The following is a 72089-nucleotide window of genomic DNA, read 5'->3' as shown; positions in this document are numbered from 1 at the left end:
CCGCAACTCTTCATCGACGGTCACGAGGTGAAATATAGCAGATCGATCCGATACCTGGAAGTATGGATCGACGACAAACTTCGCTTCACTGTTCATACAGAAAAGGCGGTGCCAAAAGCAGCAGGAGTTGCCGAAGACTTGGCCAGGTTGATGCCCAACATAGGAGGACCCAAAAATAGCAGAAGAAAACTTTACAATCAAGTGGTCCACTCGGTCTTGTTGTGTGGCGCACCGATATGGGCGGATGCAATGAGAACGGAAAAGGCGGGGCTCAACATGGCTAGAGTTCAGCGAAGAAGTGCACTAAGAGTTGCTGCTGCATATCGCACGGTATCTGAAGCAGCCATCCTTGCAATAACAGCCATACCATCCATCGGTCTGCTCGCAGAAGAGCGGATAGCAGTCTACAGAGGGAAGCAGAAAAATGACGCAAACGAGAGAACCATGTATTCGTGGTAGACTCGATGGGATGCGTCAACTAAGGGTCGGTGGACGCATCGACTCATCAGAGACCTGAGGGTTTGGAGCCGGAGAAAACATGGTGAACTGTGCTTCCACCTAACTCAAATTTTAACGGGACATGGCTGCTTCGGAAGCTATCTGTACAAGATAGGAAAAAAAGCAACATCAGGATGTCATCACTGCAGTGCAGAAAACGACGATGCTGAACACACTGCATTCGATTGTCCAACATGGAACTCACAAAGAACCATTCTAAAAAATGTACTCGGTGTTAACCCATTAACGACGATTAACATGATTCCTGCTATGCTTGAGAGTGCAGAGGCGTGGACAGCGTGCAATAGGTTTGCAGTATGCATCATGCAGGAGAAAGAAGAGGCAGAACGCGACCGAGAGAACAGAAGTCAGACTTCGTAAAGTGATTAGAGTCTAGATGGCTATCCCGGCTACCACCCTTGAGCAATACTTAACTAGTAGGCGAGTGGTAGCTGAGGAGGAGAGGGGTTTTAGTGGGTAAAAATCCCACACTACTACCGGCATTAAACACGTTGATTGTGTCTTCCAGAAGATTTCCCCTCGCCGGAATTCGTGATTGGTGGGTTGGTGGAATTCGTGACGTGTTATCAAAAAAATATAATTTTCTATGACGTCGATATCAATATCGATTTGGATTCTTTTCTGTTCAGATTTCGATTCCGATTCCTTTTTCATTTCCGGTTCCGGTTCCGGATTCCTTTTTTAGTTAGCGACGCTCGATCGTGTCTGAGGGCGGCAACCTAGGGGTGGCAGCCTCGATTACTGTTTTATGTAGTTCCGATTAGTGTTTCAGTTTCAGATCCCGATTCTTTTTTCAGTTCCAGATACCGATTACTGTTTTAGTTCTGGATCTGGATTCCTTTTTCAGTTCAGGATACCGATTCCTATTTCATTTCCGGTTCCTGAGATTCCTTTTTGTTTCGGATACGGACTCCATTTTCATTTCCAGATACCGATCCCTGTTTCAGTTTCGATAACCAATTCCCGATTATCGAAGCTACCGAGTATACAGAGCTCTGCTATCAATATCGTATGCACTACCCAATTTGGTATACATATTTTATCATGATTTATATACTGTCTAACTTGATTTTACAATGTTTTCGGGAAAAGTCCAATTTCATAAAATCATTTTTATCCACCCCGAACAACGCCAAACAATTCTGCCAATACACATCGAATTTATTCTACTTAATTCATGTACATCTGTAATTTTTTTCAATTTTCTCGCAATCAATGAAGTATTATTATGTGTAATATGTACCTTTTCAAATCCCTATAAACAAAATATCAATTGATTGATTTTTTTTAAGTTTGGTTTATAATATCGAACAAATTTAAGTCCTGAGGGCATTTAAGATTTTTGACCAGCGTGATGAAGTATCATAATGAAGATAAATATCTTTCAAAAGAAGATAGGTGATAGCATACATATGTATGTATGTATTTATGTACAGCATATATGAAGAAATGCCTAAAAAAATTTCTTTAAGAAAACAGTCTACAATTAAAAATTTACATCTTAAGAGGATACAACACACCTTGAAAAGTAATCCATATGTAAATAGAGATTACTTTATAGTACATACCTATTCGGTGCAGAAAATTTTAATTTTAAAACTATTTTTCATTGTTTTCTACCATAAATGCAAAAAGGAAACGTTCTTGAAGTGGTTCTCATGTGCGGCCAAGAAAATATTTTACTGCGGTCACTGACGCTTTATAGAGTAATATTTCGCACTTTTATTTGTGAAATTATGATATTGATGGACGGTGAAAAACCTTGGGTCAGAAGTTGAAAATGCCAATTTTTCTGTTTTATCTTCTTTCCTAGAAAAGTTTACAAACACAACTTCTAAATTTAAAAATTAAAATAATTGACTTTATTCAACCTTTTAATCTGAGACCTGATAAAACTCATGAAGACTTGAATTTTTTAAAACTCTTTCTTTTATATCTTCCCATTTTCAGCATTCAATTAAATTAGCGTTATTGGGAATGAGTGATGGCCGAGTATTTAAAGACCATTTTAAAAATAACATGGTTGAAAAATTTCGCTCGAAGTTGTTCACTGACAATGAATCGAGTCAATTCAAAGAATTTGGCAACAATCGCTTTATTAAAATTGTCGATTTTTCCCACAATTGTGTTCCGTGAAACATCATTCAGTGAATTGCCCTTCGTAAAAAATAAATATCGCAACCAGACGGATTAAAATTAGACGCAGCGATGCGACTTGCATTGAAGAAAGAAGTATTGAGGAATTTCCATTTGCACTATTTTTAAATAAATAGATATATACTAAAAAAAAAATATTAAATGAACTTGCATTTTTTAAGTAAATTAACAAACGCAAAATTAAGCGCAGCCACCAGACATTTTTATAGGATCATCGATGTCAATTATGCGGGCTGGGTAAAACTCCACAATCTAGGAGTTAAATCATCAATGGCAAACCGGGAACCCTTCAAGCCAAGTAGGATGCATAAAAATAATTATGCAAATAATAACGACTCCCTCGGTGCGAACGGGTCAAATTATGGTAAACAAAACATTGAGCAAAAATAAGTAGACAATTGAACTTTATTTTGCGAATGTCTGCGAATATTTTAGAACAGCCAAATGGACATCTACATACATATGTATGTAACTCTAAATGTTATGATATTAGCCTAGATTCGATTCGAAAAAGCGAAACTGCGACTGAAAACCTTGGATACTCAACAGGTTAAATGATAATTTGCTGTATATAGTGTGTGTCGATCACCGTGGCAGATAAACGGGCCAGTCGGCTGTAGTAGGCGTCCACGATCGAATCCTCGATACTGTTTCCAATTCATTAGACATTGTTCGGTTACAAATGACCCGACTCGATAATGCGGACAAGCGGTGTTGTGGGAGAGCCGGTCAACGTATACCTATATAGGTATATACATATACTTATGCATATATATATGTAATATAATATAGCCAATGATTGAGTTAACTCAATTACCTCGTGTACCACGTTGCACTCTGCGCGCGTCCACTCGCGATAGTAGAAAATCGTAAAAGACAAACGGTAATAATTCAATTCGGAAATTGAAATATAACAGAGAACCTCACTTTGTATAACAATCGAATTATATATGTACATAGTACATATGTATTATATAATAAATGAAATTCAAAATGTACAGAAAACAAATCGATTCTGACTGCACTTTCATATTATATATTCACTAACTACTGTCTCAATAACCAGTTTGTTTCTCAATGTTACCAAGTGTTTTCGCATTACATTTTCTAGACTTTTGTACTACATCCCCTATATTGTTTAATTTTCATATCATTACTAATCAATTATTAATGGTTGATGGTGTGAGAGACCTTGGCGTTTTAGTTTATAGTAAATTATCTTTCCGTTTTTATGTTGATTTAATACTTAATAATACTTTTGGACCATCAAAGCCATATAAATCCCATAACACTGTTGCCTTGCATTTCAATTTATTTATAAGAAGTCATCTGGAATTTGTTAGTACTGTTTATCCTTTCTATCGCGTATATATTAATAATTTAGAATGCATAAATAAAAAATTCCATTCCTACTGCGATTCCAGATTTTTTCACAATAGCCGTTTTGTTTCCTTTGAAAATTGAAGATTAATGTTTTTTGTTTAAGCTTTTGAATTATGTAATTGATGTCCTTATTTATTAAGTAACATCTTATTCCAATCAGATCCCTTCGTAAATCTTCATTATTTCACATGAATCCCTGTTCTACCAACTATTCCTGTAATTCCTTTTTACATATCACTAGCTTGGTACACAGATATTGCATGTCCATTTTTGAATTTTTATCCAATTTTTAGTTTGTAGATGATGGAATAATTTTGGTTTTTCCTTTCAATGTAATCTGTGTGATTATAAATAAATTACCTGAATTATTCCAGCATATGCAAACTTAAAACTCGATACAAATAAAAAAATGGACACAATATCTGTGCACTAAGCCATCGATATGTGTATCTTGCTCTTCTTTTAACAATATTCTCCCTTATTCCCTTATTGATTCTTTTTGTTGTTCCTTTTCTTGCTTTAAATTTCTATTGTTTAATCATTTTTCTTAGTAATACATATATACATACATACATACATATGTGTCTATGTACCATTATTCAATGCTTTTCTTCTTTGTTTTTATTTTAGTTTCTCATTGTAGTAATTAACCTTTAGAAAAATTTTCATTGTTATATAAAATGTCAATGTTATATAAAATGTTTCCGTTTTTGAAAATAAATAAATATGCTAGATTTTGTTGCAAAATCTAAAAAATGCACATCTCTTCTTCTCATTCAAAATTGAGTCGCAGTTCACGTCCAAGGTTGAGAGTAATAATCCTAGACTTTGATTTTCTAATTTATGACTTATTGAAGATAATGATTATGTTTAAAAGTGATTCAACTTTTCACAAATTGACATAAACCTCTTCCGATTTACCTCACACGTGTATGAACATATTATTCTTCCTTATTACTAGTTTTTTAAAATCGACTACATATGTTTATACATACATACATACATACATACATATTTAATTTAATTTGGTTTGTCAGTTAAATTGTGCAATTAAAATAATATAGGACAAATATGACATGGAATTTTATCGCTCAGAAGGAAACAATCCAGATTAAGTATAATATAAGAAATAACGAAAATAAGCACCTGAAATTTACTAATGTACCAATTAAAAATATGCGCGTATTAAAATTAGCTGTAGTGTGTACGATTGCGTGACATTCCAAATTCAAAGTTTAGCTGCCATTACTAAAAAGCATTAGAAACACAATCTACTGCGGTGTTCCTTATCGGGTGTAAACTTTTAATATGATTTTAACTTTATTCGTAACGATGTCTCTACCATTTCGAGTGAATTCCTGTATAATTTATAGGACTTGTTCGCTACAGTAGATATTTTCAACGTATACAAAAATATAATACAAGTACATAGATGGAGAGTGTTTGTGCCAATGAAAATTATAGCTTTCACAAGCGATAAATAAAATTACGAATGTGTGTATGCAAGAAATCTATAAATTATTGTTTAAACGTAAATTCTCCCATTTGGCTTTACAGGTATATTCGTATGTACATACATACATACATACACACATATGTACATTGGACTGTCCCGGTAGTTGTATGATAATTTTCATATTTAAATTGAAGTCAGCGCTGGTTTTGAGAGCGGAATTCAAATCAGGATCTAAATTTGAAATTGTAATAAAAGTCACAGCCCAGCGGGATATTTGTGTTCCGCCAACAAGATTGTTCGAAATCCAGCTCCGTAGTAAGGAGAATTATGAAGGGTCAGAGAAGAAGAATGCATTTGCATACAAATCGCGAACACTCGCCTCGATTTTGCCAATAAGGAAAGGGAAGTTCGTTCACAGTAATGAGGCGTTGATCATTTTCACGGAAATGGGTCTTAAAAGGTTATTACAATTGGTCCATTACTTGAAAGCTTAATGAGGCACGCATATGTATATACTTTTATCGCCCTGGTATATACTTTTAGATTTCAGGCATCGCATCACCAATTAACTAATTTGAACACATTCGATACATTCCATACTATTGTACAATCCCTTTAAGTGAATAGTTTCCATGCATAAACGTCGAAATGGTGGCAGCAACCTCAGTAATTTCATAACCATCATCAAATCTATCGTTTTATGATTAGTCAAATTACTACATCACTGAAGTGCGAGAATTTTCCAGTCTGTATACTTTTCCAGAAGAAGAATAGACCAAAAACCTTTTGTACTTTATCGATGTACGTAGTAACAATATATGAAGTTTTGTAATCATGCTAAAATTCGAACTCGAGATATTGACTGATTCAAACTCAGAATCTAGAAAAGATTGAGTGGAATTTGTAGGTTGAGTGGAAATGGTACCTCTCCTTATAGATGTCTTTTTTTAAGTGTTTGAATTTAACTATCTCCCAAAATGCTAACAGAATCAGACGGAAAATTTATAAATGTATAAATTTATAATAAAAAGAAATTATAAATTTTACACCCTAATATTTTTACCTCAGCCGAAAATTATACTTTTACTCTAGAGAATCGAGATTTTTTATGTTTTTCTCAAAAACTTTTTGGTTTATTGAACTGAAATTTCATAGCTAGAAGTTTAAGCTTAATACCAAGTATATATAAAATATGGTGGGCATCCGTCAACCGGAAATGGTAGTTTATTATTGTTCGATTTTTCTTCCACTTTTTTTTCGACCCCTATGTGTTTAATTTAAGAAAATTCAAGTTTAATCCTTGTATCAATGTGATGAAAATTAAAAAAAATCACTAAATTTAATAAACCGCAAGTGGAATCTTTTACTCTTAGAAAAGTCAAAAATGTTGTGACAATTTTTTCCACATCCCTGAACGTATCAAGCTGAAAAATGATGTTTATATTTTTTATGTACTAATTTAGAGCCGATAACGTTTTGATCAGAATAATTCGTAAACCGGTTGTAGTAATTTTTTTAAAAACAATATTTCATTATTTTATTTTGACGTTTTAAATTATTTTTATTATCTTAATAATTAATGTGTATTATATTTATAGTGATTCAAGTAATAAAAAAAAATTAATCAAATCCAACAACCGGAAGTAGCACTTTTTCCTTCCGTAAGTTTCCCTACATTTGCGCTCAATTTATATCGAAAATGCTCTCATAATCGTTATGTGCGAGCGTGTATATATGTATGCTTAATTATCGAATTTGTTTTGTGACCTTCTTATTTTTTTCCCCAAATACACAGATAAAGTCATGGGTTGGTCACATCCGATTTTTTTTTAGTAATGGAAGCTTTTTATTTAGTATGGTTAATTGTTTACTTATAATATTGTTGCGTAGGGATCCAAATTAAAGACCAAATTTGGTTCACAGCATTTATTCAAAGATTCGGGAGGAAATCCAAACGGAATCGCCGCTCACTCCAGAATGTCGAGTCCACCGTGTGCACCTTATTTTAAAGGCGGGTAGCCGAGTATCCGGACATATAGTAGTCCGAACAGCCCCGAAATTCTCCACTTTACATCCGTCCGGAATTCCTTCGTTACAATATATATTTGGATTTATCATTATCTCTAGCGTGCCATAGGTTCGCCACGGCTGATCTATAATAAATGTATGTAATGCATCGTTGCTGCACTTTATCGAATGTATTCATAACGATACGTAGGTACATATAACAATCCATTGTTGGCTCGTTTTTGAGCCACTGCATACCGTTTATACAATACGTCGACTGGTTTTCAAAACATTAGAAGGATATATCGACCGTCGTAAATACTGATGGTTGAAACGTTTATGGTGGTCGCGAGTAATGGTAACATTATGGTATAATATTACGAGTCCCACTGGGAACTTGCGAGAGCTTTGGCAAACCACAACGATCCCATTATTCGCGCCACGGAACGTCAAGGTTATGAATACCATCATTTGGAATTAATTAAGAACTATCAACTGATTATTTTTGGATTAGATCACGACGCGCTTAAGTTGACTTTGATTTATTCAAACGGCAAACGCATCGAAATAATTGGGTATTATGTTATAATTAATCGAAGGCAATTTGTTTGGATGAGTTTCAATGGAAGAAGATTACTGTCAACGTTTGAGAAAGCGCTTTCTATTATGTGTGTTTGTATGTATGTACCAAACGTACAATATTATGGAAGTTGTTCATCTCAAGAACGTGAGGAATGCACGTCTAGGTTATTCAATCGATTATATTCCGTTATTTGTTCGAAGATATGATGATAAAATCTTTAGTTTTCGACAGATCAAATAGCCATTGTACAATTTACGAACAAGGAAGTCGATAGAAACATTGGGATCTGACGAATCGGTAATCCATCATAGGAAATCGATTAAAATATTCAATCCATCCCATAGAATAAGAATGGTATATCTTTGGCACGCGTGCAAGGATGGAAAACTCTTATGCATATTATATTATGCAGAAAATAAATTCATAGATGAAGGCTAGAGTATTGGTAAAAAGTCGATATATAATACCGTAACTAATAAACGTAAGAAAAAGATAAAAGTACGTATAATTAATTACCACAAATTGAAAAATATAGTGGGATAATCTTTTAAATAAAAGAAAAAGGAAATGATAAGATAAGTAAGATTTATAACAGTTTTTTTATTTTTTCGCGCCAAAAAAGCCTCGACGTATGAACAAGCAGTACACAACAGCCAATGAGGTATCGCGACCCATCGACCAATGATGTATCTGTGCGGAGAGTACCCAATGGTTATAATTATTAGGGGGTTTTGGTTCATGCTTCATTCGGAGCTGACGGGCCGACGGATCAAGAACAAAAAACTACCTCTCCACTACTACCGCGTATTTAATTCTATCTCAGAAACCCCCCTACACGTCCACGCTACAGTATTTTATTATAAACAACATTTTCTCGTTTGTGTAAAGAAAATCACAATTTATAACCTTTTATTATACATAAATTATTACTATATACAGGTGCCATGAAAGGTTGCCCCAAGGCAACACATATGGTCAGAATTTTGTACATAAGTATTAAACATTACAATACAATTATTATGCATATAAAATACAGCAGCGTTATCTATGGACAAACTGGTACAATCAACAAATTCGATTTACGAAGAATTTGTAAGAAACACATTCCACATAAAATGTAGGTAAGAAGTTACATAAGGTTCAGAGATCTAAATGATAGGCCAAAGTCGGTTCACAGCAATAATTTTACAACTCGAAAGATTCACATAGAACCGCTGCTCGCTCGAGAGTCAAGTCTATCGTGTATCCCTCTTTTTACAAACCTCCTTTACGTTTTACATTAAGACGTCATTTTTTATACGTCTTATCTCTTATCCGATCGTTTTCATACTTTGCCATATTGCTCATTTTGGTCATCAATATACGTAAATGTATTGTCTGCCATTACGTTGGAGATAAAATATCGTATACAACGCGTTTCAAGTTTCCGATTTTTCGACTTGTTTGTTATAGGCATAAAGGTAGTCAAATTTTCGGATATGCAGTAGTCCGAATACCCACGACTTATTTAGCCCATAAACGTTATTTCCCATATAAATACGCACAAACTCGGAATTCTCCACTTTACAATTATCCGGAATCCCTACGTAATAATATTGTTTCGTAGGATCCAAATGAAAGGCCAAAATCACTGAATAGCATTTATAGAACGATCTCGAAGGTCCACATGAAACCACCGCTCGCTCCAGAATAATCCTATCTACCGTGTGTACCTCCTTATAAAGGACAAGTTGCACAGCGCAGCTTCCCTGATCCACTAATGTGTCTATTGTCCAGGCACATAAAGGTCTACTCTGGCGAGACTATTGTTTACGCACGCACTCGCCCAGGTCTGTGAGAACTCCAACATATCCTTTGTTCGGGCACTTACTGAGTCCCGTTAGCCTAGTCCGGGGTCTCTATTGTTCACCCACGAATGCACTTAGACAGTGGATACTCCCTCTCGTGTTCCCATGTTACAATATTATATATCACACTTTCAGATATGGTTCAGTAATGGTTCGCCATCTCTGCAATACTACATAGATATGTATGTAGCTATATATGATATATAAGTATATCCTTGATTTGCAAATATCAAATTTATACAAGTGTCCGTTTGCTTTTATTAATATGTATTATGTATATTTGAAAAAGCGTGACATTAATCCGTCTTAAGAAGACTCACAAACGACATGTTGACGACTTTTTTAACGTGACATTTTTAATTGTAAACATTCAACGATTGATTTTTTTAATTTTTATTTTTAAAAATGCACACCAAAAGGTCAATCTACTGCGTACGTCGATCGATCAAAAGATTCGAATAAACGGCGCCAAAATTAATCGATATTTTATCGATTTCATCAGAACGGCAATAACACAACGCGAAATAAAAAGGGTTATTGTTTTAACGATCCGAATATGAAAATGACCATTGTCTTGGTTAATAAGATGCTTATCGTAATTCACCTTAGGGCTACGTACATATATATATAGATATAAGCGTATTATTTTTTTACCAGAAAGCGTTTACGATTTGTTAAAAATATAATTTCCTACGATCGATATGTGATTTCCTAGTTATTATTTTTTTTCCTTCGCTCGTCTAACATTTCAACTCGTTATGATTGATCACGAATTATTGAATGCAAATCTTAAGTACGTATAATGTATCGAAATTTTATGGTACAGCAATGTAAAAATATAAACATTATCGTATTTTTGCAGACAGGAAATGTCTCGAGTATCCGATATAAGCTATTTTTCTATATTTTATATGTTGGCAACTTACTTGTGAAAATCGGCCCAACAGTCTCGGGTTTCTGCTAATTTGCGGCTCGTTATTATTATGTAATTATCTACGGTAGGTATTAATAAGCAATATGGTTCACGCATGCTGTTATTACTGGAGGAGTTCTTCTGCAATTTCATCGATCATCGGCGAGACGCTGTGTTGTGATCGGTTGACCTTTTCTCACTGTAATAACACGTTAATTTCAATCGACCGTTATGTTATATTCGCAAAATTGTGCAAGAGTCTCATTTTTACAGTTTCGAGCTTTTCTGAAATCCGAAACCTTAAATTGAAATACTCATGTATAAAAGATTCAAAAACAAAAGAGTATTTTTGTATGGAAATTTATTCAAAATAGCATTACGATTTTAAAGAATGTTTACATTCGCAATATTTTTTGTTAAATAATATTGCGATATATAAATAAATAAATAAAAATATATATAAATAAATAATAAAAATAATATACACATAGACTAACTTGCTAATTGAAAATTACTCGCTTTCTGATGTTGCCGTCTGCTTGATTTACTGACTGAACTTATTGATCGAATCTCTTTAACAGATCGTTTTACGATTCTGCTGATTATCGATGATTTAGAATTGCTGTAATTGGATGTTGTTTTTCTCCTTTTAGGTGTATACAAATGTATGCATATATGTATATTTATTAGTCGATTTTGTTTTCGACATGTTTTAAAAAAACATTGATGTATTAATCGCTCTTGAGTAAAAAAATAAATGAATAGTGTTTAAAAAATAGAAAATCGTTTCAAATATATTCATAAATTTTATTTATTTATTGTATTTTAAATATGATACAAATGAGATTTTATAATTAAGTTTTATATGATTATAACTAGGATGCATTTTAAAATTGTATGTAAGTATTTGTTACTAGTACTAGTTTGTTCATACACGAACTATCAGTTTAGTATCAGTAGTAGTAATCAAAAGCTATCTTCAAATAGGCATACCAGGTGTCACATGAAACTCTTAGCTGTCAAAACGTTTGAGATGTGAATATTTCAACCCAGGGTAAGCATACATACATAGAGGATGGGACATACGATTTAAAATACTTATATTTAAGAGTTTGTGTATGAGCAAACTACATATGTAGTTTGTTTGTCAATTTGTTCTTTTGTGTACAGTATAACTGGTCAGATTGGTTTGTGTATAAACAAAATATGTAGTATGTTCATGAATGAACAAGATGTACACTTGGAATGGAACATATATAAATTCTAAAGATAGCTTTTGATTGTTACCACTAAAACTAAAACTAATAGTTCGTGTATGACCAAATTAGTATTTTCATGAACGAACAAGTTGTATAATTGGACTGTAACATATATAAATTCTGAATTTTACAAGATTTAAGTTAGTTGGAGTCCTATATAAATCTGGATCATAAAATAAATAAATAACTGTTTGTTGGTTTTTCAGGTTCTTCAATATTAACATTCATAATTTTAAAATTATTGCAAGGCAGTATTATATGGAAGCTCATTAAATTTTCAAGATTTGTATAATTTTTGACAAAAATAATATGAATTTTTAGATTAAATAACGGGTTTCCGGAAACTTTTGATTTTTAACAACGGGTTTCCGGAAACCCATGGAAACAATTAGGGTGACACCACTGCCAACAGGCGACTGCATGACTCAATAGCCAAGCGCTAAAAGCGACGAAAACAATAGCTTACGAAAATATAGCTGTCTCTTTCTCTCGCATTGATTCATCGATCAACAAGAATATGCAAGCGAACAGCCAAAAACATGACTTATCTATTATGAAAAATGTAAAAATTGGGGCACTTGCACACCCCACTTCGGTGAGGGAGGGTTAAAAGAAAACTGATAAAATTTAAAAAGTGCAAAAGCAGCAAAAGTATATTTTTTATATATAATTTCCGATTGAACAACATTGCATCTGAATATTAGTAAAGTGCGTGAGGGGGTTTGACGCGGAGAATATACAGGAAATTGTGTCGCTTTTTGGCGAGTACCACCTCATCTCCATCGCAGGACGAGACTGCCTTGAAAGCCTTGAAAAATTCAACTTTCGATCTCGTTGTACCAATTTGCATACTCCGTTTGCGTATTGACGGTGGCCAGGTTTCGTGGGCGAGCACTTTTAATGGGCCGGACGGCGTCAACGCGACCATCATTCATCAATGGCTACCGGCTCGTTTCCCTTTTATAACGTTATACATATTATTATTATTATTCTCTTTCCTTGGCACTGACCGTTTACGTGTCTCGGCGATTGATTGATAACCCCTGGCTCAATTATCCCCGTCACGAAATTAAATAGGCGAGGTTTCGTGTCGACGGTGGACAGGCGTTTGCTACGGGAAACGCAGTGATTGACGAGCGATTGCGCACTTCAAAATTAAACTTTTTTATTCGAATATGTTGAAAATTTCACACCGTGAATTACTTAAGTGTGGGCCGCGTCCCTTTGAGGGCTTGAGAAATAATGGAATGATAATATAATGGGTTGCGGATGTTGAATCAAAATCTTCATCGCGTCCATCGAATCTCTGCATCTGGAATGTGAATATAAAATTTTATTATTATTATATCACAGTGAAAAAATAAAATAAATATATATTTTTTTAATATTAAGTCATACCAAAACTTCGGGCCATATTTTTTATAAATCACTTCCCAGAATTTGATTCGATCTGCATCAGGATTTTTGTTCATGTGGAATTTTTCATCGATTTCTAAATATTCAATGTTGTCTGATGTGACTGGTTTCCATTTTAGATTTAAATTCGTGTTAGTTTCTGGTGTAGGATTACTGAAATAAATAGCTTATTAAAATTTTTGTTCGATTTAAATTTAGATTTAATTTTGACTTACCCATATTTAGCGAAATTGGTCCACATTTTGACGACTTTATTGCGAGTTTCATTTGATAGGCTATCGTTGCTGGTTGTCGCCATTTTTGTCATGCTAGGATTGAAGATGTAGCCCAAATCATCTTCATGACTTACGCCTTTGTGATCTATTTTTAAATGTTTTTTAAAGAAGTTGTAGTCACCGTCGAATGAAAAGCGATAAAAATATATTGGTGATGTAACTTTAGCTCGATGTAATTTTACAGAATTGACAATATCCTTCAGGAAGGCAAAATCAGTCATCAAATCAATGTAATTATCAATCGTTTCGTTGTCCAAAGCCTTGTCTCCTAAATAAAATTGTCGGATTTCTTTGGCAACTTCTTTTGACTTTTCTGAATCAATGGGCAATTTTAAATCCATCGGCACGAAATATTGAAAATTTTCGTTTAATGTTTTGAGATGAAGTCTATCAGCACGCAGACTAATTAGCCACAATATTCCTTCTTTGGAATTGTATCCCGACAAGTAAGGTACGTCGGCTATGGATCCTGATTGTATTAATTCTATCGCTTTTTTCGATAGAAAAGCCTCTTTTCCAGGAAATATTTTTTCAACAACAGGTGCAAATGAAAAAGGAGCATCTCTTTTCCTTTCTTCAAAGGTCGGTACTTGCTGAGATGTTACTACTAATTCTTCCGCTTTCAATGATCTTAGTACATTTAAAATATCAGCAGGCTCTGTCCTTTTTTGACCAGCTAATTCTGTGAGTTTGATGGCATTTTTAATTGGGTCATCTTCATACGAAGTACAAGCAAATTGATTCAAACAAGAGCCAGATTGAGATATCGCTTTGTGAAAAAGTCCTTTAGCTATATCGGAAATCATCAAAAACTGTACAGCTGCCCCACCAGCACTTTCACCAAAAATTGTCACATTGTTTGGATCGCCGCCGAAACTGATCACATTTTCTTTAACCCACTTTAATGACATTACTATATCCTTCAATCCAGCATTGCCGGAAACGTCTTCCGTTCCCAGGCTTAAAAATCCCAAAATGCCCAATCTGTAATTGACGGTAACAACTATGACATCTTGTTGTATTAAAAATTCAGGACCAAAAATATCTGCACTTCCAGATCCGGAAAAAAATCCGCCTCCGTGTATCCAAACCATAACGGGCAACAACAGCCCTAATTTTAAATTAACTTGGGGTAATTTTGGAGAGTATACGTTTAACACTAAACAATCTTCATCGCCGAAGAAAAGCTTCTGTTGAATTAATAGATCAGATTGAGCGCAGGGGTTGCCTTCTTTTGTTGCATCACGTATGCCATCCCAAGAATCCAATGGTTGTGGATCCTAAAAAAAAGTCGTCAATCAAAGATTATAATCAAATAAAATGAAAATGACAAGAAATTTACATAAATATACAGTACCTTAAATCTCAAATCACCTAATGGTGGTTTTGCATATGGGATTCCTTGAAAACTGTAGTAAGAAAAATTTGAAGAAGTGCTAACCATCTTTCCAAATATTGCTCCATTCGATGTATTTACGTTAAAGGTATTCATTTTGAGAGGTCTGAAGCACATACGAATACATTTTGATTGGTTATTTTATCGTACATATATTTATCTTTGTTAGTATTTAAACGATTATTCAAAAATACATATGTATGAATAAATGAATAATCTTCATGTATTGCTAAAGTAAAAATAAAAATCCTACCTGATATACTAAGAATGCGTGCGAATCGACCAACTGATTGTTGTTATATGACAGTGAAAGGGATATGGAGTAATGGAAACATTTTGTTGTTATTTCATTATGTAATATATAAAAAGCGGTCGTGTTACGAATACTATAATATATATCATTGAAAATTTTATATTTGGTTGATTTACAAATTGAAACTAAATTGCCTACCTGTTAAATTAAAATATATTATATTTCACTGTGTTTTAAAGGTTCGGTGATTATTAGTCAAATGTGAACCGATCACAGGACAACCGGTCGCTCTAGATCGGTCACACGTGATCACCCATCACACTAAAACTGGTCACACCCTAAAACTGGTCACACCCTAAAACTGGTCACGAGAAAACTGGTCAAACCCTAAAATCGGTCAACCAGTTTTCTCGTGACCGATTTTAGGGTGTGACCAGTTTTAGGGTGTGGCCAGTTTTCTCGTGACGGGTGATCACGTGTGACCGATCTAGAGCGACCGGTTGTCCTGTGACTGGTTCACATATGACTAGTAGTCCGTTTACCGTTTTAAAATATTATTTACCAACTAGAACAAATTGAACATGAAATTGTTTATTAATTGCACAAATACATTTTATATTAAAAAAATCATTTTAAACTTTCAAAAAATACAATGAATTACTTATCAACCTACCCTTATTTGTAGTTATCAATAAAATGTCTTGTTTTAGCACTGCCGTTCATGCGAGTGCTTAGGCCAAAAATGTCAACTGTTCCCGTTTGACAGCTGTATAGTCCCACGCATGTTTTGTATACTTTATCTTATCTAGCAGGATATATAATATGCATTCTGATATTGCGGAACTCAATGGAATTTCTAAATTTTTAATGCCTCGACATTTTATTTGTGATTATTTATATTTTTTTAGGTTATGGTTGTTTGAATTCAGTCTCTAGTCAAAAAACTAATAAAAACCTGAAAAATTAGATACACTCGTGAAATTTTGCTTTATAATTATTCGTTATAACGTAGCTTTGTCATTTGCAACACCACCCATATACATATATGCTACTCAAACACCACACATAAACATGGATAACCACATATTGGTCAATTCTGTGCTCCATGTAATCATTTCGATTTTTATTATTGGTTAATCATTTTTCATATTCCAATTCCTAATTTTTTCGGCACCTGCATGATATGGTTATTATTATTTTTTCTTTCAATTTTTATCTTCATTTTCTGATTTTTACATTAGTTTATAAACTATTTTGCATTCATTTGTTTATAATTATTTTTATTTTTTAATTATGAGTGTTGATAGCTCTTGTTCTGTAACTTTAAAATAAAGCTGTAAACTTTTTATGTGAAAACACAAGATATTTTGCACTGGCAAGGATGATAATTTATTGATTCCAAATATTTACAATTCTCATAAATGTATACCATATCATATTTACAAAAAAATATATATTACAGTTGAAGAAATCATTAAATCGTACACAAATATTGTTGTGATAATTACTGACAGCTTTACAGTATTAAAAGGTGATTAAATTTAGGCATTAATCTGATGAGACATCGCAATTTTTATGAAGCTCTAACTTCAGTAATAAAAATCTTGTTTCTGTTCTCATGATTTTTAAATGAGTAATTTTTATTTATGCGCTAAAAATTCATTAAATTTAACATAGACAAATACATACTAGACAAATCTTTAATTTTCACAATATGAAACATACAAAATTATAATTTTTATTTTAAAAATATGAAAAGGCACGTCTTAAAAATGACATTATTCTATTCATATGGCCACTACAAATTTTCTACACATTTGTTCACCAAGTTTTTTCTACTTATTCTTTGTGGCTGAATATGAGTGAGTTTAAAATAATAATTTTAATACAGATATGTAATTGAACTTAATCATCTAAAAAGGTTTTGCATGAGTTACTTTCATCAAAGTTTAGTTTATATTCTTTCAGCCACATTTAAATTGGTCTATTAAAAACTGGCAAACACACATAATAACTCATAAATAATATTTTTGGTTGGAGAGTTACTTGAAATTACACAATACTTAAAAATTACATTTAATATAATATTTGATTAAAAATATAACTTTTTTTATATTTTATTTTTAATTTATAAAATGAACCTAATGTCTTAAAAAAAATCAATCTTTAATATTTACAACATCAATGCTTATGTCATTTCATTACAAAATATTCACATTTAACTTGACTGATACATTTGCACACTTATCTTGTGATTGTTTATTTTTTTTATTTACACTAAACTAAAGCAACAATTATTCGTCTCTTTGAAAAAATAATATCAATTCTACTATCCTTAACACCCACACACTAATTCACAATTGAAAATGTGATTTGCATTATTCACAAATCTGCTTCTGAATACTTTTTTTTCCATTTTTCTTGCATCGAATAATCTTACGCCTGTAAAAATACCTTATCGATCATTTATAATGCGTATTTATCCGCAATTCATATATGAATCTACGGCTAAATACAAGCAGAGTCTAAGTGCTTTCATTAAATTGTTGTGAGATCCAGATATGTTATTTAAAATACAGTGATTCGGTGGTTGGATGTAAGCTATGGCTTTAGTCTTTTGAATCCTGCTCCATCTTGTCCTAATTTCAGCTCTTCGTACAGCGTTGGATTAACTTCCTGTGGAAATTGCAAAGCCTCTGGACGCCAGCCCGTTCCTGCAGACACGGACGCCACACCCATACTCCTTGAATTATTTACAGTGGCATCTGATGGATTCTGATGCTGCAATTAACATATTTTAATTAAGTCTTAACTTTAATATGGAATATTAAAACAAAAAATGTTATGCAAAACAATACTCACATTTCCAGTCGTGTCAGAATTCATTTCCCTCAAATAACTCGGATTTTCAAATGCCACTCCACCCTGTGACTTCAAGCCAAGAATCTTCGAAGACAAACATTTATCAAAAAGATATGCAAATGGCGGAAATAAGGAGACTTTATAATTTTGCAAATGTACCTTCTTGTATTTTACAAGCCATACGGCTACTACAACAATACCGGCAACAATTAGACATGCCAATGCTATTCCGATAGTGACACCCGTGTGAGAAGACTCATCGTCAATCGGTGACAGTTGATGAGTTATATATTTATCATTCATCGTAAACTGCAAAGGCTCTGTTAAAGTAGACGTTCCTGTAATCATACGACAATTTCATCACAATCGGGGAAAATGCACAATTTCTTCTACATACATAGCGTTTTTTTAATAGTAACCTAAATGATTTCCGGCTTTGACGACACATTCATATGTTACACCATCTTTCAAAGATGAAATCGTTAGTTCTGTTTCTAAAGTGTCTATTTTCTCTGGAATTTTGAGTCCAATTGGCCGCCAAAATACTCGGTAAATGTCAACAGTATGAGGATTCTTTATCGGTGGCTCCCAGCTATAACACATTAAGTTTTTAAATGTAATGAAGTAGTATTAAGTATTCAGGTATTATAAATTAATAAGAGAAAACAAAAATATGATCTCAACGAATCGAATAGTCCATTGCAATTATTTTTATAAGTAACTAATATTATTACTCCAAAAAAAACCTACTTTATGATAGCTGCTAATATATAATATAGTAGAAAATATTAACCTTATTTTGACAGAGTGTGAATCCAATGCCACAATTTTGATATTCTGCGGTGGTCCCGGCAATTTATCTCGTCCTTCATGGAAGCAACCGACTATTTGCCTCGTGTGTGAAAGTACACAGAGACGTGCTGTCGGCAATGGTTCTCCACGGCACCAATCCAAACAACGTCGTGGTACACCCCATGCAACACAACAGCTGCGATGATCTAAACATCGACAATGACACATTAATAATACATATCGAAATCAAAACCATATGTGTACTTGTGACAGCATTACCTGATCCATCGGCAGCACATTTCATCAGTTTATCAAAATCAGCGATGCACTCAGGCTTGTCAATAACAGCGTCAATATCCAAGTAAAAACTGCAGGCGTCCATACAGGATGAGCTCACATTTTGATCCATACAACACTGTGTTATATTATGCGAAGCCGGTACATTGCGTATTCGCACTGAAACTGGTTGAACGGCTGATCCAAATGCGTTTTCAGCGTGACAGTAATAATCACCTTCGTCTGTTTCAGATATTTGATTGATTGTCAACCTCATGGTGAATTTGTCCTCTTCCTTTATATTGACAAAAATGTGAGATTTATTACATTGCACATTGAATTTATATAAAAAATAAACACAAAATTTATACATCATTATCTGGAAGTATTTTAATATCATATTTAGGTCCTTGTATAACGGGAACACGTCCTTGAGGATCTTTCCAAAAGGCCAGTTGTGGTCGGGGTTGAGCTGAAACTCTACATTCAAGTGACACCGAGTCTCCTTTGGCCGCCATTGTAATTCCACTTGCTTGTATTGCAGGAACGTCTAAATATATTTTTTATTAATTTCAGCGCTATTATTTAACTCGATATATTCACATAAATGACTATTGCCTTACGCGAAATAGTGATTTTTCTTGAAGCTTGCATTGGGGCTCCGTAGCCGTTATCTGCGTAGCATGATATTTGGTCCATATCCCTTGTTACATTATGTATCACAGTCACCATGTGTCTTGCAGTATCTTGTCGTACAAGTCGACCTATAAATATAGTATTTAATAAAACACTGCATCATTGTTTACATTAGAATATTATGTGTTTGTATGTATAATACCTGATATGTACAAGGAAATTGTCGGAGTTGGTGTACCCATAGCTATACACAATATGCTCATACTAGAACCTTCCATTACTAGATTTATTGGGTGAACGGTAGGTGGCTAAAATTTACAAAATGTAGTTGAGTATTTGAGTATCATTTAAGCTTTTATGACGATGGTGATGTTGAATTTGAACCCATTAAGTACCTCTACAAATGCTGGATATGCCGGATCAGTCCATGCGATGAGAGTTTCTGAAGGCATGCTCTTACCGTGTGTTGAATTTGCTGTTACATAAATTATGTATTGTGTATTTGGAGTCAAATTATAGAATGTATGACTAGTTACAGAACTTTCAAGTATGCTAAAACTATCTTCTCCGGTTGATTTATGGTGTATTCTTGATAACAAAATGAAAATGTTAACATATAGAAAGTGTGTTATATTTGAAATATATCTATTCAATATATATATTTGAACATACTCATAAGATATAATTTCTTGAGGGTGGCTAAATTCTGGTGGTTGCCAACTGATTGTTACCCAAGTAGCTGAATGGCCAGACACGGCTAAAGCATGAGGTGGAGAAGGAACACTGTTCACAATTTTGGTACTGGATTCTACGAATAATTAACATTTATTAGTATGTTATACAAAGTCGAATATGATAAAAAATTAATACTGCAAGAAATTGCAAACACAATATGATAAGGTTAATTGAAAATTGATTACCTCCAGAACAATTTATCATGAGTATACTAGATGGTAATGACGTTCCGTGTTCATTATGCGTGACTACAAATATGTTATACAATCCACCATTTTCCAAATTTGTAATTGTAACAGATGTATCAGTTGTATTAATAAGCTAAAACAACAATGTTATTTAATACATCACTTGGACTTCTATTAAATTTTAAATTTATCAGAAATTATCATACATTTCTCAATTTAAGAGGCGTTTCGTAAGCACTAGTGTTGTCAACTTTTTGGTAATAAACTATATAACCCGTAATATTTGTTGTGTCCGACGGAGCCAACCATTGAATGTCGATGCTGTTGCCTGTCACTTTCGTAGCATGAAGTTCTTCTATTGGACCAGGTAGCAAACCAGTACCTGTAAAACCATACAAATAAAACAAATTACATATTACAATGATTAGATGTAGAAACATTGCATTTAATGATATGTAATGTGCATACCTTCTTCGAAGCATTGTACAATGTTTCCAATGAATGGAATACAATTTTTCGCTGTATTGTGCAATGAATCTGCAATCACACCAGTGCAAATAGATTGACAAGCTGATGCAACACCTCGCCGGGCACAACAACTTCCATGGTTTCGTCCTATAATAAAATTATTAATTTTAAAAATAATTCAATTTCAATATATATCAAAAATAATATTTTATACACATTACCTCCAGCACCACATCTTATAAGTTTGTGGAATTCACCACTGCAAATTCCAGCTAAAAGCTTCAGATCAATCATACTGGCATCGTAGGAACACAGCGGCATACAAACGCTTGATACAGATACAGATTCACAGCATTCTGTTACATTATATGAAAGAGCTTTTTCGATTTCTTCTTCTACTATCTGTAAATATTGAGATAAAAACATAAATGATTTATAAAGCAACACATATCGTGTCTTCAGAGCACAATGGCGCAACTTCCACAAAACTTAATTAATTGAATAGTATCTAAAAAGTTGAAAAAATCATTCAGACTGAATAAAAAAAATGATTCTCTTAATGATTATTCTCCAGTAAACAATCTTTCAATTTTAAGTTCCTTTGACTACTTATAATGGAAATACTAGACACTTCAATAGGTGATTTTAGAAAGGAATTGATATGTTTTGAAATTAAATTTAAAATTCATAGCTTGTTAATGGAGGCCAAAAGTTTATCACATTTATAATATTAAGATATCACTTACTTTGCTTTGAGTTTTAAATATGAGCCTAGTTGAAGGTTCTCCTATGCCGTGATTATTTACCGCAACAATGAAAACTTCGTAGTCTACATTAGAGTCTAAATCTTCTAAAATATAGGGTGAATACACCTGAAATATCAATATTCATAACGTTAATATTGTATTAGTTAAATTTTATTTATATTATTAACTAATATTTAACCTTTTCAACGAAGGCATAATCGTTATCATCAGTTGTAAATCTTCGATAGTGAACATTGTAGTGTTGCACGGTATCTCCGAGAATACGCGGTGATGCCCAATGTACAATTGCATAGTCTGTTGCAATATTTGTGACATGAACCCTAGTTGGGGGTCCAGGTATTACTCCATAGCCTTGTAAAAGACAATTTGAATACTCGGACATATACCGAATGCATCTGAAATATTTAATTAAATAAAAAAAATTATACAACTCAATTACAAGGTATTCTGATTAACAGGTATGCTATGCTTTTTAGATATGAAGACCAATTGCATATCTTAGGAGTATATTATTGATCTGATTATTTAGAATTCATATATAATAATTACTTGAAATGGTTGAAATCAATAGTTGAAATATTTCCTGAGCAAAAAGATTGGCACACATCAGGTAGACCTCGATTTTTACAACACGCAGTATGGTCTATCCCATTACTCAAGCAAGTGAACGTATCCGCTGCCCAAGGTGCACAAATCATGAGATCAGTCATCTAAAAATATGTTATTTAAATTAAATTTTGTATGTTGACTATGTTTTTCATAAGTGAAGGTTATATATACCGTTATATCACCAGCAGCTTTTGGATCACAAAGTTTGTTGACACATTTTGAATGTGTTATTCCTTTTTCTATGCAACATTTTGTGATATTTGGCAGAGCTGGAGCATCAACAACTTTGCTAGGTTCAGTTTTTGCTGAATTCAATGTCAAAGCCCTAAAACGATTATGGAGAGAATGTATTAAAATTGTGTATTTTATATATTACATTACTTAGATTTAGAGATTTACCTCAGAGCATAGCTTGGCAAGCTCGAGCCATGTTTATTAACTGCTGCAACGGTAATTTCGTACATTGTAAATGGTGAGAGATCGTTCAAAACAGTAGAATTTTGATCGGGTGAAACCAATTCTTCTCGATTGACTGTTTTCTGTTTAGGTGTTGAGCTTTCACTTGAATCTATCAAATGAGCATCGAAAGATCTTAAAGCTTTTAAAACTATACGATAATTTGTGACTGTAGGATGATTGGCTGTTGGCGGAGACCACGATATCTTGAATGACTTTTGTGACAAAGCTTCTACTTCAACATCTTCCGGAGGACTAGGTAGAAGTTCTGTTTAAATTTAAAAGATTATTGTATCTAGTGAACTTTTATTATTACATATTCAAACAAATTTTGTATATTAAAATGATAAATAAGTGTAAATTACCGATGCCTTCTACGATGCAAGCTAGAGTTTGTTCAGTATAAGCTGAACATGAAAAATGTGTTTTAATATTATCCGTTATGATGGTGTATTCGCCTCTGCAGACATCTTGACAAATGTCTGGCACTCTTTCTTGAATACAACACGGCACATGATCCCGTCCATCTGCCATACATCTAATTTCAACAACAGTACATATTACATATATACAATGTATGCATATGATAAATCAAATTGAAATTCAAGGAATAAGTTTCAACTAACCTGACAATTATAGGAAAGTCTTGTTCACAATACTCTGGATCTTGTCCGGTGTTACCGTCAAGTATATTTTGAATATTACAAAAACCAAGGCACGACTGTGACACATTACTATTTACACAGCAGTCTGTATAATTGTGGACTCTTCCTGAGAACGGATCGTTGAAAAACGTTTGTGAATAAGAATCCGTTGTATTTTCCGGAGGAACTAAACCACGTGGTAAAACTGTAATAAATTTTATAATTAATTAATCTGAATTAAGAACAAGATGATAATAATAATTTGTTTATTTTATATATAGACGGCATGTAAGTATAATTTTACTTTATTTACACAAGAAACATGTAAAAATATAAGCATATACATACATACATATATGTATAATAACAAAATAAGAAATACAAAAAACCTTTTAATGACTTGTTATAGGACATTAGCTTTTTGGGATTTTAGGTCACTAGATGTTAATTGATTGGGTCACTAGATGCTAATTTTCAAACTGTATCCCCTTTATTTAAAAATATCTCTTTAATTTTCTCTTTAGATTTATCGTTTTAGAATTCTACAGTGTGACCTCTCAAATGAGCGTTTCCATTGAAGGCGAGAGGTTAGCCATAAGACATTTATAATGATTGTTTATTATTTTAAAGACTTCTATTAAATCGCATCTTATTTTTCTCATTTTTGATGTAGAGAGATACATTCTTTTCATTGACTGTGATTTAAAAAAAAATTCTTTACCCCTCTTAATAAATTAGGCATTACATTAAATTTCATAGAACTTACCACTGAGTGCATGGAAACTTCTAACAACCGGATCACTATTGACTTCACAAATGTACATTCCGCTATCAGATGGCTTAACTTTTCTTATGACGAGTACCCAGACATCTCCGGCAGAATGAACTTTTTCACTTTGGTGTGGAGCTGATATAAAAATATGATTGTATAATTTTTTTAAGAATATGTAATCTTTTTCTCAAAGTGTTCATAAGAGAATTCAAAAGTATTACTATTGATTAATTACCTGTTTCGTGTAGCACTGAATATCTGGTGTCGGCTGCTGTACGGATATCTCCTGCAGTGAGGATTTTGTTTTGTCCGTTTTCCATTCTTCGTTTCCAGAGAACTGCTCGTCCATCTCCATTGCGAATAACACAGGTAACCAGTGCGTCTTCCCCTTCTTGGACATGCACAGGTGAGGGTAATGCATCACGGATCGATGGTGTTACTATTTATAAGAAAATAAAAATTTAAAATGTATGCATCATCAATATTCATATCTGAAATATAAGACAATATGTTTTTGGTTCAAAATTTACAATTTGCTCTTTAAATATATTATACATATGTAGTTTGGATCGTTTTGTATATATGTACATATTTACGTAGCTAGTGTGAAGTTTAACCAAATAAAAAGTGAATTGATTAAATTGTTGTATTAAATGTATGTACATATGTACATATAAATGATGATAAATAAACCATCTGTTCGAGACTGTCATAATATCACGGCAGGTACAATATTATTTAGGATCGTCCCTTATTTAAGATTGTCTCTCATTAGGCTATACAGTAGGGTTGAGTATATTTGTTCAGGATATGTTTGCACAACATTCAATATCGTATAAATCCATGAAATGTCAATATTATTCGAATATTCGACATTTAACAAGGGCGTTGTGCGATCTTCTTCTAGGAACCGTAATATATATTATGAAGTATCTACATTTTTTAAATAAAATTTCTATTCAGTAGCAGTGCGATGTCTAGTAGGAAAAGTGACGCTAGTTAATTACGAACAGTAAATAACTTTCTCGATACCATTTTTTTAAATTATATTTTGTAAGTGTAGAAAATACGAAGACAACTTCATTAAAAACTAATGCTTTGCGAAGACATCATTAAGAAGAAACATCGTCTGATCTATGTGTGTGTAGTAATTAATTGGATTCTAACAATGGTTGGAGCAGTGGAACTCTCTCACACACATACAGTAATCCTGAAAGCGACTTTTGCTTGAAAAGTTCTTTTACCACCAACACATATTGAAAACATAAAGGAAATCACACAGAAAAACCTCCATGGCCTTAAATAATATTAAAGGAAAGAGGATAGAATTCGAATTGTTCCCACGACTTTTGTTATCCAAGATGAAATGAAAATGGACCGACGTCGTGCTGCGATCCGTTAACGGCTCGCCTTTTAAAAGGCCCTACACAATGAAAAGAACCGAATTTTTATCGAAATTTTATAGTGAAAATATTAAATATGAACTGAGAGTGCAGATTGCGTTCATGGATAAAATATATATTTTAGTGAAATTGAAAAAGTGCACCGCGCGCCACGGAAACTTTGAGGGTGAGGCATCATCACAAAAAGATCCCCATTAGTGTGATTGAAAACTTTCGACGAGCTTTTTTTACCTTTTGAATCTGTAGAGACAGGAAGTGGAAGGAAGAAGTTTTCATTTATTGAAAAAACCGAACGTTCTAAAATACATCTACAGAATTGTAAAAATACACATACATAAATTAAAACAATCCACACACATCGTCTGATGACTCAATATGATAAATATTTTGTTATTACTTATACGTGTCTTAAGAAGGCTGGATACCCGAAACCTTAATTTTGTTGCCGTTCCTTTCTTCGATATACATATATATTGAGTGAATGCGACAAAGTCGAGGTTTCATATTCTCCAGTTTTCTCAACCGAAACTGGACCAATTTAAAAAAAATTTCATCATCAGTATGAGAATGATATTTTCTATGCTCGTGTTTTCGTATTTTTTTAAAAATCAACCTTTAAATTAGCACGCTGGACTCTTTTCGTGAGTGTAAATACGAGGCGATGTTATAAATGTTTGGTGGCTCCTAGCTTCTATAAAAAATAACTAATCAAAAAAATAAAAATATAGAAACACGCCTATGGTGGATATCCATAGCATATTAAAAAATAATTTATCTAGAGCCATAATTGAGGAAGGGAGAAATGTAATACGTTTGTATGCACAAGGCGCTGGTGTCCAGCACTCTTAATAAGATAACTGGATAAATTCAATGGATTTCCTTTGAAGGATAGAACAAAGGAAATAACAATGGTTTGGTGAATATGATAAACGTGGTATTTTTCAGAAAATTAAACAGAAACTAATTGGATAGAACATATCATGTTCTCATACCTACCTCTACATAAATGTGAGACAGCTTTGTTCCTGTTTGCATATTATATAATATTTCAAGCATATTGGTAAATTTTTATTTATTTCTTGTTTACTGTCAAATAAACTATTATAACGTAGATATTAGGTGATTGGTGTTTGTCGATCATTGATCACTCGATTACTTGTTCGCGCCAAAAAGGCTTCGGCGTATGAATAAGCTGTATGCAAGAGCCAATATTTATTTTTAAATGCTATTTATTGTTTATTTTAGGTCTATTCCAATAGTTTCTGATTTAGCGATCAGTCTTCATTTTCCAATTTTTATTATTAGATAATATTCATATGTATAATTATCTTATTTAAATGTCAGTGTACAGCAGTGTACGTCACACACTCTTTTTGGGTACTCTTTTTGGGCGTAAATTATATTTTGGGCATGATTTTTTTCTTTCTACTAATAAAGGACGAATACCAACCAAGAAATTGATATTGTTCTCACATCTTTTGAAAATAAATAACTGCAAAGAATACTTATAGTACACTAGTTGTTTTACCCGGCTTCGCTCAGTATTTGTAATATAAACAGCGTAAACATGGCGAATCTAATAGTAAATATTCATTGGTTTTTTTTTTTTATTAAATTTATTTGAATCGAAAAAAAATAATATTCAACCAATCGAATCGTCATAGAAACTGACTTGTTTTAGATTCCCAACCAACAATACTTATAAAGTCTCTTTCGAAATTATATATTAGATATTAGTATGAAATTACTGTTAACTAAATACGTTTTTTCTCTAAGCAAGACATTATTTAGCTGCCAGCAGGGTTGATCATTTTATTTAAAAATAATACTCTCAAAGTAGCCGAATAGCTTAAAACAGGAAATAATGTTTATCACTGACGGACGGACTGATGTTTATATAAATACAGAATGAGATATAAACAATAAATTATAAAAAATAAGCTTAAGTAAAAAAGTAGATATAAACTTTCCCGACAAAGAGAAAAAGGAAACGACAGATCTTATCTATATGTACAATATTTAACAGGAAAATATTTTCATTGTTATTGATTTATTTTATTGTTATTAAAACCCCTGATTACTTACTGTATCTATATATAAAAACAGGTCAGTAGGATAATACTGGAAAAATGGAATTATACCTAAAAAGAGCCCGCATGGCGTACACTGGTGTACAGCATAATAGAAAAAAAAAACTCAAAAACCTTTTAAGGATTCTCATAAATGTTGATATTACATTTTGTTCATAAATGTTGATATTACATAGCCAGCAGTTTGGCTTAGTGATAGCGTATATATTTAGCATCACTGAGGTCATAGGTTCGTGTCCTCGCCACTGCTGGTTAGATTTGGGGGTTTTGTGACTCCAAATCGATCGTTTCTCTATCAGAGTTTGCCAATTTTATCTGATCATTGCTGAAACGGTTCCTGAAAATTGGTATTAAAAAATCTAATCCTGTTGTCACAAAAATCTGCCTGTGTATAATTAATACAAATTATACACAGTAATCTGAAATCCATAGATGTCACTATGATTATTATTTCTGATTAATTGTTATATTCTATATATTCTGATTGTATATGTATATGTATATGTATGTATTACTGTATTTCTGATTTCTGAACGTACACCCGTCGCATTGGAGCAAATCTGTAATGGCGAGTGTGTATTGATTTTTAAAGATGACGATGTTGACAAAATATATACATAAGAATAATAAACATTCACCTTCTTTTTTATCGTAAATTTATCAAAACACTCTCAGTGTCAAATTTTCACCTTACAACACTTATTGGTAATCCGAAATGAGATAAAATCGCGCTCACAACGACTAAAGTCATTCCGAAACGTATTTGCGAATCGACATCCGATACGAATCACTTGATATGTGATGTTTGAATTTTCAGCACGATCGAAACACTTTTTCCACCTTATAATGGAGAAAGTAAAAAATAACGTTTATATGTATGTGCGAAGCTATAAGGAGACGAGTGGTGCTATTGAGAGGCGTTCTCGTCGTCTTTTGTGTGTCTCCATAGGCGCGCGCGCCACACTTTTATATTCATATATACGGCACGGACGCCGTCATTTTTCTTTCACCTTTCCACGCCAGGAGGCCTGTTTATCACAAAACTCAACGCGTTGATTTAAATTTCAAATAAATGACCCGAAAATAAACTTCGAATAAATGTGACAGCCGGGTCGACTTGGAAAATATTGTCTTTCGATTCTAATTTTTCGGATAGAAACGAAGGTCGCATCGACACGTCAATGCCGAAGCTTATATGTAAAGCGAGGCAAGATCGATTAAGATTGATCGCCAGTTTTATCTACAGATTTTAGCAAATTAGGACTATATTTTGCACATTTACTCATGTTTCAATAGAGAATACTCAATATAAAATAGTATTAATAGTGGGAAAAAATCCCAAGTAAAAATACGTACTTTTGACTTTTGATTTGAACTGGACGACGAAAAATTCGTTTATTTTTTAGATGATAGAATTTTGTTATTAATCCACAAGATAAGTGGATTTTAATTAATTCTCATATAAAGACAATTTAATATATTATCCCTATTAATTCAATTCCGATTCGTGTAAATAAGAGTAAATACAAGTACGAGCATATAGCTCGCAATTTTGCCGATTTAAAATTCAGCACACTTCCAATTAACCTCTTTAAACGAAAACAAAAAATAGTATGGCTAGAATACTATTCCAATAAACATGTTTCAATAGAAAATACTCAATATAAAATAGTATTAACAGTGGGAAAAAATCCCAAATAATAATACGTACTTTTGACTTTTGATTTAAACTGGACGACTACTTAGAGAGATTTGAAAGCTGAAAAGTACTGAAAATGAAAGATAAAATACCCGACTATAGATTCCAATATTCATTTTGAACAGAAAATTGACAGATTTTGAGACATCGACCGAACAACACCAAGATATAGAAAAATCACGCGATTTAAAAAACACATATAATATATATCCGAATCTCGAGCCAATCAACATTTTTTATTACCAGATTCATGTTTAATCGATAAGAAAAGTCAAATCTCGTATCTGAACCAAATTTTTTTTTCTAAATTCGGCCACCCATCTTCCGTGCGGCCTTTCTTTCAAACTTTCACATTCTCTCGGGTATCATTCTAGCACTTATTTTGTTTTCCTTTCGTTTATTCTTCTAGCTACGTGACCTCCCCATTGCTATTTTAATCTATTCACTATTTCTACCACATTCATATATCCACTACCCTTGTCATACTTCTCACCCATGTATTCCGTTTCCTCTCTCTCCTCGTTATCCCAAGTATATGTACAGCGTTCCATATACATACAGTCATCGAAAATACGAATGAAAACAAAATTTTAAGGATAAAAGCTCGGTAGAAGGGGACTACAAATTGTTTAAAAAGTTGGACCCGGATGAACAGAAATACATATGTAAAATTAAAACTAATACAATACTAAATAAAACAGTTATTTAAGGAAAGTTTTAATTAATTAAAATTAATTAAAAATATTAAATACTCATATTGCAGAGTTGCGAAAAATATTGTTTTCAACTAGATGTTAATTGAAACTTTCGCAACCGTTCGAATTGCTTTCGTTGCATTGAACTCTACTTTCAACCGTACAATTCTGCTTAACAATCACAAGGCTAGATAACAAAAGGTTGCCTGTCGCAGTTTGAGAGTTTTAGAATGCTAAAACTGCACTTCCGACTTTTAAGTTTTTAATCTGCCCCTACTTAAGAATACCCAAGTTGCAACGTTGCACTCGCTGCAATTTCCCGAAGTTTTCTCGACGTCGATTTTCTTTCTTTATTTTTTTTTCGTTATTCTCCGACGATTAAAAGGTTAATTTGGTCGATTGCGCGTGTTGCGTTACAATGGAAAGTTAAATAGGCATTGTTCGAGCGAACGTTAATAGGATATTTTGCCTAGTGTGCTATAATTTTGTCGTAAGCACTGCTTAACCGTCCGTGAAAATGACGTCATATTATACAAAATATCCCGAGCTCGTTATAAACGGAGATTAACGGCGCCTTAACTTTTTATTACGAGATTATATTAATAACAATAACGTTTATATAGTCGTAATAAAAAATTATTGCCGCCAGTGCTTTTGCCCCGCGACAGTCGGTGTTTTCACGGACATTAGACACTTGGCGACTTTCAGAGACTAACGTACTGAAAACTCACCGTTACGAACCCGGCTTTCAGGCATTATCAGGCACAGCTACCTGCACTTGTCGTAATGCTCCATCTGTAGTGTGTTTGTACATATGTACATATGTACACTCTACGGATGGGAATGTTCCATTGTTCAACTTCGCGAATCATATGGACCTAATAAATATAATGATTTGTTTGGATGATTGAATTTTGAGCGTCGTTGAAACGCTTCAGGGAATTTTTCAGTGGCCATAGACTCCTCTTTACATATGTTTTCTCTATTTTCATGAATTTCATATGCTTTCATTCAAAAATTATTTTAACGTGAACGGGGAGTCAATACTGTATATAAAAATAAGCTTAAATATCAAGTTTGAAAATTTTCACGAACATAAATATTTATCGATACTTTGCATACACTTCTAATGCTGAGCTAGAATCCGTGCTATGCTGATATTTTATAAAATAGCTCTGTCTCACAAATGTTTTGACAGTGTGGAGGTCTAGACAGTTCTTGGAAGGCGCGTCTACCTGCATCTTGCATAAAGCACGCTATACTGCACCTATATTTATTCATTATTTTCGCGAGTATTTTTTTTTGATTTTTAAATGCTTTTTATTATTACGAAATTATGTTCACAATACATCTTATATATATTTTAATAGCTACTGATCTACTGATCATTTTCTATTTTGCAATTTAATTTAATTTGGTTAGTAATCACAGTATTATATTATTCTAATGTTAATCTAAAGCATAATAGGAAAAAGAGCTCAAAACCCTATTTACAATCCTTATAAATGTTCATAATACATCTAATACATAATATTAATTAAAGACTATCTAAAGTCGATGATCTAAAGCAGATTGTGTTTAGGTAATCTGTGTTTATACCTGAAGGGTATAGACATTTTGTTGTAATCACCGAGACTCTTCACAAGTGTGTTAGTATGGTTATTAGTGATTCTGTCATAGAATCTACTGGTTAGTTTGTTAGTAATGTCTGTAATAAACGGAATATTATATGTGGCATGCAGTTTTTTCAGGTTAGTATATATGGGTGTATTATAAATTATTTTTAGGGATTTATTTTGTATTACTTGGAGCTTGGAAAGGTTAGTATTCGAGGCGTTATTCCATACAGGTGAAGCATAGGTTAATAATGGTAATATGAGCGCGCGATATAATTTTATTTTATTTAGCGTTGATAAAGAACTATGGCGATTAAATATTGGATATATTGAGGATATACCCCGCATCGCCTTGCATTTCGCTGCCTCAATGTGAGGTGCCCATCTCATTCTTTTATCAAACGTTACTCCTAAATATTTTATTACTGACTGCCATTTCAAGCTTTCTCCAGAGGGGATTTTCAGATCTGAACTTGGCTTATGCTTTCTAACACTAAAGAATATGGCGTCTGTTTTGGTTTGATTAATTTGAATTTTCCACTTAGTGAAGTGTTCAGTCATTGTTTTAATTGCAAATTCAAGATTTTTAAGAATAGTGTCTGGTTTTTTGCTACTTATGAAGCAAGCTGTATCATCTGCATATAGGGCTATGTGACAGTTTTTTGGAATAGGTATGTCATTTATATATATGGAGAACAAGAGTGGGCCAAGCAAGCTCCCCTGCGGAACGCCAGCTGTGATTATTTTTGGAGACGATAATTCATTATTTACGCTAACCACTAGCTTTCTACGAGTTAAGTACGATTTGATGATGAGAATTAGGTAGTTTGGTATTTTGTTAATAAGGAGCTTATGAATGAGTCCATCGTGCCAAACCGTGTCGAAGGCCTTTTCTATGTCGAGACATACCATTCCGGTACTTCTCTTCTTATTAAAGGTCTTCGTCACGTGTTCAGTTAGTCTTGTTAGTTGTTGGGTCGTGGAATGTCCAGTGCGAAATCCAAATTGTTCATTTATTAATTTCTTATTCACGACTTTAAGTAAACGAGTGTATATTTCGCGAGTATCATCTTCTTCATTATTATTAAAATGCAAAGCCCTCTGAATCAAAATCTATCACTAGACATAAATTGGGAGAATGTGGTGAGATTGAATAAATAATGTTTTTTCCAATAATTACTTTGACGATTCAATCGTATGGTCCCCATGTGCAGCAAAAGTCCTAGCCAAATTTTAAATTCGTCGACTGTTATATCTTTCCAGCGTGCTATACGGCTATGCTCACAATTCGATCTAGTTAATATTTCTACTGCATATAAATTGCTTTGTTCAATCACGAGATTATAAAATTCCTGATCTAATAATAAATAAAATGCAGGCTAAAAGAGCATAACATTTAGATGCAAGTTTTAAAAGTATGTACATATGTATGTCTTCAATATATTCTGAATAAAAAAGGTTGAATCGTTTCATGTCATATTGATTAAGCCTTAATCTAATTTAAACAATCCCTTCTTTTTAAAACTCGTTTTCGGTGATATTTCATCCGTGTATACTGTATTGACATAGGTTTGACAGTGATTAATAACGGTGATTCCTGTAGTTGAAGAAATGTAGGAGAAACTTGGCGAAATAATAAGATCAAATGAATGACCTGAAGAAACGCCCTTCCCAGTTGGAAACCACGAGCACGTGCATGTCGTACGATTCAGTGTGTTTGCGCCTTTATGGTGTTAATGTTTTTTGAGAATGAATATATTCTCATTTTGAAGTATTAGTATTGTATTATATTAAATAGAAATTTGAGTTTCAATTTACATGTTTATAGTAAGTTGATGTTGTTTTTGTTTTTTCCAGTTTTCATATCTGATTAAATTTAAATTAATGGTTAAAAAATCTCCAAAGGTTTTTTTTGGCATTTTATTAATAGCAGGTGTAATTGAAAAAAAATCTCAATATTATTTACAAGAATTTCTTTTGAATTAATAAGATAAAATCCCTCGCAGTTTTTTTTATCAGAAATAATTAAAGAATACATATATTTTTTTAATTTTCTCGAAACAATTAACTTTGAATTAATAATTTAAAATGGTTAGTAACGTTCTAAAGGATTTCATTGTTATCAGGAGTAATTAAAATAATACATATATACGTAAGTAGTGTTACTTATAAAATGTATTGTTAGCATTTTACTTAAATTAAGGAAGACTTTACGAAAAATTCAACTAATGATAAATTGGATGTGATTTAATTCAGTGGGGCCTTTTCAAAGTCCAAATAATTAATGATGTGTTAAATCGTTTTGGGACACTGTGAAAGAGTAAATTTCTCAACTTCACCAGTTGAAATCCCCCCCGGAAAAAAAACACCAGGGTGTGATTTAATTATTTAATAACCATTAACACAAATAATATGCACGAGCGAAATTGAATTACGACCAGTTCAAATCATTAAAAAGTTTTTCAATTAAATATTTTCGAATGAATTGAAAACGAGTCGCACAAAGAAGCATCCTTACCAAAGTTTCTGCTAATTGGATTAAACCTGTCATATTTAATAAATTTGATCAACTTTTTAACACCTTTTTAAAACATTCATCCTAGATCAAAGTACTCGATTTTCGAACAGTCTATTATCAATTTTTGGAAGCGTTTTTTTGCAGTATTTTTTTCAAATAAAAGGGATATTAAAAAATTATGAAATTATTGATTGCTCGTGTTGTGTCATACGAACGAAACGACAATTGAAAAATGCGATATTTCGGATGATATATACGTATATTTGGAAATAGGACGTTATTGTTTTTCCCAATGCGTATTCAAATGACACCCGGTGAAGATTTATCTCCTTCAATATGTACCAGGGTGGGTAGGTGGGTGAGTGCCACCCCCTAACAAATGTGCCCCTGACGAGCGACGGTAACTACGAGGCCGATTAGCGTGACACTGTCACACATACATACATACATATATATTATTATATAAACTGAAGAACCATTTTTCAGTACTTTGAATTGGTACGAGTAAAACCAGACATACATAGAGCATACTGTAAATTTTGAAATTTTATATTTATAAAATTACTGTCTTACCATCTGAGTGCACGCTCGCAAGTTGGAACAGCAGAATGATAAATCGATATTTGTCGAAGTTATTAAATATTTTCATCTTGAATTTTATCTGAAACAATAAATTAATACATATTAGTTTAATATATAAAGTTCACATAAGCTCTAAACATTATCGAATGTTAGACAAAAAAAAGTATGTACATATATATGTACATACATATATGTTACAGTCCAAGTGTACATTTCGTTAATTCATAAATATACTAATTTGTTCATACACGAACCAATCTGGCTAGTTGTAGTGTATATGTTACAGTTAAAGTGTTACTTTTAGTTACAATATATTTTGACTAGTTAAAATGTATGTATCTGATACCAACTAACGTTGTAGTTGAAGTATATTTTCAGTTGTAGTATATTTTGAGGTTACACGACAACTAGTTCACAGATTTTCCGTAAACCGAGGATGCGCTCCAGGCATTACGTATACGGCCATCTCTTTCTCACCCCGTCTGTTCACCATGATCTCGTTTACTCTGCCATTACGTATGCAGCCATCTCTTTCACAGACCGTCTGTTCACCGATCAACAATAACAGATAATCACCGATAACAGACGGTCTGTGAAAGAGATGGCTGCATACGTAATGGCATAGTAAACAAGATCTTGGTGAACAGACGGGGTGAGAAAGAGATGGCCGTATACGTAATGCCTGGAGCACATCCTCGGTTTACGGAAAATCCGTGAACGAGTTGTCAGGTAACCATATTTTGACTAGTTGGAATGTATTCCGTCTAGCCTACGTAAGTTGATTCATATGGCGAATTACATTCCAACTGGTCAAAATATATTACAACTGAAAATACACTTCAACTATAAGTAAGATGGAGAGGCTAAGTTTTCGTGAAGACATCATTCGACTAGTAAATTGATTTGGAAATTCACATTTTTGTTTTGAACACATTCTTAGAGTTATCGCAATACAGCAATCATAACCTTTATTCGTAATATCTAGAAAATATTAACGCATTATTGAATTCTAAAGCATTCGTTAAAACTTAACTGCTATATTACAACTAGTGGACATTGTTGAAAGTGTATTTGCGCTTAATTTACTAGCTGAATTGTATTCGAATATGAATGACCTAAAACACCAGTTGGAATATATTACGACTGAAAATATACCTCGACTGTAACGCATACAAAAGAACAAATTTTCCCATCCTCTTTCAATGTATGCGCACTCTGGCTTGAAATATTTTTAATACTAACGGAAACGGGAGTTATAGCAACATTGTAATGAAGTTTCCATAGGATTTTCCTTTTAAATAATTGGCGTTATGGCATCTCAAAGTTTTTTACAGCTCGAAAGTTTTACGTTACTGTTAGACTGTTAGCAATAGTTCACGTATGAACAAACTAGTAAGTTCGTGAAAAGAGTGAACACCTAGACTGTAATATATTTTATTTTATTTTTATTCAATCAATCATGCACACTCGTCTAAAAGATTTCTCCTAAGCGATGAGTGTGATATATACCTACATATATATTAAAAATTATTTATTAATTATTTAAACAGGTACACCCATTTATTAAACACGACATCAATGGTCAAACGATTAAAAACCACAGAGACTATGAGAATATATCTATGGACAAATTTTGTAGCATTTTTGTAATTAGCGAAAATCGAGAAGCTGAATAACTCGTATGTTTGCGAAAGATGAATAACAGGGTTGACAATTCGTTTCAATGAAATCAGATAAATTGGAAAACTTTGATAAGAAACGATCCACCTTGGAATCACATATCACTGGCCAACACCATATGGGATAGAACCCGTGAACACACAATTGAAAGCATTACATGCTAACCATTGATATATGCTGCTCTATATTCTACATATAGAATCTGGCTTAGTACTTCAAATATTTACATATCGACCTTCATATAAAATTTTAAAAAGCCCTAATTAAAACGAATAAAAGTTTATTTCACCGCTCCGATTTGATATTACATAAATATAGATTTTTATAAGTTGGTGATCTGTGCCAATTCAACAGTTCAAATTAATCGATAGATGTTATTAAAATTTTCCGGATGATTATGGTACCATATTATGTAATATAATTATTTTGCAAAACTTCTCGTTGAATTTCAACAGGAAATACAATTATATATATATTTGTATATCGGATAATAATAATGGAATTAAACGACGCATAACTTTTATCCGTATTTATGTATATTTTCAGGTCGAATTAGCTTGTAAGGGTTTCGTTTTACGTTAATAAGGGTTAACTTTCATTACAAAAAAAGGGCACTTCGTCCTTCTAAACAATTTTTAGCTCAAACTCTGGAGGTCGATGGCTCTTTGAATTTGTGATTGATGAGGCAGATTACGGACGCTGAAGTGTTCAATTAAAAAAAAAGCGAAAATACAATATAAAGTGAGCCAATTTTTCTCCCAGTTTAGAAATATTCACCGAACGCAAAATAAAGATTTTAATTAAAGGATACTGCTCTTGAAATTCGCGTTATCCTTTCAACAACTTCAATTAATCCTGACACAAACAAATTAATCACAGAAAAAATAGATTAAATATACATACATATATACGATTATCCATTTAGAAATATACATACATGCATATACATATATACAGCATAATCATAATATCAACAGCACGATTCTAATATTAATAATATGCTTGAGTTGTGTCATCAACACATCCATTCATACATACATACATGTGAATGTGTTGAGAACACGACAGGAAATGACATTTATTGGTTAAGTGTCGCTTTGTAAATGCACCAAGTTGGACCACTCTTGACACACTCTTTAATAATCATCTCGACATATTTATTCGTATGTCAAAAACAAGGACGATTTATTTAAATTGCATTGATTGTTTATAACGTGTCAGTAATTGAGGAAATTCTCTACTATTTGTTTGAAGAAAATTTTAACACGTAATGTATGCATTTTTGCACAGAAGGAAGCGGCCGAAGATGTGGAGAGATGATAAAGTTTTAGTTGGTTATTTTTTTTATATTTACCATGGTCCTATTACAGGTTGTTCCAAAGCCACACCTTCGGCCTAACTTGTATATATGTACATAAATATACATATATATATTTTTTTCATTATAAATTTGTGATAAAATTCAATAGTGGTGACAATTGATGTGAAGTTTGGTGAAGAATCGTATCAACGATAAATTGGAAAACTCCGATAGACAACGATCGACTTGGAGACACAAATATCCAAGTCTGACCAGCAGCACCGTAGAAATACTTCAAATCATACAGCGTACGATTATTTTCAATCGACGTCAAACCAGGGGTCGAACCCGGGACCTCTCAGTCGTTAGTATTATTACGGGTTGCCCTTGAACGAAATTTATAGTATTAAACTTGTACATATATAAATTTATAGATTATAAATTTTGAAATCATATTCAAATAGTGGTGAAATAGTGGGTGGGATGATTTTTTCCATTTGATGAACGAGCCGTTTCAACAATGAAATCAGATCTATGTATAATAAATACATATCCAGCAGCATAGCTCGGTCGTTAAGCTTCTGCCTAACACCGAGAGGCACCGGGTTCGATCCCATGAGCTGACCTTGATTGAAAAGAATTTTTCTGAGTATATCTGTAGTGCTGCTGGTCAGACCTGGATATTTGTGACTCCAGGTAGATCGTTTCCTATCAGAATTTTCCAATTTTCTATGATTTCATTGTTGAAACGGTTCCCGATTAAGAATTGGCTAAAAAGTATCCTACCTACTATGTCACCACTATTTGAGTATGATTAATGTACAATAAAATTTATGTAAAACTCTTAGATGTCTCGTTAGTTTGCGAGTTTTTAGTGTCTCGTAATTCAGCGACTTGTATAATAAAAATGCTGTATTGTTTGTAATTGGCCAGGAAGGCGCATTGGAGTTTACCTGTAAGGCCTGCCTGGTATAAAATGTAATAAAACGTAATAAGTACATACATATATAATAATATTAATATTGTTTTCCATTTTTCATACTGTAATGGAAAGAATGATAAGGAAAAAAATGAATTTTTGCGAAATAGGACAGGAGTTGTCAATTTGTAAGAACCGTTTTAATGAAAATCAGATAAATTGGCAAACTCTGATAGGAAAGGATCGACTTGGTCAGACTTGAAGTCATAAATATCCAAGTCTGACTAGCAGCTCTACAGATTATAGTAGTCGGAATAAATTATTTTCAATCGAGGTCAACCCACGGAATCGAACCCGGTAGCTTTTTGGTGGCTAGAATTAAGGCAACCACCGAGCTATGCTGCTGGCGTAGAATGCTAGCAACTGAGGGGTCATGGATTCGAACCATGACCCATCCGTGTTGCTGGCAGACCTCAAACATATATGTATGTGACTCCAGATCGATCATTTACATGTAATTATTGAAATGGTTCCTCAAATTGGCCAACTTCTGCCTATTTGTCACCAAATAGTTAGTATAGTTCGTTGGCTATTCCGCACAAATCAATCTCACACACGTCCCTAAAATCTCTATCACCGAACATCTGGCACCCGAAAATTCCTTCCGTCGAAAGTTACATACGCGAAATATCATACTAAAGATAACTCGAGTACGAGATATTCAGTATTCGCGATATTCGTGGCAACTATTGTTGTGTGCGAAATAATCCGTTTACCGTAGTATGTACATGTGTACTAATTTGGCCATAGGTGCTGCTTTGGGGGTACCTATAATGGCATCATGGTAAATTAAATTTTTTTTAATAAATGAATATTAATGTTTGAAAAAATTAAAGAAAATTGACTGGCTTTAAGTGAGAGCAAAAATCGATATCAAGAATCCTTATCCACAAACAAGTAAAAAGCAATGTAATATATTATTATATATAGAAAAAACTCTGTTATTTTTCAGCTTACGATACTACGTACATATTATACATTTATTTGATACTATAATAAATATTCTAAAAAATATAATAAACATTCATACCTTAATAAATATTCGTAAGATTTTCAATAAGGTAAAATTTTTCAAACGATTTTCCATTTACATAGGTTTAACATTAAATTATAAAGGTACTTGTGTAGCAGGTTTAAATTTAATATACCCAGTACTCTTATATAGCGTTAGTTATTATTATGGCTGTAATAAATATGCTAATTTTAATAATTCGGTATAGCATTTCAATATGCGATGGTTATTACAACCACGACTACTAAACAAATCGATTCCGACTGTGAATTATGGGATGCATTCACAATTAATTATCTTGATTTGTGATGTACGCAGTAGTGTTTGCATACATTGAAATTTATGTCTTTTGGTGTGAATCATAAAAAAAATTGAAAGACGATATTATTCCATATATATGTAGTATTGTATAAATATAAATTAAGATATTCAACATATGTTTGCACAATTTTGTTTTTATTTTTCAATTTCCATTGTCAACTTTACATTACTAATATACGGAAAATATATTATACGTATGCAAATATAATACAATTTTGCATTCAGCCTTGTGCATTCAAATGAAACTGCTGAACATCGAATAATAAATATTTAATCGATTGCATAATAAACCTCACGTTTTGCATAGTTATTTATTTTGCACACGTATTATGCAACTTGCAAGGGTCAACACATGTGTATATTAACTAACACGCTGCTCAGATTTCTACGGATTCAACTACGGAGCACAATAATGACTATTGTATTGAGTCATTCGTTTGAAATATTTCGCAGTTGATATCTCCAGTCAGGTGTAGACCCTTACTCTAACAAGCGTCCCTCAGGGAATATGCGCAAATTGGAACCTTCCTGTTTTTTTACCCCGAAACGTGATACAATTCCAGTCTCATGTGAAGTGAAACGTTCTATCGATTCGTATTGGTTTGATTTATTTTTATAAATTTAAATAATTATTTTACGATTTCTGATGTTGCATTCTTGGACTGTTTTAATATTGAATATTTATATATTTTTACAGAATTTAAACGCTGTGATTGAAATATGTAGAGTCGAGCTCAGAAGTAATGGGAGCGCTTTACGTTAGAGCTTAAAGCTCTTGACCGCAGTTCGGTTTCCGGACAATTTCATTTTCCCTCAGAAACTGCATGGATACCGTCTACTCTATCACTGTTTCCGGTCTGGAGCAATTTGTTTGGCCTCTTTGTAATTCCCTTTGCGCAAGTCCTTCCCTGAGAGGAGACACGTCTCAAATTTAAAGCGTCCTTTTCGGTGCCAGAGATAATTGGCCTGGACAATAAGGCTTTAGAAACAGAACTAAAATTTCCCAGAACCACTTACGGAAGTTAGCGATCCAATCAAACGGGATGGCACTTTCTAGCAAAAAACAAACAACGAAAACTGTTTCACTGACGAAAGTTTCCCGCAAACATACATACATACAAACATGTACAGGTGGAGATGTTTAAGATTTTCTAAATATGATAAAATAAATAACAGTCTCGATATATCTAAAAAAACGTACAATATACATAAATTTGAAACGAGAAGTATACTAAAAACACAGGAAATTCACTTTATTATGCGAAAATATAGTACAGCTTAGTGTCAACGAGAAATGTGAAAATTCCATGCGTGACATGTGGAAGATCCCCTTCACGCAAGTGGTTTTTCACCGAATATTATATTATATTATAGGTAGAATGTTAAAATGGAGAAGGAAAAAAATGCAGGATAGCCTCATGCGAGAAAAATTCAATAAAAAAAGATGAAAAATTGACGTTTGATTTTTGATACTCTTCTAAAAGTACGAGTATATGATATTTTCGTACCTTTGCATTATGCCACATATATGTAGATATACATTTATGTATAAAAATTAAAAGAATATCAAATAGAATAAAAGGTAGAATGTGTGAAACCACAGCGTAGTGCACAGGTAGAGCAATTGCATACCAGTAGAGAGGTCATGGGTTCAAGTCCCGGCTAAATGCGCTGCTGATGAGAACTTGCGGTAATTAAAACACAGATCAACCGTCTCCTGTTTGAATGTGTGATGGATCCAATAAATCGGTATTCTCCACCTCAGTTTCACGCCAATTTGAGCTATCAGAATCTCGAATTTGTTGAATATTATAAAAATTTGCTACCCACATAATGTATTTCTCCCAAATGTATCAAAAAAAATGTTTATTGTCAATAGATGTCTCTATTGTATTCTATGTACTGCTGTTAGAAAAATTGTCAGTAATTGTGTACAAAAATAATCTAACCATATGTGTCACCTTGAGGTAATACCTGACATGTTACATATTGTTACGTACGCCGCGGATTGAGCGAATTGCACTTAGACCAACGGATATCTGTTATCGGATTAACTAAGTGCATGCACTTACTTCCAAGGATTATATCTGGACTCTAAGTGCATTTAGGCTAAACAATGACCGTTATTAGTTATTTCTCAGAGTCGGTACGGGGAGACCCAATGTCGTGGAAATACATATCCGAATACGTGACTATACAACAGGTAAACAGATTAGGCGTCCTGAGAGATCTACCTTTTATAAGGCGGTACGTAGGCGTTATCATGTCATTCTGGACTGAGCACTGACAGTGCGTGTATCTCCTTAATCATCAATAAATGCTGTGAAACGACTGTTGGCCTTTTACTTGGATCCTCCACCCACCCCTACGCAACAATATGATGTATGTATTTAATAATAAAATAAATAAATGAATGTATTAAAAATCAACCAACCCTCAAACATCAAGAGTTTTTTAAGAAGAAAAATCTTTTTATAAGCTTTTTTCATTCTTAGAATTTGCGAAAAATTAGAGTGGGCGTATATAAAAAATAAGTCCATATTTTTGGTCGCATTTAAAATAAATATTTATCCAGAGAATTCATACGAGTAGAATATCGTGTTGAATAAAATGATCGGACTTTTTGTTATTTTATACAAAAAGTCTACGAGTCATATGGCGAATTATCAAAAATAAGCTCACGTTTTCATACTTTTTAAGTGTTAAACGTGCAGGCATTGAATTAAAATTATATGTTTTTTCCCCTCCATAGCCCCCACCCTCTGACTACTGTCGTGATATGTACATAATATGCTAGCTTTTAAGATTTTTGCGGATAATACCAGTGTCAGTTTATAAAAATCTTTTTAAAATTTCCTTGTAAATTTGCTCTGTAAGCATCATTGAAGCTAACAATATTGTTTATTACAAAACTTCATACATTTTTTACATAAATTTGATGCAGCACTGCTGACTAAGTGTAAGTCACCAGGTTAACTTATTACTATTGTTTTAAATTATATACATTGTACTCGTTTATTTGTCAATATAAGTATAATTTCTATACAACAGATAATTTGGAATTTATAGCGACACTTTCTGCACATTGCGACTATTGTACTTTTTCGAATAGACGTACCCGTAGTTATACATTGTACATTTAACAAAAGAAAACTTTCAATGTTCGGGGCTCGAATTATTCAAATTTATTGCCTTCGGAAAAGCCTGTCGTGATGTATGTATGTATATATATTTTTGTAAAATTTAAAAACCCAACTAGTGCCGAAGTATGGTAAAGAATATCGAGCAAAATAAATTATTGTCAGGAGCAGGATAACAGTGTCACCGTGGATCGGTGGACGTTGGCCCGGGAATCCTTTACCTGACAGTTTGATGAAGGATTTCGGCTAGCGCTTAGGGGATCGCATTTAATCATTCACATCCTGATGCCCTACACATCGACCCAAGGTGACCGATAACCTGGATTAAATATTAGACTGATATTTAAGTAATATCGCATTTTGAACCCATAGTTGTGTACATCACATAGTTCTGGGAAGGCTTTCGAAAATTCACATATATGTACCTGTCTAAAATAACATGTATTCAATAACATTTACGGTATTCTAAAAAGTAACTACAAAATTTAGTGCACATCAATGGAATAGTTTAAATTTTATGCATAAAATTGGGATTGACATAGTCAAACAAAGCACGCACCAACGAACATGGAGACACGAGGCGTTCAATCAAGTACATATGTATGTACATATATTTGAAGAAATAAAATAAATATTTTATATTTTTCATATTTTATGTATATATTTATCATCAAAGCTTCAATGATTCGAATTATGTCAATTGGCAAACTCTGACAGGATGCGATTGGCCTTGGAGTCATATATCCATGCTCTGGCCAGCAGCACTGCCAGAGATTGAACCCGTGATCACACAATTGAAAGCATTACACGCTAAACATTGCTCTAAACTTAAACTAAAACCAATAGTTCGTGTATAAACTAGCTAGTATTTTCATGAACAAATTTGAGTGAACATTTGGACTGTAACAGCATGGAGTCCATGGACTAGTGTCTAGCATAAAATCTTTTCGAACAAAGTGGTCACGGGTTCGATTACCAATGGTTGCTGCTAGCCAGACCTTGGATATTTGACTCTAGGTTGATCGTTTTCTATCAAAGTTTGTTCATTTATCCAATTTTCATTGAAACGGTTCCTACAAATTGACATCTCCTATCCAATCTCGCAAAAGCTCGAGTTATTCAGCATCTCGATTTTTTTTGCTGAATCCTAAATGTTGATTGTTTTGCCTTGTTTAATGTTTCACCATATATGAACGTCGTATTTAATGTAAAATCTAATATATTATTTCGAAAGAGACTTTGTATGTAAGTTTGTAAGTATTTTCGGTTGGCAATCGAAAACAAGTCAAAGTTTCTATGACGACGATTCGATTGGTTGAATATAATATATTTTTTGGAATCAAATAAATTAAATAAAAAAATAAATGAATATTTACTATTAGATTCGCCATATTTAAGCTGTTTATATTACAAAAACTGAGCAAAGCCGGGTAAAACAACTAGTATATAATAATTATGAATATATAATTGATATTTCTTGATCTGTATAGTACACTCGTCGCAATGCAGCCAGCTGTAATGATTTAATAATAATGTAATATTATAAATACAAACAATAAAAAACGTCAACTAACCCGAAAAATCAGAAACTTGAAACGCGTTGTATACGATAATTTATTTCCAACGTAATGGAAGACGATACATTAAATGAGCAATATGGCAAAGTATGAAAACGATCGGATGAGAGATAAGAGATATGAAAAATGACGTCTTAAACAAAGATCGTGTGAAACGTAAAGGAGGTTTTTAAAAAAATGTGTAAAATAGATAATGAACACTGGATCAGTAGCTATTAGATGTAATGTGAACATCATTTATGAACAATTACAGGCATTTAAAAATCGAAATCAATTCAAAAAGAATATTCCGTTGATAGTTTGGTAGTTAACCTGCCAATTACATTCAAAATCGACATCAATAGACTTCGTCATATGCAAGCTGGTGACAATAGTGAAATCAGCATATACATAATACTTATGTATACACATGCAATGTATGTTCATATTAAGCAAATTATTAATTCCCCAATCTTACTCAATACTAACAATTGAACAAAAAGTAGTATAGTAATTGTTCACATGATATTGTGCAATGTCGTGTAATACATATATACAACGTTAATAATTTGAAATTACAGTCCCGAAAGCCGCTTTAAAATATTATGTAGCAATTATTCGAAGGAAAAAAGTAAACTAGGAGTGATCACTCTCATTTTTTTCCTCGCTCCCTCCCGTTCGAGCTTCGAGGGCGGCTATACATAAATGTGTTGACTTACACGTGCTTACAGTATTTTCCTCTCTGGTTCGAAATTAACAAAAACAAAATTAAAAAGTATGTTTTCACTTTACGGTTAGATTCTGTCGGGCGAAAGTAAAATACGGCGGCGTTAACTTTACTAACATCGCGGCAAAAAGGAGGGAGTCGTCGACCGACCGTTCTTCGAAGTTTTTCTTTGACATTCTTTTTTGTTTTCATCATTTCAACCCTTTAAGAAAACCGTAATAAAAACCCAGGGGTGTGGCGTTTCATTGTTTTGAAATTTCTTCGCAGGGGGGGCACAAAAAACAAAAGTCGCCATTGTAAGGAACGCCAACACCGTCCATTTAACTTAAACCATTAAAAATTCATAGATAACAAACTGCGTACATATTTATGAATCAGGGGCAATCGAATGCGGGAAATTACTCACATTAAAAAAAAACCCTTCTTCTTTTCTACCCCTTATCCAAAAATGGCGTCACATCTTAATCATACTCTTCCATGAAATATCACCATTCACAGATTGAGCATATCTGATTTCTTAACACCATTTCTTCAGATATCCTGAAAACCTCAACTGTTTATCTAAATTTTATCAATACAATAGAATGCCTATGAATGAGTCCTATTAATCCTTGGAAACATTATATAATAAATTAAAAGAACTAAAAAACCAGAAGAATTCATTGAATTATCCATCGAAATAAAACGTACATCGTTATAATTTTCCCTGTTTTGGAGGGAAGGGGGGGGGGTGGTCAAATCAAATTTTAATAGAATATTATATCATCATCATCTACAGCCACTCACCGTCCACTGCTGTTTGAAGGCCTCGTCAACACGCTTTCACTCGTCTTTATTTTGCACAAATCTTATCCATCTCACGCCACACATTTTCCTAATTTCGTCTACCCGTCATCCCTGCGATCTTCCTTTTACGCTTTTGCATTCTCTTGGGTACCATTCTAGCACTTCTTTTATCCATCTTTCGTATATTCTTCTAGCTGCGTTGACCCACCGACTGCCATTTCAATCTCTTTACTCTATCCACTATGTCCACTAACTACCCTTGTCATACTTCTCACTCACGTATAGCGCTTCCTGTATTTCCTCGTTTTGCCGAGCATACAGCGTTCCATACTTCATAAATGTATATATATATATATATATATACATATATATATATATATACATATATACATATACATACATATTCATATATACATATATAAATAAATTTAAGTATAACTCTTTTTTGATGTTTTGTTGGCAATAGTTGTAAAATTATTCATATGTACTTACACAAGAGAGTATATATTCATTGAATGTATGAAGAATTCTGGATGTATCTGCAAGTTTGAAGAGTAGCTAATTAGATGGAGGAACCGTTTCAAAAATGAAACCAGATAAATCGGGGACTTGGACTTGCAATCGCAAATATTCATGTATGACCAGCAGTACTACAGATTATACTCGGAATAAATTATTTATTTACTAATCGAGGTCATCTCACGGGATTGAACCAAGCAACCTCTCGGTAGTTAGAATTAACGCAACCACCGATTTATGCTACTGGCTATATATTTTATCAGCAGCAAAAAGAGTGATTTTAAGCATTTAACTTATTGGAACCTCTTCCTCTTGTTCAACCTACGTCACCAACTATAACGAATCACACAATTCTATAAACTTGCAGATACATACACATATCCAGAACTCTTCATACATAAAATGAATATTTACTCTCTTATGTATGAGTAATCCAACAAAAATCACGAGTTGACTCTAATTGAGTGTTAAATTCATACACAAATTTAGCACCCAATGGAATGTATCTAAAATCTATATGCATTCTTTAAAATTCAATGCACTTAAAATAAAAATAGTTTTGGCAATCTTATCTACGCAAATTCCGTGCGATCGATTTTCCTGACGCACAACTCTCGACCTATCAATTTCCCGCCAGCAATTTTCCGAACATTTCCATATTTTATTCAGTTAAAATTGTGTGGAAAATGCGTTCTTTCCATGGGGGACAGTGTTGGGTGTCGATGGACCGCAATTAATCGTCAAACGTGGGGTCTCCCTCTTTCCCCCAACAGCACACATGGATTGACCACAATGCAGCGTCAGACGAGACGGGATTTCCCGCTTCGGGAAGCGGTTTTTCTCGTCTCTCGTTTCACCAGTGAGTGACTGAGGATCGGAAGGGCCTTCGTATTCAATGGTGTCGTCCCTCCACACATAACTAATTCGGACATTCATATCCGGCCCGAATCGCACAAAGCGAGCTTTGCTAAGTTCACTCGTCCATTTCTACCGAATTTATAACATGTATTATATGTATGTATATATATATGTATATACGGAATATAAGTATGTATGTGTACATAAAATATATATTTTATCATGATGCCATTGCGGGTTTTTTTTTACCTCTAAGCAACACCTGTTTATATATCATAATCATATTCAAATATTCAAATAGTAGATAGTAGATCTAATAACGATCATTGCATTACTCAGACTTTGATTTGACATTTGAAAAAATAGCTCGGTAAATTAAAAAAAAATAGTATAATATTGGGAGATTTCATTTGTAGATTTTTTTAATATTAAATTTATATTTCTCCATGATGTCATTACGGATTGCCATATATAAATTATTATTAAAATATTGTACATATATAAATTTTTAAATCATATTCAAATAGTGTTGACATAGTGGGTAGGATGAATTTTGCCAATTTGATGAAGGAACCGTTTCAACAATGAAATCGGATAAATGGAAAAACTCTGATAGGAAACGATTGACTTGAAGACAGAAATATCCAGGCCTGACCAGCAGTACTGTAGAAATACTCTAAATTAAACTAAATAAATTATTTTCAATCAGGGTTTGAACCCGGGAACCTCTCGGTGATTAGCATTAAAGCAACCACCTAGCCATACTGCTGAATACCTACCTACCTAACGTGTAGTGAAAATATATATATATAATAAATTCATATGTACATATATAGGTATATATTTATTTATTTATTCTAAACAGACCATTGTGGCATAACAGGAATTCCTAAAGCGCCACAATGGTCAAAAAATATAACACAAAAAAAAAAACAAAATAACAATTAAACATAAACATAAATACATCCATACATAAATATAAAAAATAGCATTTAATAATAACAGATAAAGTAAAAAATATCAAATAAAATATAGCATAAGGAATGCCTTGCACCTACAGCCAGTTTCAATAAATATGTAAGAAACAACTACAAATACAAAACATCCCTGTAAGGCCCAAATGGAAGAGAGTTAATCAAAATTTCACTCATAAATCACAATCAATCATGAAAACAATGATGAGCGCAGACTACCAGATAAATGGGTTAGAGTAATTTCCGACAATTTACGCTCACTAAGGTGGAAAATATCACATTCAGTCTCGGCAGCAACGATTTCATTAAGAAGTCGAATAGCTCTAGGAATAGGAGCCATTCGAAAAAGGACTGTGCGGGCAGGAGGTACAGTCAGCAAATGATGATGTCTACCACGCACATAGTGATTAGGGACATAAAGCCCCAACTGCTCCAGCAACAACGGGCATGACGTATTACCACGTAAGAGCAGGAGAACGAAACGAATTAATGAGAAGTTTCTCCGAAGTTCAAGGGAATTATACCCAAGCATGCCCAAAAGGAAAGGAGTGGGGTAGAGATATGGGTAATACCCATATTCTTTCCTATATAGGAAACGAAGAAATGCTTTTTGCACTTTCTCAATCATCAGAGAGTAATTTGCTTCATGCGGATTCCACACAATCGCATTATACTCTAGCTTACTTCTCACAAGCGAATTGAAAAGCAAGCGAGAAGACAAAGGATTGGAGAATAATCTTGCATATCTCAAAACAAATCCAAGTCGACGAAAGGAAACGTCAGCGACTTTCTAGATATGGTTGTGAAAGGTGAGCTGAGGATCAAAAGTGATACCCAAATCGACAATAGATTCCACACGCTTCAACAAGACGGATCTAATGGAATATCCGTGACAATAGAGCGAATGTGCACGTCCATAGCTCATAATTGCTCATTTGTTTAAATTAAGTTCAAGGCCTAAACTAGAACTGAACTCCAAGACAGCGTTAATATCAGTTTGAAGGAGAACATATATAATTATGTTCATATGGTTTTCAGTGTTTTCCATTTTCCATATTATTATGGAAATAATGATAAGGAAAAAATTGAAATGATTGCACAGATGCCATATTGGATTTTTCGATCCCATTATGAATATGCATATAAAATCGTTTGGGCTTGAACTGTATAATAAAATAAAACTATTTTTCATATTAATTAATTGAAACATACTTTTTTAGTTTTTATGCACATAATGGCTTGAAAAATTCAATATGAGTTGTAATTAATGAATTATTTTTTTAAGATTCGCATTAAACCTACAACTTATTAAATATACATTAAATGTAATCACGTACATACCTTATAAAATGAAAAGATTTATTAATATCCTCGCATCCAATCTGTGAACAAAAAAAAAATAACGATTAGCTTTACGTATTTCATGTAAAAAATAATTCAAAGAATAGGTTATATACAAAATTGACCATTTTTTTCAGATTAAAATTAAATTATCGAGCTTGCGAATTATCTCATTCGAATACATTTTTTGTTTGATGTTATCTGTACATATGTACGTATGTATGTATGTATATATATAAATGAGCTTCTGATTAATTTTCGGGGGAAAAAGAGAATGAGCATGGATTGTGCCAATGTGACACTCGATATTGAAATTTGAACGATTCAATTTGCAGGCTGTCAACCGCATTTTTCCAACGAGAAATTTTTATATCCATCGGCTGACTAAAACTTTTATGCAAACTGTGAACACTTCCTCTCACCCGACATTTATTGGAATTGACGCTCGTTGCCGGTGAGGACGTAAAGCGTATTACTGAGGCGGTGGCGGCAGAAGCCACCGATCGAATAATCCGCCGTTTGATTCACGAAGGGTGAGTTGTCAAGGCGGTACACTCCCCTTGTGTTTGACGCGCGCCACCGCGTCCGTAATGCGCTCTACTCTTTGGAGGGTAAAGAAGCACTTCAAAAATGACGTTTCATTCTTGTATTTATCCCTTGGTGCGGTTGCCAAGTAATATTCGACCCCACCTTTTTTCAATTTCGTATTTTGAAGATTTTCTGGGGGAAAGATGGGGTCAAAACTTAGCGCTTTATGAGTTTCCTTTCAATGTATAATATACATAAGTTCGGGATATATGTATGTATGTATGCATATTATATATTGAAAATATAATGTATACATTTTATAAATATAAACCTTGTAAAAAATCACTACAATTGGAAAGAAAACGAAATGACACCAGCTAGTCAAACTACACTGAAGCACTAAGGTTGATGTGAACGAAAATACATTCTACTTCAGGATTGATTTTCAGATTCTTTTAAACTGTTCATAAATTATATTCACAATACAGCTCAAGTCTATTCTAAAATAGCTACTGATCCAGCGATCATTGTCTATTTACATATTGTTTTTCTTGTTGGCATTTATAGTATTATATTATTCAACGTTAGTGTATGCAAATATTACAGTCAAAGAGTATTTTTAGTTGTATCCATATTCAAACTGGCGTTTTGAGTTATTCATATTCGAATCCAATTCAACTAGTAAATAATATCCAGTTGTAATATAACAGTTGAGTTTTGAAAGCTCTGATATTTTTACGAATGCTTTAGAATTAAATAATGCGTTATTATTTGCTAGATGTTACGAATAAAGGCAATGAGCACCGTATTAAGATGACTCTAAGAATGTGATCAAAACAAAAATGTGACTTTCCAACTCAATTTACTAGTCGAGTGACATTTTTACAAAAACCTAACCTCTCCATCTAACCTGGTCCCAACTCATAGTTGAACTGTATTTCCAGTTGTAATATATTTTGACCAGTTGGGATGTAATTCGCCATGTGAATCAACTTACGTGGGTTGGTCGGAATATATTCCAACTAGTCAAAATATATTACAACTGAAAATACACTTCAACAATAACGGTAGTTGGTACCAGGCTAGATGGAATATATTCCAACTAGTCAATATTCAATTCAATTGTAACACAACGGGATAAAAGCTCAAAATTCTTATAAATGTTCATAATACATTTTATACATAGATGTATATATTGTTTTAGCTTAAGACTCTTTAAAGTTGACAATCTGAAGAAAATTGTGTTTGGGTAATATACATATTGAGATATAGTCAACCCTCCTATAACGCGTTGATTTTTTTCAGCAAAAATACGCAATAAATGTAAGAATAGAAAAGAAAATAAACAATAAGGGGGTGTTTAATCCTGTATCACATTTTCCAACAATTTCACTATTTTCTATACTTTTCATAATTTCTTCTATGTCGCAAGCACTACAGTTGTCGACAAACACTGTCGCAAGCACTACAGTTATTGGCCAGTTTGATTGAAATAAAATGCAATAATACCAAAAGTATCAGCTAGTAGTGAACTGAATCACTATTTATTCAGAACATTAACGCTGTTCAGTTACATATATATTAAGTTTCTTACTTTTTTAATTCAAAATTCTAAATGCCCAACGATTAGTGTGTATTCTAATTCATTTTTTTGTGTTTATTCTAAAAACTAGAACACGAAGCGTTTGTTAAAAGACTTTTATGTATTTAAAGTCTCATTCCCCTACCCTACCATGTGTTCCATCACATTGGATCGTACGCGTATGTACACACGTATAAACAATTCTTATTAGGAAAAGAGTAATATTTAGTTTCTAAATTTACCTTTTTTTTAGATATAAGCCGTTATATTTGAAAGTGGCTTATATAAGTCAACTTTTTTCATTTCGACAAATATTTCGCAATAAATATAATGCTTTGCGTTTAACAATATTTAAAAATACCGGTGGCATGCAATACGTTTATACTGTATTTCTGAAATTCTGGACGTATCAAATTAAAATAAGTGATAACAATTTGTGAATTAAGTCAAACAAATAGTGTGTTTGGAACTGAAAATTGGACTTCCGCCACTTTAAAATATAACCGCTATAATGATTGAAATATGTACATGAATATGAAATATGAATATGAAATATGTATATCGCTTTTACCCACTACATAGATATGTATAATACCGGTCTCCGTGACGAGCCAGAATGTTAAATTACAGAAAACGCAAATACCGGAAGGCAAAGATCGAAATTTTCGTATTAATGTGCGCGCGCAGAATACGGGAGGAAAAGCCTGTTCCTCTTGTTCCTGTTGTACCCTGCTCGCGCAAATTAAGTGAGTATGTACCGTTTACCATGTACCCTTTTTTTTGATCTTTCGACTTAAGATTTTTCGATTTTCGATCTTTGCCTTCCGATATTTGTGTATTCTGTAATTTATCGCTTACCCACTACATAGATATGTAGAATACCGGTCTCCGTGACGAGCCAGAATGTTAAATTACAGAAAACGCAAATACCGGAAGGCAAAGATCGAAATTTTCGTATTAATGTGCGCGCGCAGAATACGGGAGGAAAAGCCTGTTCCTCTTGTTCCTGTTGTACCCTGCTCGCGCAAATTAAGTGAGTATGTACCGTTTACCATGCACCCTTTTTTTTTGATCTTTCGACTTAAGATCTTTCGATTTTCGATCTTTGCCTTCCGATATTTGTGTTTTCTGTAATTTAACATTCTGGATCGTCACGTAGACCCGTATAATACATGTGTACGTATTGATTCAAACTAAAATCGACATATTTTTTAGATACATTGCGTCACTGATACGTATATATGTATGCACAAATAAAAAGTAAATATATAATCAAAGTCTACAATCTATAGACGTTTGATCCCTATATCCAGTAGGACAGATTAACCACGAAGTCTCCCCAGGGAGGTTCCATTCTTCTCACGTAGTCACGCGGCACTCTCCGCAAAAACTCACTTTCTCCTCCTCAAAAGTGAAGCTGGGTGGGGGGAGGGGTTCTGTCGGGGATGGCAGTAAGATAATGCATACGTCCCGCGAGAGCTTTTTATTGGGTTTTTACGCCGCGGCGCTCTTTTTTTTCATTCGCCTTGAATGAATATAAATATTATATTGGCGCGGTTTCATCTCCTCTCGGTCGCCTATTGAAACGACGACCGCGTCAAAGCAAACTATGTATTTCCAGGGGTAAAAATGTCGCCACCCCCCATCCAGCTTTCGCTCTGAGATTGCAGCCAAAGCTGCTTATGAGAGGGTTAAAATATTCATCTTTATTTTATGAGTTTCGAATCTCTAGCACGCGTGTTTCCACATACCCATAACGATATTACGCGCGATGCTCTTTGCATTTATGCCATGTAATAGATATAGTCTTTTCGATGGGAAGCGTTAGCTGAAAGTGGGTCTTGCAATATTGTATGTATGTACATACATACATACATATGTAAATTCAAACAAAAAAAAAATTGAAAAAAGTTTACGTCGTATCGATAAGAATTTCAGTAACCGATACTAAGTTTTAGTTCTATAGGACTAACGGTGTTCAAAAAATCCCCGAAATACACAGACACACACATTTTTTTCTAGATCATGAAAATGTGATCAGTAATCGATTCTGAGTTCGAATCAGTCAAAATTTCGAGTTCCAATTTTCGCATGATCAAAACACTTCATCTATTGTTACTACGTACATACATATATAGATAAAGCAAAAAAAAGATATATGCTTATGTACAATTAGCTTAAAAGCATTAGAATTTCACGTTGCTTAAATATATCCAAAGCAAAATTTTCTTGTCCAATAAAACGAATTTTAAACATATTTATCAAATATTTAATTAAATCACTTAATATTACAGTATACGTTTTCATTTTAAATCGATAAATTCTAAAATAAGTGAAGCAAAACGATATAATAAACATCAAGTGGCATTTCAACTAGATATGAATTTCTGTATCAGTTCAAATGGACTTATGTATTTTTTCGTAATTATTTTTTTTGTTATATCCACCAATCTACTACATATATCTGTGTATATGTTACAGTTCAAGTGTGAATTTTGTTTATTCATGGACATAATAGTTTGTTCATACATGAACCAATCTGGCAAGTTGTAGTGTGAGCAAAAGAAATAGTTTTTTCGTACACAAAGTATTAGGCATAATTTTAAGTATTCTCAATCGTTTGTCCCATTCTCTATGTTCATACGTATGCTTACTCTGGGTTGCGGTATTTTTAGCACTAGCGAAAACGGAAATTATAGCAACGTTGTAATGTGTTTTTAATAGGATTTCCCCTTTAAATACTTTTCGTTTTGATATTTCAAAGGTTTAGACAGCTCAAAATTTTTGACAGCCAAAAGTATAGTGTGACACCTAGTGAGTCTATTTGAAGATAGCTTTTGACTTAAACTAAAACCAATAGTTCGTGTATGAACAAACTAGTATATTCATAAACGAACCGGAGTGAAAACTTGGACTGTAACTTAAAATGAAAGCGATTTTTGGAAAGGATCGCACCTCTTTAAAGTATTTTCTTATCCACCCGATCAATCCCTGGCATCGTAGGCAGTTTATATACAAAGCAAACACAAAAATTACAGATATAATCAAAATAAACAAAAATGTATGATTTCAGTCTTTTTAATTACGATACGAGTTTACATTCCACAAGAGAGATTAATGAAACAGCAAAGATCCATTACACAAAACAATGTTCAAATATTAGTGTCACAATGAGCTCGACTATCTGAAAAGCTGTAATTACCAAGTCGTGTTAATGGCACATGATGAACTAAACGCCAAACGTCAACTAGATCGATTAACTATTATTATCCATGCGCTTACTACTTAAATATATGATACTATGTATAATACTAGGACAATTTCTTTCGACACGCATGTTGACAAGTGTATCCCGGGCTTTACGCCTCGGAGATAAATTGTTTTGTTGTAAGTTTGAATGTTTAAAATTATCGAAATTCCATCTGTGCGTGTCATTGAAATGAATATTTAACAGTGGCGCAGTTTATAATGTGTATATTTATAAGTCGAGTCTTTTGTTCCTTTGAAACACTTGTGACGCAAAGTTTCTTTTGTCTCAAAAATCCATTCGCTTCGACTCAATTTTAATTACAATTTTCATATACAAACGCAGACTCGTTCGCGACGTTTTTCCATTCAAAGTGTACGAATAAAGCCAGACTAATATTTATCTTCAACAATATGACGAAATAATGTAACTATAAATGTACATACACATTGTATACTGTGTAGTATTATAAAACGATCCGAACATGTGTAGTGGTCAAGTTTATGCGAAATATATTAGCCAGGGACTATATATGTACATATATACTTTCTTGGGAAGTCGTAATCAAATAATATGGAGGCCGAATTCAAATGGGGGTAGCGTCACTCTAGTTGGGAAAGCCATCTTGAAAAATGATTGGGCTTTGCACGGTTAATCGACTTAACGGCTTCCTCTTTCACATTTCACCACCAGCATTCGCAAATAATCATTTATCAAGCGATCCAGGCAAGTTCCTTGCGAAAATTCCCCTATTGTTGCTTTCAGAGAATCGATCAAGCGCCCATTATCATGGTAATCAACCCTCTAGCGCCGCGCCGGTTTCAATTAACACCCCCAAATAGTCAATTTATAAGAAAAAATGCTATTTATTGTACAATGCGAGGTTTTCGGAATCAAATTACTACAACCGTTTTATTTTCAAACAACTTTTCAGTTGCTACGCTACACAACTGCTAACTAGTCGCAGTGTCGGTCTTCCGTTAATCGGATTAAATTAAATTAAATAAAACGATAGTTTAACCGTTTCAAAAGTGTCTGTGTTTTGCAAAATTTAATATATTAATAGTGTGATAAAAAAACCGCTTATTTTTAATAGTGAAGTGTTTTAATTCTTACCTGAAAATTGTGACGAATTTTCAATAGGAAAAAATAATAAATTTTTTTCATCTGTTTTGACATGTAATAAAAATAATTTGAATTCAAATTTTTGTTTAATCATAATGAAAAAGTGCTTGTGTTGTGTTTTGTGTTTGATTGTTCGATCAATAATTTCGGAAGAGGATCTAAGCAGCTATTTTCAAAACCTGCAGCACTTACGAGACGAAAATTCAATTTAATAAGGTATTTATTTATTTAAATCTATATTGATGTATAAAAAAATGATGATGCAATCGGCAAAGTTTGAACTTTAATAACGATAGTTAGTAATTGTTGTCGATCCACCACGTTCAATTTTGAGGCAATGTAATGAATGAGTCATAATGACAGAAACGGCATTTTATTTTTGTAAAAGTTTCCATTACATAAATGCGTCAAAATATTATTCAACGACTTGTTTTTGTTGTCATTTCTCGTCTACTTTAGAACAATATTGATATGTGAGAGTTCATATCGGCATATATGTATACATATTATGTAGATTAGAGGTTAACGTGTAATGCTTTCAAACTAAGTGGTAACGGGCTCAATCCCTGCCCGGTGCTGTTGGCCAGACCTTGGGCATCTGACTCCAGGTCGATCGTTTCCCATAAGAGTTTTCTAATTTATCTGATTATTTGAATGAAACGGTTCCAAAAAATTGGCAACCTTGACCTATTTCTCGCAAATTTCAAGTTTTTCAGCATCCCAAATTCGCTGACTTACAAAATGCTGCAAAAATGCAAATTTATCTATAGATATCTCTGTGGGTGTTGGCGTATTTGCCGTGTATAATGTTTACAATATTTCACTAAAGATGCCGTGTTGAATGTCAAATATTAATAATTATGTATTTATAATTTATATGTCTTGATCTGTATAGTACACTAGTTGCATTGGAGATATATGATGCTTTGTTAAAATTTTTATAATTGGCCAGGACGGCTCTTTGGGGTTTACCTGTTAGGCCTTCTCAGTATATATACAAATGTATTTATATGAAAATAAAAATATTGTATGTGAAAGCACACATGTTGAGTATCATCATCGTCATCATCCACACCCACTCGCTATCCACTGCTGGATGAAAACTTCTCCAACACGCTTCCATATGTACATATCTGTTTTGCGCAACTCTCATCCATCTCACCCCACACATTTCGTCTACCGATTTTTTTTCTTTGTTGCCTTCCTTTCAAACTTTTACATTCTCTCGAGTACCATTTTAGCACTTTTTTTGTACACATTTCATCCATTCTTTTATCTAACTACGAGACCCGCCCATAGCCATTTTATTTACTTTCGTCACTATATCTACTACCCTTTTCATATTTCTCACCCACGTATTCTGTTTCCTATCTCTCATCGATATGCCGAGCATACGGCGTTCCATACTTCTTTGAGGGGACTTGGACTTTGTTTAGCATCTTGGCGTTGAATTTCTAAGTTTCACATCAATACGTCATCACCGGTAAAACACATTGATCAAAGATCAAATATATTTTTCTTTTATGTTGAGTATATGTACATATCTATGTATGTTAATAACACAATATAAATTAGTATTCTACATACATACATGTAGGAATGATTTTTAAACGAGCCGTAATTGTGGTTGGTCAAACTGCAAGGGATAAAGTATGAGTGTGGTATGCATGGGAAAGACCGGATGCGTGTTGTTATGGTCACTTGTTGGAGGACAAGCCCGAAGAGCGTGTACAATAAATAGTTCTGACTTAATCTGCGCGTTTCACTTGGAATCCTTCACATCCGGATCCTATATTTGGGGGCTTTGTCCGGGATGCCTGAAGACATTTCGAGTGACAGCCAGAAACGGTCAGACGACGACGCGAAGTTTTGACAGTTGAGGTTAGGACGCGCGCGCGATGACGAGATCGCGTACGAGCTTAAAGGCGAAGCCCGTGACGTCGGTGACGTCACGTCAGCGAACACGCCACACGACGATGATGATATCCACGACGACGCCAGTGGCAACGACGACGAGGGAGATACCACAGTTCAATTTCCGAGATCTGGAGGTTGGTTTCGGTCTGCCGAAATATAACGGCAGAAATAGCCCTATTGCAGTGTGGATTGAGCGCCTCGAAGAAAACGCGCAAATCCTCGGCTGGACGGAGACACAACAGTTGGTGTATGGGCGGATGCTGTGTGAAGGAACTGCCAAGGACTTCTTGGACTCGGAAACGGGCATCGTCACGTGGGCGATACTTAAGGAACGATTGACCAGAGAGTTTGGCCATCAGTTGAATAGTGCGGACGTGCACAGAGAACTGAGGTTAGAAAAAAAGGGAAAAGCGGAAGACATTTTAAGCTACATTTACAGGATGAAGGGGATTGCAGCCAAGTGTAGTTTTATTGAGGAAGAGGCGATTATCGCGTACATAATTGGTGGACTTGGGTTTGATAAGTATGAAAAAATGACGCTGAGCGGGGCCGGTACAATCCAGGAGCTGAAGACGCGAGTTACGCAGTGCGAGAAAATTAGAGAGGACGACGAACCCAGGGTGGCGGGGCCCGTAAGAAACCGAGAAAGAGAGAGACCACAATGTTACAATTGCGGAGGACGTGGACACTTATCAGCCGACTGCAGATTCAAGAAAAGAGGAACCCGCTGCTTCAATTGCAACGAGTTTGGGCACATATCAGCTCAATGTAACAGCACCAAAACAAAGACTGTCTTGACAATACAAGAAGAAATAAGAAAAGAAGTCAGTATCCCGGGTGCCGCCCTGTTGGGTAGCCCTATCACAGAATCCGTTCTTATGTGCATTGACGGCAGCAAAGTGAAATGTGTTAAAAAACCGTGTGTTTTGATGGAGGTTAACTTAGAACGGAGTCTGCCGAGGAGGAAAAAAGAGCAAGACATGAGGGATCGTAAGGAAGTGTGGCAACAGGCATGTAAAAGACCTTTGCAGCAACGGGCTTCACGAGAGATGTCTGCTCAAAGAGAACTCATTGTTTCCAATGATGAAGAGGACGATGCGAACATGGCTGATGGAGGTGTGAACCTGGCTGATGGAAGTATGGACGGTGATGGATTGCAAAGAAGAAGACTTTGGGACTACGGAGACATACCGTTTTCAAATACAGATGAACCACCCGATGATCAATTTGGAAAAGGATCTAAGGATTATAGTCATTTGAAGAATTCTGAAGATGAGAATAAAGAAAAGGAAAAACATAAAGACAAAGAGAAAGATATGGCTAAATCACAAGAAGGATTAAGGGACCCAGTCAAAATTTCAACACCAAAAGACACTGTATTCACTTTCAAGCTCAGTCGTAGTCGGATTGATGTTAATTCAATGGAAAAGAAAATAGAACCATGGATTGAGAAAAGACTTACTGGATGTATCAGTGAGCTAGAACCAATATGTGTTGACTTCATTTATGGTAAATTACTAGCAGAATATCTGTGGGGTGACGGCAGATTCCTCGGACAGTCACAGAGAATCGCCGAGGGCATTGGATAGAATTTAAGTTGCACCGATGGAAGTGAAGTGTGCGTTTGTGAATTAGAGAATAAGTGAAATACCTGGAGGGTTTTTAGTTAAGCCTTACTTGTAATTTGATGATTGAAAAGTGTAATGTTTTATTGCTAATTCTAGTAATGTTTTAAAATGTGATTGTTTCCGGGGTAAAAATTTAACTTGTCATTGTAAAGGTTGTGATACCTTTCTGTTTTGTATTGCTTGTAATAATTTTACATAGTAATTGTGATACCTTTCTGTTTTGTATTGCTTGAAATAATTTTAAATTGTAATTGTGATGATTTATGTGTAACTTTAATTGTGATGATTTATGTGTAACTTTAATTGTGATGATTTATGTGTAACTTTATTGAAGATTGAATTGTGTTGAAATGAAAAATTGATTTGTAGTGAAATGTGTAACGATTAATTTGTTATAATTGTAATTGTTATGTAAATTGTAAAATGATTGATGTATAAGTGTATTGAAATGTAGTTGTGATGATGATTGTAATTGTGATGTAAATTGTAATTGTGACAATTGAAAGCATGTTTAGAAGAATATAAGATGATTTTATGGAATGGAAGATGAAACATTGTTGAGGATGATAGAGGAAATGTTTTAAAAGAATGTGAGATGAAATGCTGTAAAAATATAAAAGACAGAATGTCATCCGAGGGCGAATGACAGTCAGGAATGACCGAAATGTAGGAATGATTTTTAAACGAGCCGTAATTGTGGTTGGTCAAACTGCAAGGGATAAAGTATGAGTGTGGTATGCATGGGAAAGACCGGATGCGTGTTGTTATGGTCACTTGTTGGAGGACAAGCCCGAAGAGCGTGTACAATAAATAGTTCTGACTTAATCTGCGCGTTTCACTTGGAATCCTTCACATCCGGATCCTATATACATATTTTCAAGTAATAAAGATTTCAATCTGTGCCTAAATATTGTGTTCACACGTACGTATTTAGTATATACGAACAAATGCATATTTATTCGATGACATCATTATCTTTGTGTAGATAGTAAATCTACAATACAATACAACATTCGAAATTCGTTTCAACATTTTATACATACATACATACATATATGCATGTATATTTATGTATATGTAATATGATCCATGTCTCGAATGACTGACCGGCGCCGTAATTTCCTACCTTTCCGGTCACTGACAGCAACGGACGGCCAATCACGTCATTAGCCAACTTCAAAAAGAAAAGTGTCACAAAACGGTTTTCAAAGTAGTGAAAATGACCCCGTGCAATATATACGTTCGTAATAGAACAGTGTGTGTGTATGTGATGATGTAAGGAAATTGCATTTACACGGTGCAGCGCGGTCAATGTCACGTCGCGTGCCAGTGCAATAGTCGATGGTGAAATTTGCGCAACACTACCGCCACTTGCCGTGCCGTTACTGGCACTGAACAGTACCAGCTGACCGTTTAAACTTTTACTTCAATAGATTTTTTTCAGCTAATCACAATAGTGTGACTCGTATATATGTACGTATATGTATGCACACGTTTACACCAGTGGCGTAGCGTGAATTCCCGGTGCCCCCCCGCAAAATATTTTACGCCCCCCCCCCTCCCCCATATATTAATATTAGCAAAATAACTTTCCAAATTAATATTTATACTTTTTGACGTATCAATATGTGTATCTATATATCAAAGTGCATTAATAGTTTAATCTGGACGACCAACAAGCAGTGCACAATCTGTTTAATGTAACTGATGGTGAATTTTCCTTAAAAACTTCTCACCTGCTAATGGTGACAGCGAAAAATTTATAAATTTTATTGGTTTTAATCATATAATTTTGTTTTATTGTTTACACATTGAAAAAATATATACAAGAATAAGAGAATTCTCAGCTAATAGGTTGAAGTGGCACTGACGTTCAAAAGATGGAAAAAGACGGTAGTCTTCTAGCCCTATTGGCATAGATCAATTACACAATGAGGATAAATTCAAAATACGTTAATGTATGTACATACACATATAGTACAAATAGGTTGAAAAATAAGAGAAGTTTTTAAAAAAATTACGGAACAAATTAAAAAACCCGTGAAAAAGGCGCGCTTCGTGGCGCCCCCCAGGTCTCGGCGCCCCCCCGCATTGCGGGGTCTGCGGGCGCGGTAGTTACGCCACTGGTTTACACTCAATTCGTTCAATTAGTCATTTCGTTAAATTGTCAAAAAATGCCTATTGATTTTTTCGTGAAATTGTCAAAATATCTGTCAAAAATAAGCGGTCAAAACAGATAGTGGCGTTTCTTGTGATTAGTTGTAGGAACTAAACCAAATAATATTTCACAATGAATATAAAAAAATAAGGGGTATTACCACTTCCAGTGAATTAAAAAATAAATTATAATTAAATTAAATTTTATTTAAATCTATGTATGTATATGTATAAAAATGAATGTCTGTTTGTATGTCTGTCTCTTTCTGTCTGAACTTTCAGGGTTTGTTGTATGCATGTCCTGGAAGCTTACTATAAAAAAAAAACTCCCAAAACTGTGAACGGAAACGAGAAAAACGGGAATGAGTGGCATTGCAACGCAATAATTTCAAATGTTTTCGCGTCGCGACCTGCGTTGTTAGGGTAACATAAACAAACAATTGAATAATTTCAAATGTGTTCGCTGCCTGCATTTTTCCAACAAATGGAAACGGGAACGAGAACGAGACCGGTAACGGGAACGGGAATTGTGTGCGTTATTGTGGCATTGCAACGCATGCCGGGTTCAGCTAGTAATTAAATAAAAAATATAAAATCGATTCAGTTGGAATCAGTCAAAATATCGAGTTCGAATTCTCGCATTGATCACAAAACTTCATCTACGTATTGCTAATAGCTACATATAATATGTATGTATGTATGTATATACATATGTATACAGGTAAAGTAAAAATCTGTCTATCACCCATAGTGATGCACATTTCAATGGTGGAAAAATGTTTGAAAGACTATCATCATGGCGCACTATGAATGACAAAATTAATTTTAATTTAAATAATAAAAAATACGATAAAATTCGGACGTACATTCATTTTTTGAAATTTCAAATTTACGTTTGGGGTTTTTTTAATTTTTCTATACAATTGACCAATTTATGAAAAATAGCAACAGGCTTGCACCTTACATGAAGTTAAAAATCGATCATCTGCTAATACATACATATGTTACATATGTACATGTATACAGGTCGTAGGTGGCACCACTATCTGCTTCGACCATTTCATTAAATACATAAGCAAGACGATTCTTACGTATTTCAGAAAATCGACGGATATTTTGATAATTTCATGATGTGAGCAATTTCACGAATTAGGTATAGCATATGTACGTATATGCATATATGTATGTACAAACATGTGTATATCCACAAGTTTTAATATCCACAGAATGCGTTTTGATAAATTAAAAGTCGTAAAAACGTTTCTTTAGAGAGAGATACATAAACAATTGTTTAAAAGCCGTTAAAAACATAGCACTATGTGTTGAATGACTAGGTTAACGCTAAAACTCATTTAGTGTGTCATAAAAGATCATATCTGGTCGATTACTCAAATGGAGACTTTTATTGTTTAGTGTCGTAAAAGTGTGCCGTGATTGCGTGACTCGTTTAGATTCATAATAGCGTTTAAATTTACGTACATATGTACATATTATATGTATATATGTACATATTATATGTACATACCTACGTATTTTATGAATATTTTGCTCTGAATACCTTTTCGATGTTAATTTAACATGCGGCGTAAATTGAAACGACTTATAATATATGTATGCGGAAGAAAAAGTCATCTGTATGTTTGCATGTATGTAAATACGTAATTATTCATAAAATTCTTGAAATGTTTCAATAGCACATAATATCGCCACGAAATGGTCAATTATTTACGTTTTCGATATTTATTGCGAGTTGTTTCTTAATCATAATCTATTTGTATTTTATAAATGCAAATTATGCAAGTTAAACCATAGATACTCGTAGATACATACATGTAAGTATAGTTATTTTTCTTTCAGATAAAAAAGACTCGAAGAGTAAATAACTCGCAAGTCACCTTGTACAACCTCTGCATCAATATGGATTCCGAAGCACGTAGTATCATGAATATGCATTGCATACCTAATTGTAAATATTTTTCACTTTTCCAGAGCTGTTTTTCCGATACGCATCAACTGGGTCAAATTCGCTGCAACTTGGCGTGAAAATATATTGCCTATGTTAAAATTCACGAATATATAATACTCGTATGTACTTTGCACTTCGCCCTTGAATAAAATACGTACTTTTATAAGCCATTGCTATTTTTTTTGCATAATTACATTTGACCCCTTAGTTATGGCTTGCAATGACCAATTCAAAATGATCTTGTAAGGGTTTAAATAAAGTTAAAAATAGTTTCGTTTCTTGGGTGGAAAGAGGGGAAATGAATGTTGGTAAATTCGATGGATCGGTGATTATTGCCCACAAAGTGCTCGCCCAAAATTTGGAACATCTGGCAACCGAAAAGTCCACCATACTAACGAGAACTCGAGTGCCAAATATTCCGTATTCGCGATTTTCATGGCGAAAATTGTCTTTTGCGTGATCGCAATGTACGTAATAATTCAATTACCAAAGTTGATTAACTTATTCTTTTCGGAGTAAGTGGAGGAGATAATGATAAGACCGAGTTGTGATTTTGGTGGATAATTAGTTGATATTGACACAGATTGTGATATTGGCGATGTGATCAAACTTGGCTGTAAATCAACTCATTGTAACATTATTCGTCAATTTCTTTTACCTTTTTGGTGTTCAATTTTCAGCTAAAAAGTATAAGTAATAATATATGTAACATATGTATTCGGTGTAACACATACATTAAAATGTACCGTAAATTTTTAAAATCAAATAAAGAACTTATAGTTCCACTTGTAAAGGTGCCTGCAAATAATTGTAAAGGTGCCTGCAATATACTAAATGAAGGTTGACTAGTGGGCAGTCCTACTTTAGATTAACACACTAAGGGAACTTCATGGCCTCAAATTACACGAATAAGATTGGGACGAGTTACAATAAATGATTGAATAATTTATAACAAGTATGACGCGTTGATGGGCATGTAAACACTTATGTAAGTGGAACTCTTGGGATGCAATTTGGCGTGCGATCTACATATTTGAATGTCATATATTGTATAAGTAAATCAAATTGTGTAAGTTATCTGATATTATGGTCGTATTTCGAACACAATCTTAACTTTCTTTAGAAAATGAAATATGTACATATTAATCGCATTTCTGCCTTGAAATTTAATTTTTGACGCTTTAGAGCGTCATTGGTACTTTGCAGCGTTGGATCGATGTCGCATTATAGTGCACGCGAAGTGTAGTGTGTTAAATTGAACTGAAGTCTAACCCTCACCTAATTTCGAAGTAATGTTGTATTTATTTGCGAAATAAGTTAGTTGACCATAATAAAGAGTAATTATTATTGTCGACTAATGTTGTTCGAGTATTTTGTTGCGCTTGCGAATCGATCGGCGTTCGACCTTCGCGTTCGAAGATTGATCTTTGTGGAAGTTGACTTCATCGTTTCTCGGTCTGGTGGGGTAAAACACATTTACTTCATCAATGCCAGAAACCAAAACAATGTCGCATGCAAAAAGGAAAACGCTCCATTAGCATATTCATAAATCTGAACGACGTCTCTAGGTCTACAATGGCGACCATTATTATTACGCGTACGTATTCAAATTTTACATGCATACATAATCGCCTAAATGCACACGTAACACCGTTTAACCTTGCAAGGTTAAATAAACTTTGGAACTTTCAAAAATCATCTTCCCGAGTTTCGGTGGTACATATGTACATACCCACACTTCATAGGTACGTGCAATCTTCAGTCGAGACGAAGGTCGATCATTTTTTAGCAACATCAACACAGAATGGAGCAGAGCGGCGAGATCGATAGTCTCTTTATAATAAAAAGGAACCGGTTTAACAAATACCACGATCCGCTTTGCAAATCAAAACACTCTAAGAACCGAACGGATACCATCGAGATGTTTCACAATCGTCCCACGCATAATAACCTGCTGCACCATCTGAATCAGAAACAAAGCCCAGGCACGCCCAGACTCAAAAGGATCGACAATGTGTCTCAATAAGGACGTGAAACTAATACAAGCGCGATTTGGACACGCAATGTCAATGAAACCAACGTACAAACCGGTCAACGCTGGTTCAATGACAGCAGCCTCTCAATGCGACAGAATTATATCACCTTTGCATAGCAAACACTCTGCAATCGATGTGATGTCACTCTTAATTACGAATTTCGCAACAGCCTCAATTTGAGGGGGAATAACTCAAGATGCGATCTTTTTTGCAATGGACATAAACAGCTGATGGGACAAGTTGGCCTTGTAGCTACTAGATGCTGCGGCTTTTTGCTGCTCTTCGACTATGTATGTACGTATGTATGTACGTATGTATGTACGTATCTAGGAAAAACTGCTCGTTTTGCAAAGTCGCCGAGCGCTGTTAACTTGTTATACGGCGAGGTTTGTGGGGAACGGTTCGCAATTTATTTATATTAAGATAATAGAGAAATAATGCAATAAAAATAGGAAATCACGCTCCAACCGGTAATGTCACGATGCGAACGATCACGGCCAAAATATTCGAGAGTGTTTGAAGTGAAGTGAAGTGAAGGCCTTGTGGTGTTTGAACTTATGTATACTTCATCGGTTGCTTCGAGATGGGCTTGCGTGACCCCGGACCGGGTTATTATCGCATATTCAATTATTGAAAAATCCATCAGTCACTTTGGAGTGCGTTACTGACGCGGTGGCATCATTCCAAATGCGAGCGATGGTAATCTCTGGCCTGGTGTGCGTAGTGTTTGTATTGTCATGTGCTTCCTCTTTGAGTGGCAACTTCAATAGGGTCGTAATTCGACTAGAAAGCATTGATTATTTTGTATTAAGCTGGTTTATATTGAACCAGTACCTTAGTCGAATGGTACTGAAATTTAAACTGACCCTTGCAGACAGCTTGAGTACAGTTGTCTGTGATAGATCAAACCGCTCTATGTAGTATGTTTATGCATTTAGTATAAAATGCATATGCATTTTCAACGAAATATTAAGAAAATATTATTTTGTATGTGCACATTAAGCAGGGAGCATAGCTTGGTTGCTGCGTTAATGTTAACTCCAAGTTGATCGTTTTCTATCAGAGTTTGCAAATTTATCTGATTTCATTGTTTAAACGGTTTCTCCATTAAATAGGCAACATTATCCTACCGACTACGTCACCACTATTTGAATATGATTTAAATATTTGTAATCTATAAATCTTCCAAATATCCAAGATTTTTTGTAAAGCGATGATCCTTATTTGATCTTGAAATACTTTTGGTCGATTGTTGAAGAAAAAATGTTCCTGGACAGTGTGATGGTCGGTATTTATCACAAAACGATTTACTGATTATGGAAAAGGACCGTCAAAAAAACAACAATATTTATTTGAACTAATTTTAAAAAGTACGATATATTTTATTTCACATAATCATAAATAAATCCAGTTTAACGACTAAAATTTGAAAACGCGTTATTAATATTGATATTTAAACTATTTAATACATATTTTCCCCGCGTGGTTTTATCGGTGCGCGATTTTGTAAAAATAAAAAGAAATAAAACCCAGTCGCAATAAAAAATGCAGCTATTTGGTCGAGTAATACTGGATTTTAGAATTGATTTAAATACTTTTAATCGAGTGTAACTCTCTTTATAAATAGACTAGTCCAGAAATCACGAAGATTCGAACTCAATCTACCTGCAATTAGTTGTTTAGTCTAATTCGAACTGATCTTTTGCATTTTTGTACATTTAGTCGAAAGCATTTTAACAACAGATTCATATCCAAGCAAGCAATTCATTGTGTGTAAACTAAGAATGATTTTTGAAAATTAAGCCCAATAAACACTTGAGCAATGCGGTGACAACATGCCCAAGTAGGTTTTCTACAGACGTGAAACGCTAATATTATGTAAAAATAAATATTGTAGAAACACAAGGAAAATGTTTATACATATTTCAAATCTGTGTTAAGCTTGTTTAGACTTAATATTATGGTACCATGTCAACTTTGTCTTGTGAACTATTGTCAAACGTCAACTACATACATAGGTACATACAATAGATCGAGCAAATATAATAGCTTGTTAGCTTGTTAGCTTTGCTCAATACGTGATATTTCCTCTTGTAACTTAAACGTTGTGGGGTAACTTCTGTCGACTCGGATTCTAATGTTAACAATGGTGATGCTCTTGTCGTGGTCTGGGCGTTTTGTCAAAATTTTATAGAGCCATCGCGTGCGACGTTTACTCTACGCACTGTAACGCGCAATCGCGATACATTTATTATGATAATGATTTATTTTATTCCATATCCTGGCATATGGTAGCGAAATTCCGCATATCGGCCTGACTGACTTGTTATTAAATAAAAAGAAAATTAAGTAATATATGAAACAAACACAACAAAACCGGTTATACCGTTTTTTATTTTTGTAAATTTACAAACATGTCCTCAGTCACCAAACCTGATTTTATAATGTTTGAGCAGTGGGTAATCACATTTATAAACAATCACCAATATTAGATTACATTTTTTTTGTATTGTATTTCATTTAATATGCGCAATTAATATTACACTTATATTTAATTGAATTAAAACTCACCTATATACATATCAGCTGAAACCTTTTCAGTCAACGATTTTTTTATCACAGTCTTTTGTTTAATCTTTATATTAAATGTAGTTTATTTCCACAATGATATTTATCGATAAAATCACACAAGAAGCTATACAACCTATTTGAAAAATTGGTAATTTAATAAGTGCTAAGAGTTATTTTTATTTCGAATCGGAAAAAAATATCTCGATTTTCTCGATTTCCTCTAGAAATCGTTTGAAAATGAAAGTCGACAAAAATGCAAGTAACGTTTTAACGAAACACGCACTTTTTACTCGTAACTTACGAGTATAAAAAGCGTTACAAGTTCGAAAAAAGTAATTCAAGTCACGGTTCATATGGTTAGAAGCGAATCAAAATCAAAAGTGAATTTCAATCGTACACTTTTCTTCAAAACACGCATACTCGTTGTTTACGTTTGCAATAAACAAAGCGTATTGGTATACGACTTATTTTTAGCTAATCAATGCGAAACTTTTCTCTTTATGTCGCCAACTTCTATGTAGCAATTCCTCGTAGAGAAAAAAAACGCAACAGTTGCAATAGATTCGACAGAGAAATCTCAAGTTTACATTGCTGACACGTTAAAACAAATAGAAAAAAATACAATGTTACTGAATTTATAATATAACATTATACATTTCGTCAAAAAACAATGGAAATTCAACAACGCTATGAATTTACGTGTGTTTCGAAACATCAAAATATCACTGTCGTGTTGAAGATAATTGCCCGAAAATTATTACATAGGATTATGATTTTTTTGTAATTTTCTATTTTTATATAAAAATTGAGTTTTTAGATATTTCTGTCGTACGTTTATTGAAATTTCACTTTCGATTTGAGCACACGCATAATCTGTTGAAGCGCAACAAGTGACACAACAATCCCCGCATTGCACAAAAACAACAGTTTTTATTATTATTGTTAGAAAAAAAAATTAAAACGGATTTATATTTCGATTTTTTTCCGACACAACAAGGATATGACGATTCACCTAATGTGTGTTTAAAAGTCCTAATTGTTCAATTATCTAGAAGAGCGGATGTAGCTCGCGTGCTGCGGCCGCGGCCGTGGCCCGACCAGGACTAGTCGACAACAGTTGCTGATCAAGAGGCTACCACCACCAGCAAGCACCGATGGACAGTGGTGGTATTGCTGGAAAATGCAATTTCCCGGTCGCAAAGAAAACTCTTCGTTGCTTTGGCACACCGTACCACTTCCCGCTCGCTTCTGCACCGAAGACATGCACTGTTGCTCATCGATGATAAATAATATATGTATGTGTGTATGTTTCGATCGATGCATACGTATATGATTTCCATATACGTATGCAGTAAAAGAATCGTTGGACTCATCAATAGATTGCTGTGCATTTCGTATTTGTTTGGCAGGTGTACCTAGTGATAGTTCGGTTGGTTTGTGTACACACTATTTGCTCATGCGTAGATAGTGAGGTTCGGGGTTCGATTGCTTTCGGATTGATTTTCTTATACATTGCTTATACATTTGATGAATGGCTAACAGTCTTTGAATATAACAAGAATGACGCTTTGTAACTATAGTAATTATTTGGTCTCATGACTTAAAGCCAATCCGCAATGTTGCATCAAAGTTATGCTAAAATTTATGGAATAGATGTTCGTAACTATTTTTGATTCCAATAGTGTTCGCACAGCAAATGTATCTACAAGATTATGGTGACATCGATGAAATAAATGAATCTTTATATAGCTATATTTCCGTCAGAAATCTCAAAGGTACATAAGTAGTTCTGCTTTTAATGTATTTGCCGTAACAATTACATAGAAACATGAGATATTAGCTGTCAAATTCTAATATGCGTTTGTTAAATTCGGTAGGTGTAAACAATTAAGATTCCAATTTACATACAAGCTAAGGAAAAACAGTACTTAAATTTGCTCAAATGTTTAGAGTAGATAAAAAAATTGTTTTGGACTTCTTTATTGGTAAATTTTTATGCAAGAGTTCCTCTTTGGCTTATTTACACTTTTTTTTTAAATAGAATAAACAGTTTATGGGGCTTCGCACTCTCGATGGGACTTCTCGTATACATAGCTATCCAAACAAACAACGCTGAGTCGTTTGAATAATATTGCAAATAAATATCATGATAGTGGTTACATACATATATTTGAATTCGTGATTGATAAGTGAGCCAAATTAATTTGGGTTGTTACACAAGTTATCTAAAACTTCTGTATTTTTAAATAACTAGCTGAATCCGGCATGCGTTGCAATGCCACAATAACGCATGCAATTCCCGGTCCCGTTCTCGTTCCCGTTCCCGTTCCCATTTGTCGGAAAAACGAAGGCGGCGAATACATTTTAAATAATTCAATTGTTTGTTTATTTTACCCTTACAAAGCAGGTGGAGACGCGAAAGCATTTGAAATTATTGCGTTGCAATGCCACTCATTCCCGTTATTCCCGTTTCCATCCCCATTTTTGGGCGATTTTTTTACAGAAACCATCGCGGACATACACACAATAATAAGTTTCATTGCAATCGGTTGAATGGTATAGGAACGCATACGCGACAGACAAACAGACAAACATTGATTTGTATATATATAGATGACGAATATGAATCAGAAATAAATTTATTCATGTAGAAGTTTGACTCAATTAAATAGTTATACTTGAAGGAAAGGCTAAAATCGAATATGTTTTATAAATAGATGAAGTTTATAGTAGTGCTTGTCAGCCTTTTAAGTGATTGATTGGTTGGTTTCACAGTGCTAATTGATTCCAATAATTTTCCTACTTCAATACATATGCGAAAATTTCACATATTATCCGTATTTTAATTATTCATTAAATTTGCCATG

At 33.7% G+C, this 72089-nt stretch overlaps 2 protein-coding genes across 3 annotated transcripts; both read right to left on the bottom strand.

Moving 5' to 3' along the window:
• Nucleotides 1-12754: 12754 nt before the first annotated feature.
• On the bottom strand, nt 12755-15311 carry LOC143910342 (juvenile hormone esterase-like). Its single transcript, XM_077428773.1, has 4 exons — nt 15173-15311; nt 13756-15095; nt 13523-13693; nt 12755-13436 (listed from the first exon to the last, which is right to left on the bottom strand). Coding segments are annotated over exons 1-4 (1647 nt in total). The 5' UTR covers nt 15308-15311; the 3' UTR covers nt 12755-13435.
• A 1763-nt stretch (nt 15312-17074) lies between these two features.
• Nucleotides 17075-70474, bottom strand: LOC143910320 (Ig-like and fibronectin type-III domain-containing protein 2). Of its 2 annotated transcripts, XM_077428739.1 has the most exons (28): nt 70235-70474; nt 69223-69355; nt 50466-50506; nt 35264-35351; nt 24905-25108; nt 24664-24804; nt 23880-24102; nt 23619-23791; nt 23197-23521; nt 22969-23122; nt 22738-22898; nt 22367-22583; nt 22168-22293; nt 21643-21823; nt 21422-21568; nt 21160-21335; nt 20951-21086; nt 20703-20838; nt 20426-20618; nt 20233-20338; nt 20018-20158; nt 19766-19944; nt 19398-19689; nt 19120-19324; nt 18746-18918; nt 18486-18664; nt 18327-18410; nt 17075-18245 (listed from the first exon to the last, which is right to left on the bottom strand). In XM_077428739.1, the coding sequence occupies exons 4-28, from the start codon at nt 35337-35339 to the stop codon at nt 18066-18068; spliced, it is 4308 nt and encodes a 1435-aa protein (XP_077284865.1). In that variant the 5' UTR covers nt 35340-35351; nt 50466-50506; nt 69223-69355; nt 70235-70474; the 3' UTR covers nt 17075-18065. The 2 variants fall into 2 exon arrangements, with proteins under 2 accessions (XP_077284865.1, XP_077284864.1); XM_077428738.1 differs by having other exon boundaries at nt 17081-18245; nt 18327-18664.
• Between the last annotated feature and the right edge of the window lie 1615 nt (nt 70475-72089).

This window comes from Arctopsyche grandis, chromosome 4 (assembly GCF_051622035.1).
Source record: "Arctopsyche grandis isolate Sample6627 chromosome 4, ASM5162203v2, whole genome shotgun sequence".
In the NCBI taxonomy this organism is placed as follows: Eukaryota; Metazoa; Arthropoda; class Insecta; order Trichoptera; family Hydropsychidae; genus Arctopsyche; species Arctopsyche grandis.
The sequence above is the reverse complement of the archived record's forward strand: the minus strand, read 5'-3'. Positions and strand labels throughout refer to the sequence as shown.

Coding starts and splice junctions, on each gene's coding strand:
- LOC143910342 (XM_077428773.1), bottom strand. CDS start 15,307: ATGAATACCTTTAACGTAAATACATCGAATGGAGCAATATTTGGAAAG. Junction 15,096..15,172: donor TAGGTGATTTGAGATTTAAG/GTACTGTATATT, acceptor ACTTTTTTTTAG/GATCCACAACCATTGGATTC. Junction 13,694..13,755: donor ACCAATTTCGCTAAATATGG/GTAAGTCAAAAT, acceptor TATTTATTTCAG/TAATCCTACACCAGAAACTA.
- LOC143910320 (XM_077428738.1), bottom strand. CDS start 35,339: ATGAAAATATTTAATAACTTCGACAAATATCGATTTATCATTCTGCTG. Junction 25,109..35,263: donor TGCGAGCGTGCACTCAGATG/GTAAGACAGTAA, acceptor TCTTATAAATAG/TAACACCATCGATCCGTGAT. Junction 20,619..20,702: donor CAAGAAATTATATCTTATGA/GTATGTTCAAAT, acceptor TTTGTTATCAAG/AATACACCATAAATCAACCG.